The 72089-nt window shown below is 34.1% G+C and overlaps 5 protein-coding genes and 1 non-coding gene across 6 annotated transcripts; 3 read left to right on the top strand and 3 right to left on the bottom strand.

The window, feature by feature from the left end:
* The first annotated feature begins 498 nt into the window (after window positions 1-498).
* LOC133036797 (uncharacterized) lies at window positions 499-1748 on the top strand. The gene is made up of 3 exons (XM_061113540.1): window positions 499-819; window positions 956-1020; window positions 1127-1748. The coding sequence occupies exons 1-3, from the start codon at window positions 499-501 to the stop codon at window positions 1746-1748; spliced, it is 1008 nt and encodes a 335-aa protein (XP_060969523.1).
* Window positions 1749-6424: 4676 nt separating this feature from the next.
* Window positions 6425-7339, bottom strand: LOC133036796 (protein FAR1-RELATED SEQUENCE 4-like). The gene has a single exon (XM_061113539.1). The coding sequence runs from the start codon at window positions 7337-7339 to the stop codon at window positions 6425-6427; it is 915 nt and encodes a 304-aa protein (XP_060969522.1).
* A 16668-nt stretch (window positions 7340-24007) lies between these two features.
* On the bottom strand, window positions 24008-25513 carry LOC133036795 (uncharacterized). Its single transcript, XM_061113538.1, has 5 exons — window positions 25461-25513; window positions 25315-25369; window positions 24758-25226; window positions 24217-24332; window positions 24008-24133 (listed from the first exon to the last, which is right to left on the bottom strand). The coding sequence occupies exons 1-5, from the start codon at window positions 25511-25513 to the stop codon at window positions 24008-24010; spliced, it is 819 nt and encodes a 272-aa protein (XP_060969521.1).
* An 11603-nt stretch (window positions 25514-37116) lies between these two features.
* Window positions 37117-40074, top strand: LOC115714073 (protein NRT1/ PTR FAMILY 6.1). Its single transcript, XM_061113296.1, has 4 exons — window positions 37117-37749; window positions 37834-38051; window positions 38155-38735; window positions 38995-40074. Exons 1-4 carry the CDS (start codon window positions 37503-37505, stop codon window positions 39857-39859), a joined length of 1911 nt encoding a protein of 636 aa, XP_060969279.1. The 5' UTR covers window positions 37117-37502; the 3' UTR covers window positions 39860-40074.
* Window positions 40075-46677: 6603 nt separating this feature from the next.
* Window positions 46678-52301, bottom strand: LOC115712682 (uncharacterized). The gene is made up of 4 exons (XM_030641010.2): window positions 49984-52301; window positions 49122-49693; window positions 48820-49039; window positions 46678-48367 (listed from the first exon to the last, which is right to left on the bottom strand). Exons 1-4 carry the CDS (start codon window positions 51205-51207, stop codon window positions 47009-47011), a joined length of 3375 nt encoding a protein of 1124 aa, XP_030496870.2. The 5' UTR covers window positions 51208-52301; the 3' UTR covers window positions 46678-47008.
* An 8772-nt stretch (window positions 52302-61073) lies between these two features.
* Window positions 61074-61180, top strand: LOC115715346 (small nucleolar RNA R71). The gene has a single exon (XR_004011222.2). It is a non-coding gene; the product is annotated as a small nucleolar RNA R71 (small nucleolar RNA).
* Window positions 61181-72089: the final 10909 nt, after the last annotated feature.

Below are 72089 nucleotides of genomic sequence, written 5' to 3'. Positions count from 1 at the left end.
CCCACTGAGGTTAAAAAGGCCCTTTTTCAAATGGCCCCTGATAAATCCCCAGGTATTGATGGTTTCAATAATCAATTTTATAAAAAGAATTTGCATGTGGTGGGGAAAGATGTCACTGAGGCTGTCCTAAATTTTCTCAATAATCTTTCTGATATTTCCCACTTCAACACCACTCTTGTCACCTTGATTCATAATATGAAAAATCCTGTCACCCTCAAGGATTATAGACCTATAAGCTTGTGCACTATTGTTTACAAAATTATCTCTAAAGTCCTAGCTAACAGACTTAAGTTAGTCCTTAACCCCCTAATCTCTCCCAACTAAAGTGCTTTTCTAAAGGGTCGCCTCATATCAGACAACATCCTCATGGCTCAAGAAATCTTACTCTATTAAAAACAGAAATTAGATTTGGCTAAAGCCTTTGATAGAGTGGAATGGATCTTTCTGAGCAAAATCATGGTTAAGTTTGGATTCACTCCCAAATTCACTTCCTTAATCATGAAATACCTAACCACTGCTACCTTCAAGTTCAACCTAAATGGTCATTCTTTGGGGCATGTGGTTCCCTCTAGGGGAATTAGGCAAGGAAACCCTCTTTCGCCGTATCTCTTCCTTCTTTGCTCTAAGGGTCTTTCATCTATTTTAAAGCACGATGAGCTCACTAAAGATGCTTTTGGTCTAAAACTTACTCGCACTGCACCAAAGATTTCTCATCTCCTCTTCGCTGATGATAGCCTTCTATTTTGTAGATCGAATATCCAAGCTTGCAATGCTATCAAAGAGGCCCTAGCCCAGTATCAGAATACATCAGGGCAACTTGTTAATTTTCAAAACTCCTCCATCTTTTTTCCCCAAATACTAGCCTCACGTACCAGACCCTCATCCAAGACTAGCTACAGATACCTACTACCAATCATATGGACAAGTATCTCAGATTTCCCCAATGTTTTGGTAGATCAAAAAGTCATTCCTTCAACCCCCTCAAGAACGGAATTTGGTCTTATCTGTCAAAATGGCAAGGTAAATATCTTTCAAAAGGGGAAAAGGAAATCCTTCTTAAAGTAGTTATCCAAGCTATACCCACCTATGCAATGTCTGTTTTTAAACTTCCTGATTCTTTCTACAGTTTTGTTGAGAAAGAAATGGCTAATTTTTGGTGGGGTGCTAAGGATGGAGAACGAAAACTTCATTGGAAATATTGGAGATCCCTTTGCAATTCAAAGAGCATAGGAGGACTAGGGTTCAGATCGCTGAAACCTTTCAACAAAGCCATGCTTGCTAAACAAGCATGGAGAATCCAAACAAACCAATCATCCTTCCTTGCTACACTATTCAAGGCCAAATACTTTCCTCGGTCTACTTTTTTGGAATCCTCCTTAGGCCACTCGCCTTCATATGTTTGGCAGAGCTTACATTGGGGTAAGTCCCTTCTAAAAGTTGGTCTCTGTAAAAGAATTGGTAATGGAGATACCACTAAAATTCTAGAAGACTATTGGATTCTGAATTGTCGTTTTCTCCCCATCTCCCTCCCAAGTCATCTTACCCATGTCTCTGATCTACTAGTCTCAAATGGTGACTGGAACATCCCCCTTCTCCACAGACACTTCCCGCAGGACATTATCAGTGAGATCCTCTCTCTCCCCCTCCTAATAATAGCAGAGTTGACACTTACTTTTGGCAGCACACCCCCTCGGGCCATTACTCAGTCAAAACCGGTTATCATGTTGCAAAAACCTCCACATACATAGCCCAACCCTCCTCTTCCAATTCTGACACCCTTAGACGCTGCTGGAAATCCCTTTGGGGCCTTCATACTCCCCCTAAAATAAAACACTTCATCTCTCGTCTGTCTCATAATACCGTACCTACTGGTGAAAACCTTTATAATAGAAAATGTCTCCAATCTCCCATTTGCTCTCGTTGTCACATATACTCCGAGTCTGTCAAACATGCTTTGTTTGATTGTAAGGATATGAAAAAGGTGTGGTCAAGTACGCCCTTTAAACACGCTCTGAATAATTTAAGAGGTTCGCATGTGCTAGATATACTTTTATATATTCAGACAAGTTTTCCACCTGAATCTTGTTTTAACCTTTTAACTTGTATGCTGTGGAAGTGTTGGAATAGCAGGAATGCATTTGTTTTTAGGTACCAGTGTGAGAACCCTAGCAGGATTCAGTAGGAAGCAGAAGAATACTTGGCCTTTTACCAGCAATCTTAAAAACACAACATGATCCAGTCTCAGAAACCCGACCATCAGAAGGAAACACAATGGTCACCTCCAGCTGCAGGCAACCTTAAACTCAATGTGGACGGAGCTGTTTCTGAAAAAAGAGGCAAAACATGCATGGGCGCTTTAGTTCGAGATTCGTTGGGACAAGTGGTAGCTGCTATAGCTATGAGTCGTCAAGGACAGATGCCACCAAAAATTGCAGAAGGATGGGCTTTACTTAAAGCTCTACGATGATAGTATTCTATCGAGCTATGGAGCTATTGTAAATTCAATTCTAGAGGTGTTATCTTCTTTTCCCACTGTCTCCCTTCGTCATATACGTCGACAAGGGAACTCAGGCGCGCACAACTTGGCACAAATGGCTATAGGATTAGATAACACTTGGTGTTGGAATGGCTATGACCCCTACCCCATGCCTTTGTAATCACTCTTGGGTCATTCCATCTCAACAAAAAAAAAAAAAATACTTATGATGTGACCGCTTCAAATAAGCACATATATTATATATCATTATTTAACGTTTTCAAATTTGAATAGGAAACTCAATTTGAATTATAAAATAATGATATTATTTTTTTATCTGATAATTTAAAATATGTGAAATACTATTTTAAATATTATCAAATATCAAATGTTATTCACTAAATGTCAGTCAAATAATTCATTTATTTATTATTTAAATAATAATAATAAATAGAATTTCAAGACATAAATCTATCACAATAAAAAAGTGATAAAATTCTAAAACTATACAAAATGGTATCAAATTCCAAATGAGCTCATCAAAATTAATCTTGAAATATTAAAAAGGTCATTCACCTTACAAAATTTAAAAGATGTCATTAACCTCACAAAAATCTCAAAATGGTAATTTTACCTAAAAAAAATTTCAAAGTGCACTAAACTTCAAAACCATGACAAATTAAATGGCATTCCAAAAAGAGAGGTCCTTCCCTCATAAAAAAAATTAAAAAATCGGAAACTTGATTCCTATAAAAAGATACGTAGGCAACTTAGTTGCTAAGACTAAGTGCAGTCGCTGATACAACAAAATAGTATAAAATATAAATCTCAAAATTCCATGAAAGATCATACGTACACCTAGGAATTTTTTTAAATTTTCAAATAGCAAAGGATTCCTGAAAGTGGTCATCTACCGAAATCCTTATATTCAATTTCTAAAATACCGTATTCTGAACTACAAGTGACTTGATCCTTCACAAAGAAGGATGTAGGCAGTTCGGTTAATTAAATGGACTGAGTTCAGCTGCAATTCTAAACTTACCCCAAATTTTCCTAAATTATTTCAAATCTTTAATATCATCGTAATTGAAATCAAGAGGTGTTTCCTTTAAAGAAAATGATTGTAATTAAGAGATTATTTTTATAATCTTGGATGGGTCGAACTTAAATTAATAAACTCTTATGCTATAAATTCAGCATAGGTGAAATTGTGTTTTGCATTTATTTTTAATATTTTAAATGTGAACTTTTTGCTTGACATGTTGCAACAAAAATTGTCACCACTATGAATTATATTAATTTGATATTTTTAGATTTATTATTTTAAGATATATATGTTAAATTAAAAGTACAATGTTTGTTAAATAAAATATAAAGTTAAATGGTTAGAGAGACAATAATATATTTTGATTATTAATTTATTATTATTATTTTTGGACAGAGAAAATAGTATTAATTAGTTAGGGAGAGAATTGAGTAATTGAAAATTGATGTTGCGTACGTTAAAAAAAAAATCTGTTAACTATTTTAATAAAATAGCTTGAAATTATTGGTGGCACAGATGGAAATAGGGAATTGAGGTCCTGAGGACATTAGATTTTTTTTCCCTTGAGACCGCCTCATGACACCTCTCATTGACACCTTAGGTGCCCATATATATATGTAACTAGAACTAAGAAAAAAGAAGAAAAAGGTTCCCATTTTATTTATGAGTTATTAAGGTGCTGTTTGGTAACACTTTTATTTTTTAATTTTTTAATCATAAAATGAAAGTAAAATTTTTGTTTTTAAAATTTTTATTTTTGAAAAACAAAAATGCGTTCTGTAATCACTTTTGTTTTTCAATTTTAAAAACAGAAAACAAAAGTGTGTTCTGTAAAGTTCATTTTTATTTTTATTTTTTTAATTTTATTTAAGTCGGGTCTAGGTCCGGAGTCGAATTCGGATCTGGGTCAGAGGTCGGGTTCAGCACAAGGGCCATGAGAGAAAATTTGAGTTCGGGTCTTGTCGGAGTCTAAAATATTGATTAAGAAAAAAAACTGTTTAAAAAAATATTGAAAGTGATTTTTTTTTGTTTTTAAAATTTTGATTCTCAATTAAAAAATTGAAAAGCAAAAACAGTTTTGTAGAACATGTTTTTAAAAAATATTTTCACTTTTCTAATTTTAAAAACAAAAAACTGATTAAAAAAGTGTTACCAAACGCCACCTAAATTTTATAATTGGGTGGAGAGGAAGTAACTCGATCAAGAAAGAGAGGAAGATCCTATATTCCATAATATTACACTTCAGATGCTGGAGAGGCATATATCGACGAGAGTGAGGAACAAGATGCATTGGTAGCTGATTATTAATTAAATAATTAAGTAGTAATTTTATTAAATAATATTATAAGCTGCTGCTGCATGCATGTCTAAAGAGACCATTCAGCCACGTACGTCAAATATATATTGCATAAATAAAGAGTACATATGTGATCATTATTACTTATAAAACAAACAAAATTAATATACATGGATCTTATTATTAATTATCTATATATTTTATGGCAGCCGATTTTGTGCCCATATATGCAAAACACGGATTGGAATCCGTTGTACGGCAGGGGGGCCCCACCGTACTTTTAAATGTTTTTTAATTTTTAAAATGTAAGTGGTAACCGGTTGTTGTAGGTGTGGTTACCGGTTGGGATTTTATTTTTTTAATTATAAAATAATTAGGTACGGAAAAAGTACAAAATGGTACTGTTTGTGTTAGTTAGAGTACAAAAAGGTACATCACTCTTCACTGTTCCTGGCAGTTGATGGTACGAAAACACTGTAGGCAGTGGGTCCATGTTGTCGGATTAAGGCTATTTTGGTATTTTCCTTCATTCATAAGATCATATGTATTTGTGGGATGGTAATTAAGTACATTATATAGAGTACCGTGTACATTACTTATTTCTGCGTGATGTTTAGTAAAATTAGTGTACATAATATCACGTACCGAGTACAAAATTTCACGTACCGAGTACGTTCATTTACGTTTCGTAGTATATTGTTTAGAATTTTTTTTTTTTAGTGATGAAATTATTTGTTGTTATACATTGAGTTTTTAGTTGGTGTAATTTTGTAATTGTAAATATTTCGTATATTAAAAATTACCAGAAAAATATATTTTTTCACCTTATAAGATTCAGTTTTTTTTCCTAGGCATAATTTAGTTGTTCGTCAATAATAATTTTGAGGTTTGGTGAAGATGAGAGAATTACCTTAAACACAGCAAACATAACAAGAAGTATATAAATGTAGATCTTGGGTTGCAATAAGTAGAGTCATAAACGTTAAAACAACAATGGCTAAAAGTAGCTAGTTATAAGAATGACCATAGTAAGACTCTTGTGTGGAGGAAGGCGGTTCCGGGAAATACGCGTTGGAGTGGTCATTGAATGAGTCAGATGCTGGTTGATTGTTTGGAGGTTGTTGCCCCTGAGATCCGTTGTTATGTTGACGATTTGGGCACCGTCGATAATCATGGTCTGATGAGCGACAAATGCGACAATGTCTTGAGTTTCTTGGGATCTGCTCCCCGTTTGGTCCTTCCCTTGTATTTCCCGTACCCTTTGTTCTCACAACTTCGGGGTCTTTAATAATGTTGGGGTTGCTACGATATCTTCCAGGTTGTGGCGTCTCTCCTTCCGGATTGGAATTCAAGTCAAATTCTTCCTTGAACATTAGAGTTAGCCGTTCAAGCTCTTCCTTTGCACGGTTGTACGAGTCCTCTGATTTCGCTGCATAGAAAGTGAAGTTATAAGTCAGTGAACTGAGAGATCCAAACCTAGCCATCTCGTAAATGTGCTGTTGTGGTTGTGCTGGCGGGTTAAAATGTAGGTGGAGATTTATCTTTGCGGATTTGCTCCATCGCTTCATGAGAAGAGAATTAGGTATTCTTCTCATGTTTAATCTTTTCATTGTAGCCCATAAATGTCTACAAGGGTACCCTTGACTTTCATAGAGCAAGCAACTACAGGGTAGTGCTCGTCGGCCTTCACAGTAATGAACTCGGTATTGGACGTCCTGGATGCCGGAACTTTCCAATGGTGAATATCTCGCCACTCTCCTTCTTGCTCTCGAGTTAGGACAAAATAGTTATTCTCTAAATCAAGCTGCTCAGCAACCTTGTGGTACATAGTTCTTGTGTAGAATTCAAGACATTGGTTGTAGTAAGTGGTCAAGCATGTAGGATTAGGTGGGTGAGGTCGAGTGCATCTACTTTTGAAGTCATTTGCAGTCTCGTTGTGTCTGAGCTTTGAGACTGTCATATCTATGGTTGTTACAAATTCACGCAAGCAATAATTCTTCTCTAAAAATTTTTTTAGAGCGGAGTTGATGGATTCGCAACGTTGTGTGGTTCTCATTCCTGCAACGAATGAACCCCTTAAATACGTTTCTGCCCATTGTTGTCTTGACTCGAATGTTGTTTGACACCATTCATTATCTGTTAGTTGTTGGGTTTGGATGACGTCTAACCATCTTGCTTCAAATTCTTCCTCCTCGTAGTAGTTGTACATGAGATCCTTAAATGTTTTTAAGAAGATCGGATCTTTAACCTTTTTCGAAGCATTTGTATTGAGATGCCAAGCGCAGAGACGGTGCGTAACATCAGGCATGTGTTCAACGATAGCCTGTTTCATGGCCGCATCTTGGTCAGTAACTACAACACTTGGCTTCTTATCTCCATGGCATTCTAGAAATTTTTGAAGTAGCCAAGAATATGATGGAAGCTTCTCGTGGAGGAGGAGAGCAAATCCGAAGATGCATGTGTTGAAATGGTGGTTGACGCCAATGAGAACAAGGAGGGGCTTATTGTACTCATTCGTCATGTAGGTTGTGTCAAATCCTAGTACATCCCCAAAAGCTACATAGTCCACGCGTGAGTTTCCATCTCGCCCTGCATAAGTTAGCCAAGCGATTCTTGTCGTCAACCTGATAGACAACGAAGAAATTAGGTTCCTTCTCTGCGAGACAATCAAGAAATCCCAGAGCCCCTTCTGAGTCCGTCTCTATCTTCTCTTCTCGCTTCGCACCAGCAACCCTGTTGTACACATCTCGAAGTTGACATGGCATTTTCTCGTAACCTCCACTTTGCAAAGCAACATGAGACATTATGTTGGCAGTTTTAATTCCTACGGAGTTCATCGACCTGACTTGGGCAAGCAACCCATTGGAGACAACTCTATATGATCTCAAAAATTGTACCTCACTTGATGAAGCCAACTCGTGATTGTGCATTGTGCTGAACTCTTTGCATTTCCAAGTGTTAGACGGTTGTGTGAGTAAAATACGCAATGCTGCCTGACATCCGGTTCTAGTGACATCATGAGGTCTTTTTTTCTTGGTGTGTCCCGTGATGCGATTTTTTTCGAACCCTCGGAACAACAAACCCACCTCCGCATTACAATGACCCCATGAGAACGTCGTACATCGTCTTTCCTTGTGCCGAAACCCATTCGTTTCGCATACATTTCGTAGAATGCTTTCCATTTTTCCGCTTGTCGAGACTCTTGCCTAGCACGTCCTGTATCTCAATCTCATTCACTGGTTTTATGATGTTTAGCTCTGCTGTGATGGTTTCCCATTCATAAGTGTGTTCGTCATTCATGTTGGCTTGTTATTGATTTGTAAGAATTGTAGATGAGGAGTAAGGTGTAGAGGGTGGTGAGGGGATTGAAATTAGATTTTGTGAGTATAGAAGGCTGAGATAATAGGGTTGTGTGGAGTTGGTGATCACATTTAAAGCTGTTGGGCTGATATTAATGGGCCTCTTCAATATTACAATCTGAACTCAACTCCTCTCGTACGTCATAACGGATAATAGTACAAATTGTTTTAATTTCATTCCACATGTAATTGTGAAATAAGGTTATTTGACGAAAAATTTGAAGGGTTGATGTTATTGAGTTGAAAGGTTTGGTGGTGGGATTTAAATAGATTGGGGTTATGTTAATGGGCCTTCACCTAAGTTTTTCAATGAGTTGAACCATATTCGTACGTCCGAAATAAAACATTGTACTTTTATTGTTTTTGGAAAAAAATATGTTAAGAAAAGAAGAAAATTTTAATAAATGGTTAGTTGTTCACATTTAAATCCATTGGGCTTATATTAATGGGCCTATACCAACATCTTTTAATGAATTCAACCATTCCTGTACTTTACAAAGATAACGCAGTACTATTATGAAAACCCCATGCGTGTACACGTGTATTAAAGTGATGTCTTATTTTAGTAGAATGGGTAGTTTTACTGATTTATATATGTTGGGGATTTATTTATGTTGGGCTGATATTAATGGGCCCTTCACCTACATCTTCTTATAAGTTAAACCATCGTCGTACGTTAGAACAGTACCGTAGGACATTAGGTTTTTTGGAAAAACGGCATTGATGAATAATGTTGACATTTGACCATACTACGTACGCCTACACGTGTATTTAATTGTGTAATTCAGAGATTTAAGCACCCCTCTTTTGACACATCACATTTGCCCAATGGAGTACATCCCAATGGAGTACAACTAACTAGAAAACGTACTATAGGGTTATTCTCCACGACTTATATAAGACACTTGAGACGTTTTCCAATCCAGCATCAAGTTTATAGAGAAATTAATTTGTAACTTAGTTATTAGCATTACAATATATCAAGTATGAGTTCATGTCCACACTGGGTTATTTTCAATGGACCAAATGAAGGTATCTATAGTACGTACGAAGATGCTGTAAGCAAAAACACTACTTCTGATGCGTCCATAAAAATAATTCGTTATGAATCTTTCATAGAAGCTTTTTCTGCTTTATGTCTACATGGAGAGACGGGAGAATGCTTCACTGGGCAGAAAGTTAGAGAACTTTGCTGTGTTAATGAGTTTCCCTGCATGTGGGATTCTGATGATGATAATGATGAAGAGGCTATCCTTAATTCTGTTTGCTCACTGTTTGATGAGGGTGAATGTTCTGGTGCAATTAAATCACCCGAACAGGACAATGTGAAAGATTCGACTGAGAAAGGTGAGGACCGAAATGGAGATGATATAGAAGTTGGAGACAAAGGAGGAGTGGATACTTCTCCCAAAAACAGTAAATGATGCACTGTGTTAGTGTCCAAGTTATGTTATTTTATATTTTAAGCTATAATGTTGTACGATCGCATTTGTTATGAAATATGTACTTTGGTTTATTTTGGAGTATTAATGTCACTTTCCTCATTAATTAATTGTGGAAGTAAAAGTGAAGTGAATCATTGTGAAATCACAACTGCAAACAGAAAGCAAAAAAACTTAAAATAATATAGTAAAGTTACAAACAAGTAGATATATAATAGAAGTGCTTCAATCTCATTAAATGGCCTAACAAAAAGTTGATTCAACAGCCATATGAGATGAGTTGTAACAAAAGTACAGTATATATATATGAAAAATACCACGACTGAAACCGAACGGATGTTCAATCAAGTTCTATAACTTGAGGGAACTTCCTTTGAGACGGAGGGCTATTGTCTCTGAACGGGGACTTTGGTCGTGAAGGGCTTTCTCTTGGAGTAGTGCTTGGTGATTCTTGTTTCACATGAAGTAGGTAGTGGGGAATGGACACCTCGGTGTAGTCGAGAATGTCATCCATGATACCCTCTAATTTTTCTCTTGAACTGTTGGCTTCTTGCATGGCGTGGGCTGAATGGTACAAATGTTCCGCGAGTTTGTATGACTCTTGCTTGGCCTCCGTGGCTCGTAAATGAGCCTTCTTTATAATTTTTTCGTGTTCGTGGAGAACAGACTCGAGCCTAGCACAGGTAGGACAGCCTGAGATGGACGCTGAACGGAGTCTTGGACTCCGTGACGCGTGTACCTACGTGTCTTCAGGAAGAAAAAGGATGCGGTGGGGATTTTTGAGGACTTGTTTCAAAAGGGTTGAAGTTTTGGTAAGGGTCCATTTGATGTAGGTAACAGTAAAACGGGGTTTGATAAAAATGCTTAGTGAATAGACATAACCTTTACTTATATAGTGGGTTGGTGGGTTGATGTACACGTGATTGGGTTGATGTAATAATATTGGTTTTCTTTTTCCGAATTTAACCATTTCATAGTTAATAAATTTTGACAATGGTAATATTTACCCATTTATTAGTTAACCAATTTTAATAGAAGGAGAAGGTGAATCAAATCCCACAAACAAAATCTAAGCAATATCGGGAAAGTACTAAGTGATGTGACATGTTTATATTAAAAACAAAATTACGTACGGTTTTATGATTTAAATAATAATTTCCAGAATTAAAGTAAAAATAAAATGCTTTTAAGTATTAGTACAGATGGAAGACATAATGAATGATGTGAATTGATTTATTACAGCCGTATAAAAATGTCACATCACCATCTTTAAGTAATAAGTACACGGTTTGAAACATGAAAAATAGTGTTTTTATTTTTCAATCTAAAATTCAAAATAATACCCAGATTTTGTTTTTGAAAATATTTAACTAAATCAAGAATTTGTATGTAGACCCACCTTTTGAGTTTATAAAAACATAAAATTGTTTTCAAATCTTAAATAATAAGAGGAGTCAATCTGAATTTTTCTGGTTTTGTTTTTATTTTTTTTAAAATTGTTTAAAATAATGATAATATAAAACATACTTTGAAGTTTTCAAAAATTAAAAAATATTTGTTTGATGTAATTTTGTAAAAACAGAAATTATTTATTTATTCTTTCTTTTTTTCTTAGAAAATAAACTTCAATAAAAAAATTAATAAATATATTCATAAAAAAGAAATGCATTTTAAAGTAATTTGGAAAAAAAAAAATTGATGAAATTAAACTCCGACAAATAACTTTTTGGTGTTCTCAAAATTTTATATTTTATTTATTTTTTTTTTAAAAAAAAAAAATCTTCTGAAAATATTGTCAAACACTTATAATTGTAGGCATTATTAAAAAAAAATTTCAGTTGTTAAGAATAAAATTTATTTTTTAATTATAGTGCCAAAACACCATCTAAATAATTTGTCAAAATGAGTATTTGCCTTCTTTTTTGTTAAATGTTGTATTAATTTAAATTTACTAGCCTAAATTTAAATAAGAACACAAAATGTTTCTAAATAAAATATTATATATAAAAAAAAAAAATCAATATTAATTGAACATAAAGATCAAATGTGAGGTCCCATGCACCATATGCATTAAAATTTAGAATTATAAAATTAATTTTCAGAAAAAGAAAAAAAAAATGAAACTCTATTAAATGTATCAACAATAAATGTTATAATATATTGATATCAAATCATGGTGCTCTTAATTGTATTAATCCTAATTATTTTATTACAAATAAAGTAACTATATGTAGGATGTTTGTCTATTTATAGAGATCAAAATATAAGGTACATAGAATAGAACATTCCCTACAATTATAATAAATAATAAAAACAAGTTTTTTTTTATAATATTTGGCACAATACTCGAAGAATTCACGTGACATGTATGACTTTTTTTTTAATATTTTGGTCGGATCCCACAGAAGGAGTAATTATTTAATGAATACTTTGTCACCTAAATATTTAAATGTTATGGTAATAATAAGTACATGGTTTAAATGGTGAAATTTAAAAAGGTGATGTGACATCTACTCATTTCAGTCGTAAATAATTTATTAAAATTTGACATCATAATCGTTGTTGGTACTACTATCATAATTTATTAAATCTGACCTAATTGATTTGTCCAAATTTTAATAAGAAAAATGTCATATTAGTATATTAGAGCCCAACAAATATTAAATCTCCTTAAGTAATTACTGGTAGGTTTCGTGTTTTGAAATAGTATATTAATTAACTCAAATCAGGGAATCCCATGAGATCTGCATGTCAGAATGTAGTCAGTTTGATTTGATGTTACACTGTGAAATCGCTGACGTACGTTATTTAAAGTGTAGGAAATACTCCATTTAACGTCAGTGAGTACACTGTGGGACGTACACAGAAAATTAAATATTGATAAGACAACTATTGATTTTTTTAGTTAGTATCTACAAATTAAAGAGGAAATAGTCCATACTTGGTTAAGAAGATTACAATATTTGGACAATTTTTAAATAATTCCCAACAACTTTAAAACGTGGTCCTAAATAGGAAATGGTTCAAAATGTATTAAAATAAGTAATGTACGAATAAATATGTTCGAAATTATAGTTTACATTTGAAAAAAAATCTTATTATCTCATTAAATTCAAATATTGAGTAAACATAATTGCAGCGTACTGTATTTCCGATTTAAGGTACTCTGCACGTATATTGATGTACGTTATTTTCAAACTTGAACTTATTGAGATATGGGAGATCCAGCTTCTGACGTACATTGAAATACGTTCCAAACATATTTTCATATAATTTATTTCTGTGACTGTTGAAAATTGATTTTAGGGTTGGAAAGACATACGTAGAAATACGTTATTAGAATAAAGAAATCTTTTATATATGCTAATTAATTTGTAGTAACCACATTACAATTTCTCACTTCTTGATTACAATAAAGTATTAAACATTACAATTTTCAAATAATAAAAGTGAACAACCAACTAATGGATTAACATTTGGATTAACCCAACAAAATGGATTAATTTTTGTCTTTTGTTAATAAAAACTCCTACAGTACATATGATGTGACATATATATTTAAAACTCACCCAAGTACGGTTTTATAATAAAATAATAATTTTACCAAAAAATGTAAAAACGCTGACATTTGCCTCCCGCGTATCATTTTGTTCCAGAGTATGGCGCACCGTAGTGTCAAATATGATAGATAACACTCATCCCTCGGTGGCCTTATTGGAGGTTTAGGTTCGGTTGGATGGCATATTTGGGTGCCATGATTGGAAGTTGTTCGTGCCACCCTACTCCACCCATCCGAAACCTTCGTCAACGTTTCCTGAATATACATATACCACATACATAAAATTTTTAAGAAACAATTCGTAATAATATAATTTTTAAAAAAATAGACGTAAATAGTGGAGTTATTACCGAAATTTCTAATGAGATGATTGATTGAATTGCTGAAATTCCCTTGATGCACCTACAACAAACGGTTGTAGTGCATACCAATCCTTTTGTTTACACATCTTCACTTCGGTGCAACAACAATACATAATTTACTATTTTTTTTTATATATATTATCCCTATACATACGTCTACAGATAGGGAGTGAGTTTTCTAGGAAAGAAAACAATACTAAATTGAGAGGTGAAGGAGTAAGGAGAGGTAGAGGGGTATATATAGTACTTGTGGATGTGATTGTTGAGTGTAGTCTTGTCAAATATTACAAAATAATAATTAATATAACCCTAGGTACGGCTAAAGGTGGTATAACCCCAAGACAAATTTGATTTTGTCAATCCCTTGAAAAACGTAATTTGAACAAACCCAACCCCCTATTAACTTTTCCTTGGAAGACGTAATTCCAACCAACGAAATTATCGATTTTGTTGTGGTTTGGTTGATTGTGGTTAGAAAAAATTTCTCCTTTATTAATATTATTATTAAAAAAATGAAATAATGAGCTACTCACATATTCTCACTTTAATAATTTTAAAATATATTAATTCAGCGGTTGTACGTTTTCTTTTTTTTTTTGCCAATTACTTTTTTAGGCATCCCTACTTTTTTATTTATTATTTGTATATGACTCATGACACATATAGTAAAAATATATTTTTTGTAATAATAATAATAAACTTGTCAAACATTCTCTTTTTTTAAATTTTTTTTAAAAATATTTTAGTCTTTTTCTTTTTTTATTTTATATAAGAATATTTAAATTTAAATAAAATTTAATGTATGAAAACAAGTTACTACTTTTAAATTTTTTATATTTGAAATTAGAAAATTAAATTAAAAATAAACTTATTTTTATAAAACTATTTTATCAGACACATTTAAAACATTATAAGAGTTACATTTAAAAAAAAAAAAAAGTTACTTCAGGGTATCTTAAATAATATAATAACATAATATAGCTTAAAAATATAAAAAACTAACAAAAAAATACTTTTAATATTATTCTTCATTTTATGTTTCTCACATATTAAAATGAGTACATACTGTTACGAATACAATAGTAGTTTGAGAGAACAAGTGAGTGTAGTAATAAAGTCTGGAGAATAGTGACTCTGGTACGCTTCATGATTAAATGAGTACATACTGTGCCACACCGGGCCCGTAAACACCGCAAGTCACATTGTGGGTCGTACGAATGGTTGAGTGTCACTCAGTACAACCCTGTGTCGAACCGGGATTCGGTTAGTTCGTTGGGAGAGTAGTGATTCCGGTACCCCAAAGCGAACTTGAGTACATATTGTGTGTCACCGGGCCCGTAAACACCGCAAGTCACAATGTCAGTAGTACGAATGGTTGAGTGTCACTCAGTACAACCCGAGGTCGAACTGGATTCGGTTAGTTCGTTGGGAGAGTAGTGATTCCGGTACCCCAAAGCGAACTTGAGTACATATTGTGTGTCACCGGGCCCGTAAACACCGCAAGTCACAATGTCGTAGTACGAATGGTTGAGTGTCACTCGGTACAACCCTGTGTCGAACTGGATTCGGTGAGTTCGTTGGGAGAGTAGTGATTCCGGTACCCCAAAGCGAACTTGAGTACATATTGTGTGTCACCGGGCCCGTAAACACCGCAAGTCACAATGTCAGTAGTAGGAATGGTTGAGTGTCACTCAGTACAACCCCAGGTCGAACTGGATTCGGTTAGTTCGTTGGGAGAGTAGTGATTCCGGTACCCCAAAGCGAACTCGGACTACATATTGTGTGTCACCGGCCCGTAAACACCGCAAGTCACAATGTCGGAAGACGAATGGTTGAGTGTCACTCGGTACAACCCGAGGTCGAACTCGGATTCGGTGAGTTCGTTGGGAGAGTAGTGATTCCGTACCCCAAAGCGAACTTGAGTACATATTGTGTGTCACCGGGCCCGTAAACACCGCAAGTCACAATGTCAGTAGTAGGAATGGTTGAGTGTCACTCAGTACAACCCTGTGTCGAACCGGATTCGGTTAGTTCGTTGGGAGAGTAGTGATTCCGTACCCTGTGTCGAACTTGAGTACATATTGTGTGTCACCGGCCCGTAAACACCGCAAGTCACAATGTCGGTAGTAGGAATGGTTGAGTGTCACTCGGCACAACCCTGTGTCGAACTGGATTCGGTTAGTTCGTTGGGAGAGTAGTGATTCCGTACCCCAAAGCGAACTTGAGTACATATTGTGTGTCACCGGCCCGTAAACACCGCAAGTCACAATGTCGGTAGTACGAATGGTTGAGTGTCACTCGCACAACCCCGTGTCGAACCGGATTCGGTGAGTTCGTTGGGAGAGTAGTGATTCCGTACCCCAAAGCGAACTTGAGTACATATTGTGTGTCACCGGCCCGTAAACACCGCAAGTCACAATGTCGGTAGTAGGAATGGTTGAGTGTCACTCGGTACAACCCGAGGTCGAACTCGGATTCGGTTAGTTCGTTGGGAGAGTAGTGATTCCGTACCCCAAAGCGAATCGGACTACATATTGTGTGTCACCGGCCCGTAAACACCGCAAGTCACAATGTCGGCGGTACGAATGGTTGAGTGTCACTCGGTACAACCCGAGGTCGAACCGGATTCGGTGAGTTCGTTGGGAGAGTAGTGATTCGGTACCCCAAAGCGAACTTGAGTACATATTGTGTGTCACCGGCCCGTAAACACCGCAAGTCACAATGTCGGTAGTAGGAATGGTTGAGTGTCACTCAAGACAACCCCAGTCGAACCGGATTCGGTTAGTTCGTTGGGAGAGTAGTGATTCCGTACCCTGTGTCGAACTTGAGTACATATTGTGTGTCACCGGCCCGTAAACACCGCAAGTCACAATGTCGGTAGTAGGAATGGTTGAGTGTCACTCGGTACAACCCCGTGTCGAACCGGATTCGGTTAGTTCGTTGGGAGAGTAGTGATTCCGTACCCCAAAGCGAACTTGAGTACATATTGTGTGTCACCGGCCCGTAAACACCGCAAGTCACAATGTCGGTAGTACGAATGGTTGAGTGTCACTCGGTACAACCCCAGTCGAATCGGATTCGGTTAGTTCGTTGGGAGAGTAGTGATTCCGTACCCCAAAGCGAACTTGAGTACATATTGTGTGTCACCAGGCCCGTAAACACCGCAAGTCACAATGTCAGTAGTAGGAAGGGTTGAGTGTCACTCAGTACAACCCGAGGTCGAACTCGGATTCGGTTAGTTCGTTGGGAGAGTAGTGATTCCGTACCCCAAAGCGAACCGGACTACATATTGTGTGTCACCGGCCCGTAAACACCGCAAGTCACAATGTCGGCGGTACGAATGGTTGAGTGTCACTCGGTACAACCCGAGGTCGAACTCGGATTCGGTGAGTTCGTTGGGAGAGTAGTGATTCCGTACCCCAAAGCGAACTTGAGTACATATTGTGTGTCACCGGCCCGTAAACACCGCAAGTCACAATGTCGGTAGTAGGAATGGTTGAGTGTCACTCGGTACAACCCCAGTCGAACCGGATTCGGTTAGTTCGTTGGGAGAGTAGTGATTCCGTACCCCTGTGTCGAACTTGAGTACATATTGTGTGTCACCGGCCCGTAAACACCGCAAGTCACAATGTCGGTAGTAGGAATGGTTGAGTGTCACTCGGTACAACCCTGTGTCGAACCGGATTCGGTTAGTTCGTTGGGAGAGTAGTGATTCCGTACCCCAAAGCGAACTTGAGTACATATTGTGTGTCACCGGCCCGTAAACACCGCAAGTCACAATGTCAGTAGTAGGAATGGTTGAGTGTCACTCAGTACAACCCGAGGTCGAACTGGATTCGGTTAGTTCGTTGGGAGAGTAGTGATTCCGGTACCCCAAAGCGAACTGGACTACATATTGTGTGTCACCGGGCCCGTAAACACCGCAAGTCACAATGTCAGTAGTACGAATGGTTGAGTGTCACTCAGTACAACCCGAGGTCGAACTGGATTCGGTGAGTTCGTTGGGAGAGTAGTGATTCCGGTACCCCAAAGCGAACTTGAGTACATATTGTGTGTCACCGGGCCCGTAAACACCGCAAGTCACAATGTCGTAGTAGGAATGGTTGAGTGTCACTCAAGACAACCCTGTGTCGAATCGGATTCGGTTAGTTCGTTGGGAGAGTAGTGATTCCGTACCCTGTGTCGAACTGGATTCGGTGTTTTTTGGTTAAGGTGACACACAGTATGTAGTCAAGTTAGCTTTGGTGTACCGGAGTCACTATCCTCCTAAAAAACTCAATGAATCTAGTTCGAGCTAGGGTTGTACGACGCGACAGTCAACCATTCGTAGTACTGACGTTGTCACTCGCGGTGTTTACATGCGCGGTGACACAGTATGTAGTGAAGTTTGCTGTTGGGTACCGGAGTCACTCCTCTTCTAACGAACTCACCGAATCAAGTTTGACCTAGGGTTGTACAGAGTGACACCGATGCAGTATGGGAGAAGTCGCACTATGAATTTAGGTTGTTTGGGCTGAGTGTGTACTCGGCTCATCATGACGCGTACCGGATTCACTATTCTCCTGATTTTATTACTAGAGTCACTTCTTGTCTTAAACTACTATTGTATTCATAACATTAAACAATTTTGTTATTAAATATCTATATTTATATAGTATTCAAAAAATTATTGTAATCTTGATTCCAACGAGTGATACGTTAATGTAATCTTACAAAAATTATTGCAATATTTACTCCAACGAATAATATTTTAATGAAATATTAAAATCGTATTTAAATAAATATTGAGTTTTCATTATTAGTAAACATCCTAATTTAATTTCTTATTCATTTGGCCACACATGTTTATTTGGACATAATATTAGGATATTTGTTGCTACATGTGATAACAATGGGAGCAACATTTACCTTATTTAAATACATAATTTTTGTTTAGCACAGTGAACCAATTCAATGTTGTCACCGAGCATGCATATTGGTTCCAATTACGTCTTCCAAGGAAAAGTTAGTAGGGGGTTGGGTTTGTTGATACTACGTTTTTCAAGGGATTGAAAAAGTCAAATAAATAGCTTTAGGTTATTTGTAGCCGTACCTAGGGTTATATTATTAATTATTATTTTTAAATTTTTGTGAAGACTACACTCAACAATCACATCCACAAGTACTATATATACCCCTCTACCTCTCCTTACTCCTTCACAATTTCGTATTAAACCCTATCCTAGAGAACTCACTCCCTATATGTAGACGTGTGTATAATATATTAAAAAAATAAATTATGTATTGTTGTTGCACCAAAGTGAAGATGTGTAAACAGAAGGATTGGTATGCACTGCAACCGTGTGTTGTAGGTGCATCAAGGGAATTTCGAATTCAATAAATCATCTCATAACAAATTTTGGTAATAACTCAACTCTTTATGTCTATTTATTTCAATATTATATTATTACAAATTGTTTCTTAAAAATTTTATGTATGTGGTACATGTGTATTCAGGAAATGTTGACGAAGGTTTGGGATGGGTGGACTAGGGTGGCGGGAACTACTTCCAAAACGGCCACCCAAATATGTCATCCTACCGAACCTTAACCTCCCGAGTGGACAAGGCGACCGAGGAATGAGTGTTATAATATTTGACACAACGGTGCGCCGGTACTCTTGAAGAAAAGATATGCGGGAGGCGAATGTCAGCGTTTTTTACAGTCCTATGTCAAATTGCTTCCTCATGTACAACCTACTGATTTGACCGTATATGGATTGATGGGAAAATATTATTAAAATGTTTATTATTTTAAAATACAAAAAAGGTCTTCCTCATTTATTTAAAATTGTTTTTTAGGGTTTTGAAGGATTTGTTGTTTACTTTAAGTGTTGAAATTATTATTTTATTGTAAAAACGTACTTGGCTGAGTTTTACATAGTTATATGTCACATCATATGTACCGTAGCAACATTCTATTAACATAAGACAAAAATTAAGTTTCATTGATATTAACCCACTCAAAATTCAAAATGTATATTTAAATGACACACATTATTTTCATTCATATTGACTTCAAAGGTTTGTATATTTAAATAAGTATTTTTTATTTTATTAAAGAAGGTAATACATCCTACACATGTCAACTGATTATTGGAAATTAGAATTCCAATACAAACTAATAACAACTTTTTCTCTCACAAATTGTACTAATTTCTTACACGTACAAACCGAACCAAACCATAACAAAATTTGGACATAACATAAAATTAAAATATAAGAAAGATCATACAATTCCATTAAACCAAACTAAACCTATTTGTATATGTGGTTTATTCATGTGGGGAGAAATATTTATGTGTTGTACTTTTAATCGTTCATAGAGTTAACATAAAATATTATTTTAATTTGATTGACTTGTGATTGATTGACACTACTTTTTTGTATATAAGTATAGTGCACCAAAGACTTTGAAGCAAATATTTGAGAGGAAGCACGAAATATGCTCCCCAATTTTAATATACTTTCTAACGTTTTCAAAGAAATTCGGTTTCCCCCCTAAATTTATTTTCACAACCTATTTCCACCATAAGGTCAACGGAAACACTCCTTTTCAAGCCTCACTAACACCCTAATTTGGTTTGTTAAAAAAAAAAAACATGGTGGTCGGTTCTGGAGAGGACCCCTACGGTTCGAGAGGGATTTCCCTTCATGGAAAAATTCACTTGGGGGACACCCCCATTGCTACCGTGGTGATCTAGCTTATGTTTGGACTTCTAGCAAGAGAGCAAATCCCAGGGTCGTCGCTTCTTTGGATGTCCGCACTATGTAAGACTTCGAACGCCTTAATAATATTTTAAACTAGGCTTTGTAAATATGGTGATGTACTTATTTTAAATTCAGGAGAACAACGAAAGTCGAGGATGTGATTACTTTTGTTGGATCGATCAAGCTCATCCTAAAAAACCTGCAGACACTACTCTCGGTTTGCGAAACCAAGTAAGGAGTTTGGAGAAAGAGAAGATGCACCATGAAAACATTATTAAAAAATTATATTTCATTATATTTATTTGCCTCTTCATCATTTGCCAACTTTTATTTCGTTAGAGATATTGTATGTGGTATGATGTTTATTTTATGTTTTTTAAGGACGTAATTCAAAGGAAAGGTAGGCATTTAAGTTGGTTCTATTAAAAATTTCTTAATTACTATTTCGTCATTGATTGTGAATGTCAATATGTGCGTAGTACAGTAATTAATCTAGTGTGAAATACTAGGATTTAAAGATAAATATCGGTAATTTTCACAATATAATCCAAAAAGTGTCATAATAACTTAGTCAACATTGTTGTGTTTCACTAATTTGCATTTTAAAAATACTTCAACTTTTTTTTTCAAAGTTTAATGTTTAATAGATTGCTACCATTTTCAAACGTTGATGTTCAATACATTGCATTTTTTAAAAACACTAACCTTTATTTTTTTTGGTAGCTTTTAATTGCATTATTTAGAAATGGTGAAATTCAGAGTTATTATGTCTCATCACTGTACAGTACTTTAACTATGTGTTTAATGTTGAATAGATTGGTACCATTGTTTTTAATTTTTAATATGTTGGAGGTATCCATATAATTGTTGTAAAGGTTGATGTTCAATACACTGCATTTTTGGAAAACAGTTCTTTTTTATAGCCTTTAATTACATTATTTAGAAGTGGTAAAATTGTTACAAAGGAAATTGTGTGACAGAGTTATTATTATTGCTCATAACTGTACTGTACTTACTCTTTTTGATCCAAATTTATGTCCAAGGCCAGAATTAATGCCTTCGTTGTTGATTGTAGGTATTTTTATTATTTTGGACATAATTGGAGTAAACAATTTCATTTTGAAAATAATGTACTTCACTATCCAAAACCTAATAGTACCGGCAAAATATAACAACAGTAATAATATTCACAATAGTAATGGGAAAGTACATAAGTATAAGTATTATTATTATTTTGGCTATGGACATCATTGGACTAAAACAGATAGTGCGAAAAGGAATGTAAAATTGGTTAGTTTCATTTTCAGAATAATGTACTTGACATATTGTTATGGTAAAAAAAAATCCAAAACCTAATAGTAATGGCAAAGTATAACAACCTAAATAATATTCACAATAATAGTAATAATGACCATACAATAATAATAATCAGTTCCACCAAATTCTAAAAACTACCACAAGTCTCACCCTATAGTAAATTATAAAATCACCAACATTAGTGCAATTCCAAATCACCTAACAGTAGTATGATGCAAGTATATAACATGACTGAGTAAATATAATTTACGACCTAAAACCTAACTTTTGTAACCATTGTACTGAACATAGTAAATATATAAATAAAGTAACTTTTCTAACCATTGTAATATACTACTTGTTACTTATGGCCAGCCTTTTAGAATGACGTGTTTTCGGGGACTTGCTCTTGCCAGTCCACATGTTTTCGGACCTGGCCTTCGCTGTGCTGAATCGGGGGTCTCGAGGAGACCTTGATGGACTACGTAATGCTATAGTTGTAGATGTTGATGGAAGAACTTTGGTTTTGCTCAATCCAAATTGCTTCTTAACTCCCTCCATCACAGCATGTTTAGCCTTGTTACTCTCGTGGGTGACAATTTTCCCAACACAATCCAAATTCTCGCTTCAATAGGATCAAACCGCAAAGTGTACATTAGGAATTCGGTAATACACATGACAACCAAATACATAGAAACAAATCCATCAAAAAATAGATTGACAACTCAATTTTCACAATATAAACAAGCTAGTTAACGGGATGAAAACTTAAACTAAAGAAATCAACATTACATTACCTCTTCCAATATTTCATTTTCCTCGAACAAGTGATTCCATGTACTTCATTACAAACATTCCACAATCGTGGCCATTTTGTTGTTGTGGGTAGTCCTTGCTTGAAGAAATAATTACAAATTCGCTGAAATTCAGGTCTCCTGGCTTGACAGGGGCAAATAATTGGTCCAAAGTCTGGAGCTGCAAAAAAATTAAAACAATCACAAAGTTGAGATTAGTGCAATTAGACTAATAAAACGGCAAACCGTGTACACACGTGCATACCATCTCTACGCAGTGCTCCGACGTGACCTCTTATGCATTGCGTAAGACAACGAGTCCCTAATTTCCACCGTTGTATTAACCATGCTCACATTCGCCGCAAACCCGTGCGGAGCACTCTCGGTATCCAGTAGGGGTACCACCATCTGCGACAAAGTAAAACAAACAACGTCATCGGAAAATTGAACTACACACATTTGATTCAACACAAAAGTTTCAAGAAAATGCAAATTACAGTGTGACATAAACTCAAATCTGCATCGTAATAAAGAGTGGACCACTCTTGCTGCTTCGCCATCCTCTCCACAGTCATCGATCTTCCAAGTAACTTGCTCGCACAATAAGCACACATAATAGATTACATTTTAAATAAAAACATAGATTTAACGAGTTTACAAGTACAAATACAAAAGATTCATGTCCACTTTTAAATATCAAATTTCATACCGAAATTCGGTGGGCATAAACCAAGTTCTCTTACTTCCAATGCCGTTGCGCTTCTTCTCTCGAAAATTCATGATTTGAGCAAAGCAATCAATGAGCTGACATTTACACAAACAATATCCGTTATGTTGTCATTCATACAATTTGTAAATGGCATTAACTAAAATAATGAACTAAAAATTTCAAAGCACCCAAATGCCAACTTCTACGTACACTGTGTGATATATCTGCCTCCGGTTTCATGCATTTGAAATACATCCGCTCGACCTCAACCTTCCCAAAATGGGCTAACACTTCACTGAAATACCAAACAAATAATCAACAACGAAACGAATGTACTAATATCAACTACGTACACAGTAATCATGACACATGAGATTACCTCGGATCATTGGCGCTAGAGAAAATGTAACGGAACAACTCGTACTGTTGATTTGAGTAACCCTTCTTCACAAAGGAACGGACCAATCACCTTCCCTCCGCATTCTTTGAATCTTTCGAACGCAACATCATCAAAATCATCCTTCACTGCCTGCTCAACTTCCTCTTTTACAATAGCGGGGAGATCTTCTCCCCAAAAGTTCATAACCTCAAACGAATCATCAGAAACAACCACCTTAGTTGGAACAACGACCTTCTCTTCTGATAGATTAAGTGAAGGGACACTCTCTACATCATCAACATCCTCTTCCAATTGATCCTTCGTCCCTTCACCATCCTTTTCCTCGACAACCACGTCATCCTTCGTCCCTTCACCATCCTTTTCCTCGACACCGACGTCATCCTTCTTCTCGGTCTCCCCGTTGAACGAAAGCGAGCGCTGAACTTTGCTCGTCTCAGGTATCTCCAACACTTCTTTCATAGTCCCCTTCCCAAGGTAAGTGGAGAGTACCTTCGCAATGCCTCTTTTGCGCCGCTCACCTTCAAATCAAGCCGAAGACCTCATCTTTCAACTCACACACGGCTTTGTATATTGCGTCATTTGTGGGTTGCCCAACCGCAACGGATTCAAAACTTGGCGGTAACACATACGTGTTAGTCAACTTCACCTGCTTAGTACACCAAAAAAACTAGTTAGCATATCTCTCAAATAAAATTCTAACGCATTAGAAAATTGAAGTACTAAATGTACCTTTCCACTTGTGTGACCACCCTGGTCTCGAATCCACTTGTACACTGACTTGCAGTGTTTTGTGGTCCAAAAGTCAATTGGAGCCACAGTTCGGTCCACGTGAGTAGCAGTCCGGCCTACGTGCGTCAAATATACAAGCCGCCACCAAACAAAAGTGCATACATATATTACCACAAAGACGGTACACGAGAGAATAAAATTGCTACCATCACAATAATTCGAAAACTTACTCCGTAAAAATATCGTGCAACCGAGACATTTTTGGTGTTCTTCGTCTTGTACCGTGTAGAGAGCTCATTAGATATCGATATCCCATAGCCGCCCAATTCTTCTTCTTAATTGACCTTATGTCAACTAAAGAATGCATGTAGCTAGTGCCGACCTCGGTACCATTCTTCGGCGGCAACACGGTTCCAATACGGACAAGGAGAAACTTAATGAGAAACAGTAGTCACCGTCGCCGGTTTCCCGAGCTCATTCTCCAAAGCAAAGTCGGGGAATACCTATAGTCCTTGGCCTTGAAGAGGACGTCAAACTCAACCTGTGTCACGCTCACTTTCGGTTGCCACGGGTTCTCCGCCATCCCGGATTCCCATGACATCCTCAAACAGCTTGGCGGATAGTTGGATTGTTCTTCCAAATATCTCCAGCCGAGAAGTGGTGGGATCCACGTGATCGATCAGCCAACTAACTATCTTAGCGTCTATGTACGGGGCATCCTCCCTTAAAAATGTTGAGAAACCGGCATTTCTCACCATTTCTTTTTGAGCCTCGTTCAGCAGTGGGACTATTCTCCCCAAACGCTCGAATGAGCAACGACCAGAAACTTGAACGTCCCCCACACCTTCGTTGTTGTCAATCCCTGGCTCAGCAGATAATGTCTCCTTCACCTTCTTCCCTTTCCCTCTACCACCAACCTTGGAGGGGGAAGCCTCGACTTCGTATGCAGCCCAATTCTCAATCTCTTCATCGGTAAGAAGCTTGAATTGCTCCTTAAAACTACGAAGCACCTGCAATATTAAGACTCGATTATTAACAAAAGTACGCTAAATCAAAGATAAAAAATAAAAGATCCATAACACAGTCCAAGTCACTCACATCTGCTTTAGGTTTCTCTTTGTGTGCATCAGCATAAGCATAGAAATTGGCTTGGCTGCATCAATTAAATAAAGGAATGGAATTATAAATATTATTTTCAAAACCAAAAAATATTACCACTAAAATAACTGCCACAAATAACTCACTAGTACTTCGGCCAAGCTTCCTTCGGATCCTTCTTCTTTATCTCTCGCCGCATCCTTTTTGTCTCATAGCAGCCCCCCTCTTCCGTTTAAATACCATTTTATAAACCTATTACACAAGACAAAATAACTTAAATTAACAAACATTCAAAACACTAAAATATTGGAAGACAAAGACTTTGAATAATTCATGCAATTGTCTAACATTTCAGTGTATTCATGACATCCCGACACTTAATTTTCTATATGTGTACAATAACAGGTAAGCATCTCTTCCCATATAACATAATTTCATAATATGTATTACATGGAAACTGTTAAGTACAATGTACCAATATGCCTAAATAATGGATTCTGTAAATTGTTAGTTTTGTTATAATTCTAATTTCCCAAAAGGAAAATTCAAATAAGATTAAAATTCAATTAAAAGCAATGTCAATTTCCCAAAATCGAGTGGGTTGTACCAAACCAACAACTCCAAGCATCGATTGGAACAAAAAAACCGCAAAGTACAGCAGTTCACAAACAATTAATAAAATAAACAAGTAATAATAACAATAAAAATCACTCATCTTGTTGCAAAATAGTCTCCCTTTGCTTCCAAGTTATCATATTTTCCTAAGATAATTTACTATTACAATACCATCCCAGCAAAGTCAGTTATACAGTATTCACTTTTAACATACAATGATGCCAACATATGTAATATAAAATATAGAAACAATTATATTAAGATTTTATTGTAGGCATCTCAGTGTAGATGCAGAAGGAACATGAAAATATACACTGAGAAGAATAAATAATAAGGATCTACCACAATTTTTTAAACTTATTTTCTATCCCTTCCACATTTTTTCCCTATACCTAACATAGTCAAAAACTCCATAATTCTTCAAAGGAGAATGCAACTAATGTTTTACTTGCTAACTAGAGTACTTACTAATGTCTTATTACACTTCCTCAAGTATGAACATTAAGCTTTGATGGGGTTGCAAAATGGGACTTCTAAACCTTGTCCACTTCTATATTACTTTACAAAATAGCTTTCTTTTGATACTATTTTATAAGATGAATTTTATCTGCATAAGTGAAAAAATTTCGAAAGGGTTTTAATTTTATAAGGTCTCAAAAATGTACGAAAATTTTATTTTCTATAGTACAAATATCTTTACAAAATTTAAAACATATATTTTTTTAAATTATTCTTATCCGAATTTTTAATAGTACTCCTAATTTATCTGTGTTAAGTTTTTAATTCAATACACAACTTGTTTGGTTTGATAATATCTCCTATTTCTATTAGGATATTTAAATTGTATGACATTATGCTCAGTACCAATAAGTTTAGTGCCTCTAAAATTGGTACCATACTTACAAATACTTGATATTTTCATATTTTATCCCAAAAACAAGAAAGAAAGCAAAATCAGTTACATAATGATAAGATCACTAAAACAATATCCAACCTAATATTATAGAACTTGTGAATTATATTTTTCGGGTGTTGCTCAAAAACATATGATACATTTATATCTTTAGTCTTCACCGTACACATAACTGAAAAAAGATAACATCTTTTTCTCTAATACCTATACATAAGGCCATAATAATAATAACAATACAACTATTTTTGTTTTATTGGGTTCAGATTTTTAAATTGAAATGAGTTTTGTCATATTGCTCAAAAAATCTCCATTTATCCAATCCCCAAATATTCAAAATCCAAACAAGTGAACTAACACATTTCACAAATACCGAAATCAAAATACCTAAATCAAAACCCCTAAATTACAGTGCATTCCACTTTAAATAGAAATACCGAATCATATATTCATAAAAAACTAAAACGAAAAACTCAAAACAATTTAGAGTACATTCCACACATACAACCAAGCACATGCACGGGGGGAGACAGAGAGAAAGAAATACAAACTCCATTCAACACAAAACCAGAGAGAAAGAGATAGAGAGAGATAGAGAAAGTAATACCTCCACACAGAAATGCACAATCCTTGCAACACCTCACCCTCCACACCTGAGACAAAATGGAAGATATTAAGTACACGAAAATGCAAAAACACCACGTTCGCTTGAAAAATGTATTTTTTTTTCTGTGAAAAGTATGTAAAGTAGAACGGACAAAGTGTAAAACCCACCGTTGACACTCCCTGTAACAACTCCAACAATGGCAGACTCCGAGTAATGTACACCACAGTGAACAAAATGTACAGTATGGGTTTCACCAACTCAAATGAAAATGGAAAATGGAAAAACAAAATGGAAAATGAAAAAGAAAATGGAAATGAAAGAACTTTGCTTTTGCCCTAGCAGAGACGAAAATGGAAATGAAAGAACTTTGCAAAATAAACAACAAAATAAAAATAACAATGAAATGGTATAGTGAGTGGAGAGGGACGACGGTTGATAGGTTGATAGGACTTGATTGATGGATGTAACTGTTCACTTTTCCATTTTTTAATAAATTTAAATTTCAAAAAAGTAGCCGGTATCCATTTATTTAACCCTACATACCCCTACATCAACCCCTACATGAACCCCAACCTTTGGATCAAAGTAACTGCCCATCCGACGGTTACAGTACATCACGGATTGCAATCCGTGTCCGTACAGTAACGGGACAAAATCCGGTCCCTATATTTTATTCTTCGATTGTTGTTTATTAAGATGGGCATTCGAATCAAGCATTTTACAGTTCTATGTGTAAATACACTGAGGTCAGGATCTAGAAGCATTTAATCTGTAGTGCGTAGTGTAGGTGTAGCTAGTTGTTCATTTAATTATTAGTATATGACAAATTATTAAAAAGTGAGATTAGTATAGTAGTAAATAGTATAAATAAATGGATATACAGTAAAACCTCTATTTAAGAATATATTTGGAACTAAGAAAATTATATTTTAATTGAGAGATTATAATTATATAGAGGTACACTAGGAAAAAAAATTAAAACACCAATAAATATCAATGTAACAATAATAACATTAAACAATCCTTAATACTATATAATAATAGAATTATTTTTGAGTAAATATAATATTTATACATGTATTACAATTTAGAATAAAATTATTAATTCTACGTAAATAATTTTAAAAAATATATGTATATTTTTTATTAATATGTAATTATTTTTATATAGAGGTATACTTTGTTAATACGGGACTTAAAAAATGTATAACTAATTACAATTTAGAGGTTATTCTTATTTATAATTGGCCCAAATTGAGACTTGATTTTTTTATAACAAATTAGAAGTTATTTTTGAATAGAGTACTCTTAGATAGAGGTTTGACTGTATATAGCTATTGTTATATTATTTTATATAATATAATATGTAGATTAAATAATTAAGTTATAAATAATTAAGTGTGACAAAGTATTAATTTTGTCAAATTGTAACATACATTATGGAGTTACAAAATTTGTGTAGAATGATCTCAAAATAGGAGTTGCAAATCCTTTAAATTGATGATCACTTGAATATGTAACTCTCATCTCTTTTTTCACTCTTAAATTAGTAAAAGATGTTACTAATTTTTTATGAATGTGAATGAATGATAGTTATTGAAAATATTATTGTTGGAGACTTGATTTATTCATTTATAAGGTGTATAAATGTTTCAAAATCAAGTGGGAATGATTTGGAACACTTTGGAAAAGAATTGGCCAAAGCTGAAAAAATGGTAACTAGTAACTAGTTACTGTTTTTTTCAGCATATTATTGCCCACGTTCTTGAAAGTTTGAGAGCCTTTGTAACAACCCAAAACTCCTCCAAATCACCCAATTAATAACATAAATGCCCAATTTATGATTGGTAACATCCAAGGGCTTTATGGTGATCATTCATGTTCATATGAGAGTGAAAACTCTATAAATAGAGGTCATATTGTTCACTTGCATAAGAAGTGGTTGAAACCATTTGTTGTGGTTAGAACCTTGTGAGGATATGCTCATCCTTAGAGACTAGGCTGAGCATATGAGGCTTGATAAATCCTTAAGAGCATTTCTAGAGTTTCCCTAAGTGTCCATATGAGGGAGGAAATGACTTTTAGGACAAAGGTCCTTGAGCCTTGGTCAAGCTTTTTGTGTGTTATCCTTCTTCTTCTCTAGATTTCTTGTAATCTTGATGAAATACTTTTATTTGTATTTTGAGTATTTTGATTGTAATCCTCCTATTCTCTCTTGTAATGAGAATTTTTCCAACAATCTAAAAGTCATTTATGTGGCATATTCTTCTTTCTAAAAGACATGCCATGGAGGTCAAACAATCAAAGAAAATTATCCATGAGGGAGAGCATAAATCAAGATCATGAGAAGAAAAAGAATGTGGTAAGAGATTCAAGCCATCCATGGGTAAGCATGGTGGATTTATTTTGTGATATCTTATTTATTTAATAGTAATATATATTAACATATTCATATGATGAGATATGATATTTTGGTATAAAGTTTTTACATGTTAATATATATGATATGTGTATATTATATTATTATATATAGTGATATATAATATTATAATTGAGATTATAACATATTATTATATGTATATATGTGAGAGAGATATATATATATCATATAATATGTGACATATGTGAGTTATATGTATATTATATGATGAGCATGAGATATAATATTATATATATATTTGTGAGAATAAATATGTAGAAATAGTGATTTCTATATACATGCATACATGATATATATTGTGTATATGCATATTAATGTATTTGTATGTTAATATATATGATATGTAACATATATATATATTTAATTGTGGAATTAATATTGATATTTTGTATATGTTATTTATGATAGTATGGTAACATATATACAATATTAATTAATATAAAATTATTTGAGAGTTATAATTTTATGGGAGTTATATATTAATTTTGTGTATTAATATATGTATATAAATTATCATATTAATATATGTACTATATGGTATGATAATGGAGATGATGATAAGAAAAATGTGTTCATTCTATCATTATTATTGTGAAACTATATTATGATTAAAGATAGTTACTTGGAAATGAAGTTCTATTTTGGTGATAATCATCTCATTTTATGAGATAAGAAAACGTGAACTATGTGAGTTACACTTTTTTGTGTTTGTTCATTTCATAGCAAGAGCATAGTGATAAAAGTGGATCTATATTGTGGAATGAGCTCATACAATTGGAAGGACAATTTTAGACTCAAAGAAAGTGGATCATTGTGGATTCAAATAATGAGATAAAAGATTATAAAATTGGAGAAGCAATTTTGAATCTTAAAAGGTAAAGTGGTGAAACAAAATTGATGAGAAGTAATTTTGTTAACTTTGGACTAATCTCAATGAGGAGATAACCATAAAATTGAAGAAATAATTTTATCATTATGTGAATTTTGTGTTATCTATTAACAAATTTTAAGTATAATTTTGTTAATAAAGGACAAATAATGGATAAAATAATTCTATTAATTTGTAAGTGGTATTTGGAGAGATTATCATGTGATATCGAAAGGTTCATGATAATTTTGAGTGCACATTATTTTGAAAGATAATGTGTAGAGAACAAAATACAATAAAGAGATTTATTTTAAAGTGATATGTGGTATTTTAACTTTATGGTTAAATGTGGGGGTGAGATTTGAGTTTAATCAAATTTATTGAGAAATTATTGATTATATATATGTGGTTTTGAATTTAATATTCGAAATTAATATTTTGCTATGTGCATATGTGAAATTTTGACATATTTAGTGTCAAAATTTGGTGGTAATAATTTCAAGAAGGAAATTAAATTTAAGATAGTGGGGGTGCATACTCCAATATGAGAAGTTTAGACATATTGAATGTCTAAAACTAAAAATGTATATATTTGAGATATATGCTTGATGTCTTAAATATAGTATAACTTTGACATGTTTGGTGTATAAAGTTAAGTGTGTAATTTAGACATGCTTGGTGTCTAAATTAATGTTTAATTTTGATATGCTTGATATCAAAATTATTGAGAATTTGAGTTGTGTGAAAATTAATCTTTTATGATTGAATTTTCAAAGCTTAAGTACTTAAGGAGAAAAGTGGTCACAAAGTGAACACTATATATTTGGCTAGCATGATTCGTTTGGAATCAAAAGTGTGAGGTTAACAAATCGCTTAATCTTCATACAAGATTAAAGCATGAATTTCGAGGGATGGGACCTAAACTCCCTTAGCAATTTGCTCGTTGATGGTAACCTATCTTAACACTAGTAAAAATCTAGTCTTAAGTTCAATAGGTAATAACAAATCAATAGAGTGAATGTGGTACTCAATTGTCCCATCTATGGATGCGTACATGTGGTGAAAATTGAGGGTTAAAACTGAAAGATTTTTTAATGGAGCTTAAGCTTAAGAAAACTCACTTAAGCTTAAGAAAGTGTAAGTATTGTGAGACACTAAAACTCCACCTATATGGACTAGGGGTGGTGCCGCCTCTTATGAGAATTGGGAATTATTCTCTAGAAAGTCCATGAATTGGATTTGTGCACATGGCCATTAACGGTGCAAAAGCAATCCATAAGGTTCTTGAGTGAACATAGCAAATGTGTGTGTGTTATCACCGGTTTGTTATCAAGAAATAGTGGTTCAATGCTACGGCAACCAAAATTTCGATAAACTTTGTGGTAATTACACTAAGGTAAAATTCAAGTCGAAAGACATTTTACACTATGCACAAATGCAATGGTTTCTATTAGAGTGAAGTTATTTAATCAAGTGGGGGAATATTATATTACTCCATAATATAATGTTTGATTGATTAAATAAACTGTTGTGTTACAAAATTATTTGATGAGATATTATTTAATCTAGTGGGGGAATGTTATATTATTTTATATAATATAATATGTAGATTAAATAATTAAGTTATAAATAATTAAGTGTGACAAAGTATTAATTTTGTCAAATTGTAACATACATTATGGAGTTACAAAATTTGTGTAGAATGATCTCAAAATAGGAGTTGCAAATCCTTTAAATTGATGATCACTTGAATATGTAACTCTCATCTCTTTTTTCACTCTTAAATTAGTAAAAGATGTTACTAATTTTTTATGAATGTGAATGAATGATAGTTATTGAAAATATTATTGTTGGAGACTTGATTTATTCATTTATAAGGTGTATAAATGTTTCAAAATCAAGTGGGAATGATTTGGAACACTTTGGAAAAGAATTGGCCAAAGCTGAAAAAATGGTAACTAGTAACTAGTTACTGTTTTTTTCAGCATATTATTGCCCACGTTCTTGAAAGTTTGAGAGCCTTTGTAACAACCCAAAACTCCTCCAAATCACCCAATTAATAACATAAATGCCCAATTTATGATTGGTAACATCCAAGGGCTTTATGGTGATCATTCATGTTCATATGAGAGTGAAAACTCTATAAATAGAGGTCATATTGTTCACTTGCATAAGAAGTGGTTGAAACCATTTGTTGTGGTTAGAACCTTGTGAGGATATGCTCATCCTTAGAGACTAGGCTGAGCATATGAGGCTTGATAAATCCTTAAGAGCATTTCTAGAGTTTCCCTAAGTGTCCATATGAGGGAGGAAATGACTTTTAGGACAAAGGTCCTTGAGCCTTGGTCAAGCTTTTTGTGTGTTATCCTTCTTCTTCTCTAGATTTCTTGTAATCTTGATGAAATACTTTTATTTGTATTTTGAGTATTTTGATTGTAATCCTCCTATTCTCTCTTGTAATGAGAATTTTTCCAACAATCTAAAAGTCATTTATGTGGCATATTCTTCTTTCTAAAAGACATGCCATGGAGGTCAAACAATCAAAGAAAATTATCCATGAGGGAGAGCATAAATCAAGATCATGAGAAGAAAAAGAATGTGGTAAGAGATTCAAGCCATCCATGGGTAAGCATGGTGGATTTATTTTGTGATATCTTATTTATTTAATAGTAATATATATTAACATATTCATATGATGAGATATGATATTTTGGTATAAAGTTTTTACATGTTAATATATATGATATGTGTATATTATATTATTATATATAGTGATATATAATATTATAATTGAGATTATAACATATTATTATATGTATATATGTGAGAGAGATATATATATATCATATAATATGTGACATATGTGAGTTATATGTATATTATATGATGAGCATGAGATATAATATTATATATATATTTGTGAGAATAAATATGTAGAAATAGTGATTTCTATATACATGCATACATGATATATATTGTGTATATGCATATTAATGTATTTGTATGTTAATATATATGATATGTAACATATATATATATTTAATTGTGGAATTAATATTGATATTTTGTATATGTTATTTATGATAGTATGGTAACATATATACAATATTAATTAATATAAAATTATTTGAGAGTTATAATTTTATGGGAGTTATATATTAATTTTGTGTATTAATATATGTATATAAATTATCATATTAATATATGTACTATATGGTATGATAATGGAGATGATGATAAGAAAAATGTGTTCATTCTATCATTATTATTGTGAAACTATATTATGATTAAAGATAGTTACTTGGAAATGAAGTTCTATTTTGGTGATAATCATCTCATTTTATGAGATAAGAAAACGTGAACTATGTGAGTTACACTTTTTTGTGTTTGTTCATTTCATAGCAAGAGCATAGTGATAAAAGTGGATCTATATTGTGGAATGAGCTCATACAATTGGAAGGACAATTTTAGACTCAAAGAAAGTGGATCATTGTGGATTCAAATAATGAGATAAAAGATTATAAAATTGGAGAAGCAATTTTGAATCTTAAAAGGTAAAGTGGTGAAACAAAATTGATGAGAAGTAATTTTGTTAACTTTGGACTAATCTCAATGAGGAGATAACCATAAAATTGAAGAAATAATTTTATCATTATGTGAATTTTGTGTTATCTATTAACAAATTTTAAGTATAATTTTGTTAATAAAGGACAAATAATGGATAAAATAATTCTATTAATTTGTAAGTGGTATTTGGAGAGATTATCATGTGATATCGAAAGGTTCATGATAATTTTGAGTGCACATTATTTTGAAAGATAATGTGTAGAGAACAAAATACAATAAAGAGATTTATTTTAAAGTGATATGTGGTATTTTAACTTTATGGTTAAATGTGGGGGTGAGATTTGAGTTTAATCAAATTTATTGAGAAATTATTGATTATATATATGTGGTTTTGAATTTAATATTCGAAATTAATATTTTGCTATGTGCATATGTGAAATTTTGACATATTTAGTGTCAAAATTTGGTGGTAATAATTTCAAGAAGGAAATTAAATTTAAGATAGTGGGGGTGCATACTCCAATATGAGAAGTTTAGACATATTGAATGTCTAAAACTAAAAATGTATATATTTGAGATATATGCTTGATGTCTTAAATATAGTATAACTTTGACATGTTTGGTGTATAAAGTTAAGTGTGTAATTTAGACATGCTTGGTGTCTAAATTAATGTTTAATTTTGATATGCTTGATATCAAAATTATTGAGAATTTGAGTTGTGTGAAAATTAATCTTTTATGATTGAATTTTCAAAGCTTAAGTACTTAAGGAGAAAAGTGGTCACAAAGTGAACACTATATATTTGGCTAGCATGATTCGTTTGGAATCAAAAGTGTGAGGTTAACAAATCGCTTAATCTTCATACAAGATTAAAGCATGAATTTCGAGGATGGGACCTAAACTCCCTTAGCAATTTGCTCGTTGATGGTAACCTATCTTAACACTAGTAAAAATCTAGTCTTAAGTTCAATAGGTAATAACAAATCAATAGAGTGAATGTGGTACTCAATTGTCCCATCTATGGATGCGTACATGTGGTGAAAATTGAGGGTTAAAACTGAAAGATTTTTTAATGGAGCTTAAGCTTAAGAAAACTCACTTAAGCTTAAGAAAGTGTAAGTATTGTGAGACACTAAAACTCCACCTATATGGACTAGGGGTGGTGCCGCCTCTTATGAGAATTGGGAGTTATTCTCTAGAAAGTCCATGAATTGGATTTGTGCACATGGCCATTAACGGTGCAAAAGCAATCCATAAGGTTCTTGAGTGAACATAGCAAATGTGTGTGTGTTATCACCTAGGTTTGTTATCAAGAAATAGTGGTTCAATGCTACGGCAACCAAAATTTCGATAAACTTTGTGGTAATTACACTAAGGTAAAATTCAAGTCGAAAGACATTTTACACTATGCACAAATGCAATGGTTTCTATTAGAGTGAAGTTATTTAATCAAGTGGGGGAATATTATATTACTCCATAATATAATGTTTGATTGATTAAATAAACTGTTGTGTTACAAAATTATTTGATGAGATATTATTTAATCTAGTGGGGGAATGTTATATTATTTTATATAATATAATATGTAGATTAAATAATTAAGTTATAAATAATTAAGTGTGACAAAGTATTAATTTTGTCAAATTGTAACATACATTATGGAGTTACAAAATTTGTGTAGAATGATCTCAAAATAGGAGTTGCAAATCCTTTAAATTGATGATCACTTGAATATGTAACTCTCATCTCTTTTTTCACTCTTAAATTAGTAAAAGATGTTACTAATTTTTTATGAATGTGAATGAATGATAGTTATTGAAAATATTATTGTTGGAGACTTGATTTATTCATTTATAAGGTGTATAAATGTTTCAAAATCAAGTGGGAATGATTTGGAACACTTTGGAAAAGAATTGGCCAAAGCTGAAAAAAATGGTAACTAGTAACTAGTTACTGTTTTTTTCAGCATATTATTGCCCACGTTTTTGAAAGTTTGAGAGCCTTTGTAACAGCCCAAAACTCCTCCAAATCACCCAATTAATAACATAAATGCCCAATTTATGATTGGTAACATCCAAGGGCTTTATGGTGATCATTCATGTTCATATGAGAGTGAAAACTCTATAAATAGAGGTCATATTGTTCACTTGCATAAGAAGTGGTTGAAACCATTTGCTGTGGTTAGAACCTTGTGAGGATATGCTCATCCTTAGAGACAAGGCTGAGCATATGAGGCTTGATAAATCCTTAAGAGCATTTCTAGAGTTTCCCTAAGTGTCCATATGAGGGAGGAAATGACTTTTAGGACAAAGCATGGCGCTTGGTCGAAACTTTTGTGTGTTATCCTTCTTCTTCTCTAGATTTCTTGTAATCTTGATGAAATACTTTTATTTGTATTTTGAGTATTTTGATTGTAATTCTCCTATTCTCTCTTGTAATGAGAATTTTTCCAACAGCTATAACTTGAGTAGGAGAATCATGGGCATTTATTTAAGGATATTTTCTGACAAAATAATGTATAATACACTTGTACCAATAACATCATCCAACTACAAACAGGTACAACGACACCGACATCAATCATATACATAGCTTATTTTGATTAATCATATTAGGTAGACATACTTATACAGCAATAAATTGAATTTTATAGGTGGCTTAACCACTACTTATAGGGAATTGAGTGTGAGAGTGAGAGTGAGAGTGACTGCTTGGCATAATCCAATTTGGTTAATCACGAGTGACACACTACTAATTGTCTATTACTTATAATAGTGACAATGGTATAAATGGGGCCCTTTCATTTCCTTCATTCAACAAACTCCTGCCAACAAAGTTTGCTATTTAATGCTCTTTCTCTTTCTCTCTCTCTTTATGGTCCCTTTCCTTCATTAACTCTTTACTTTCATTTCTTTCATATATGGCTTACTTCCCCAACTTCTGTCTAAATTTTAGATATTTCTCATATACTGGTGAGCTGAGCAGAGCAACAATCTGCACTCACCCTCAGCTGATTTGTAGGTCTAAATATAACTACAACACACACATATATAGATGGTCCCATAAAACATAGGCCATGATATTATCTAACATCTATATATATACATATAGAATCTTCTTGGTTATTGGGAGAAATATGGTTCTTATTAAGAGTGGCTATTGATCTAGGAGAGTACTGAGATGGGTGCAAGAGGAGAAATCAAGTCGCCAGAAGGGGGTGGTGTGATGATCACTAGTGGCACTAGTTTCAGTGTGGGTTCAACTTCAGAAAGGAAGAAACTGGGAATTTATTTCATTGAGTCAGATGACCGACGCACTGCTTTTGGCCGTGGCTATACTGGTGGAACTACCCCTGTTAATATCAGGGGCAAACCAATTGCTGATCTTTCAAAGACTGGCGGTTGGATTGCAGCCTTCTTCATATTTGGTATTAATGTTAAAACATGTAGTCTTCATTAACTTCCCATAACATTATTATACAGATTGGTTTTTTCTTAACATGTTGTTGTAGGGAATGAAATGGCTGAGAGAATGGCTTATTTTGGGTTGTCTGTGAACATGGTGGCTTTTATGTTCTATGTTATGCATAGACCCTTCTCAAGCTCATCAAATGCAGTTAATAACTTCTTAGGGATATCACAAGCTTCCTCTGTCCTAGGTGGATTCCTAGCCGATGCTTACCTTGGTAGATATTGGACAATAGCAATCTTCACAACAATATATCTTCTGGTAAGGAATTGGGGAAATGGGATTTGCTTCATTTATCATTTTATTTTCCATTAGTCACTGAAGATTAAGAAAAAGATTCAATACTTTTGTTTGCTTTGTAAAGGGTTTGACAGGGATCACTTTGTGTGCTGCTCTGGATGTTTTCACACCAAACCAGGACCAATGCGACCAGCTATCTCTGCTTTTGGGCAGTTGTGAGCCTGCAAAGCCATGGCAGATGCTTTACCTTTACACTGTTTTGTACATAACTGGGTTTGGAGCTGCAGGAATAAGGCCATGTGTTTCTTCCTTTGGAGCTGATCAGTTTGATGAGAAGAGCAAAGACTATAAAACCCATCTTGATAGGTTTTTCAACTTCTTTTATCTTTCAGTCACTATTGGGGCTATTATTGCCTTCACAGCAGTGGTCTACATTCAGATTAAACTCGGGTGGGGTGCCGCCTTTGGCTCACTGGCTGCAGCTATGGGATTATCAAACTTGGTGTTCTTCCTTGGTACTCCTATGTACAGGCATAGGTTACCTGGAGGTAGCCCTCTCACCAGGGTTGCTCAAGTTCTTGTTGCAGCTTTTCGAAAGAGAAACGCTTCTTTCTCTAGTGGCGATTTCATAGGCTTGTATGAGGTCCCTGGCAAACAATCTGCTATAAAGGGCAGTGGAAAGATAGTGCACACAGAGGATTTCAGGTAATTTTTGCTAAAATGTATGGGGTTCCAATTCAAAATCAACAACGGATTCTCTTTCGAATTGCTATCATTTTTGATCAGAAGCTCATTTAATATCTATAAAGTTCTGACTTAAAATCAGTAGAAAATTAGTGGATTCTATAAGTGAATTGGTGATTTTTACATCTATTCAATGTGAAATTTGGTGATCTTTCGTCTATGAACTCTACTCAAACTCAGATTTTCCTCTGATTTACGTTGCTTCTGTCAAATATTGCAGAATTTTGGATAAGGCAGCCCTGCAGCTGAAAGAAGATGTTGGTGAGCCAAATCCCTGGAGGCTCTGCACTGTGACTCAAGTAGAGGAAGTGAAGATCCTTTTGAAACTCATTCCAATACCAGCATGTACAATAATCCTTACTGCAGTGTTGACCGAGTACCTAACACTGTCAGTGCAGCAAGCATACACAATGAACACCCACATTGGCCATCTAAAACTCCCAGTGACATGCATGCCTGTGTTTCCTGGCCTAAGCATTTTCCTCATACTGTCACTCTATTACTCTACCTTCGTTCCACTGTCCCGACGCTTCACAGGCCATCCTCATGGCGCTTCACAGCTTCAGAGGATTGGCATTGGATTAGCAGTTTCCATCCTGTCTGTGGCATGGGCAGCCATTTTTGAAAAATACAGAAGAAACTATGCCATTAAGCATGGATACGAGTTGGTATTTATAACTCCAATGCCACACTTGAGTGCATACTGGTTGCTTATTCAGTATTGCTTGATTGGCATTGCTGAAGTGTTCTGCATAGTTGGTTTGCTAGAGTTCTTGTATGAGGAAGCTCCTGATGCTATGAAAAGTATAGGATCGGCTTATGCTGCTCTTGCAGGTGGTTTGGGGTGCTTTATGGCCTCCATAATCAACAGCATTGTCAAATCTGTAACGGGGAATCCAGAGAAAGGGGAGCCCTCATGGCTGTCCCAGAATATAAACACTGGTAGATTTGATTATCTCTATTGGCTGCTAACAGCTCTTAGTGTAATCAATTTCTGCATTTTTCTGTATTGTGCAAGTAAGTACAAGTACAGGGTAGCTCAGGTTGAAACAAAGAAAAACAACAATAGAGATAACTCTTCCTAGTTATTCACTAGGACTTTTTTTCTTTTTTTAAAGAAAGGGTAAACTTGTGAGGCCATAAATTATTGGCTAAGTCAATGAACATCAAGAAAATCTATTAGTATTAGGTAATTTAAATGTTTTCAAATGATTGGTGTTGGTTCATACTGTGAAAGTCAGTACAAGTGTTCTTAGCCTTTTTGTTTTCCTTCTCTATAAATTAATTGTTCTTTTTGCTGAAACTACTTGACATGTCAAATTTTCAGCAAAAAGAGGATAGTGAAAACTGCAAAGGAGAAGAGTACTGATATACAAGCACTTAAAAGGATGTTATTTAAAATTGCTAGTGCAAATTGCCTATTGCAGAAAGTTGCTACTTTTAAGATCAAAAATTGTAGAAAGTAGTAAAGGAAAGTATATCTAAAATTGTAGAGAGTGTTTTTAATATGAAGCAGAATTGAGAAACACTTCAAATATATTAAAGCTAATTCTTGAATATACTTCTTTTCTTTTTGTTGTTGACAGTTATTAAGATTATGCTTACAAATTAGACTATGTTAAAGTGATGAGAGAGAGAGAAAGAGATGCAGCAAGTTGTTGGAGGATTTTGTTGTTAATTGAAAGTGAAATTAAGAAAATACTGTGTAGTCATATGTTATAAAAAGCAACTATAGTAAGAGTGAACTTTTATGTTTTTAAATTTTTTTATAACTACTTGTTTTTATAACGGTCTACATTATACATTATAGTTATAATAAGTTATTTCACTTAATTTTTTTTAAAAAAAGTATTGAATAATTTATGACATCAAAAATAAAATTCAAAATTATCAATTATATGAAAAAAAAAAAAGAAGGAAAATTTACATTTTAAAACGTTAAAAGCAATTAAATTTCAAAAATATTGTAGTTTTATTTAATACCTAATATATACCCTTTTCTATAATATTTTTAAAATAATTGTTTTTTTCAATATATCTTCTCAATTTATGTTTGCAATGATGACAATGACATCATCATTGTTTATATTCATCACATTTTAATTCATGCACAACTATCAACAATTACATGAAATAATTAAAAGAGAAAAAAACATCTTTGTTGCTGCTTAATAATTGTCACCAATGGGGTACCACGTTCTATAAATAGACACATAAGAGCAGCTTCAACTAGAGATGGAAATTGGTCGGTTAATGTACGGGGAATGCAATCCCCGCCCCCATCCCCGCTACCTGTTTATACCCCCATCCCCGCTCCATCCCCGTCTAATAACCAACGAATTCGGGGTAGGGGAATACCCATCGGTTATGGAAAACCCATCGGGTATCCATTAAGGTAAAATGAAAAAACAAATTAATTTAAAATAATTGAAAAAAATAAGTTAAACTAATATTCTCACAAATATTTATTATGCATTCATAATTCATAGAAGATAAAAAATAAACATACTTAAAAAAAAGCATAACCTAATAGAAAATAAAAACTAAATATGTGTCAAAGTTTGAAAAAAAAACAAAAAAAATTATATATATCTATATCGGGGTCGGATATGGTGCGGATAGTATTATCCCCGTCCCCGCCCCATCCCCGCTTCGGGTATTGAAATTGTCTTCCACCACCGCCCCATTAACCACTAAGATGGGGAATCCCCACCCCATTAGGGGCGGGTCCCCGCGGTTATCCATCCCCGCAGTATAAATTTCCATCTCTAGCTTCAACACAAGCTAGTCAAAGTAGCTTGGTAGGGTTGTGTCAGGTGGTGAGCTACTCTCTAAAGTAGCTTATGCATTAGAGATAAATTTTATGGCAACTGGGGTGGTTGCACAGGAGCAACGATTTATGTGTTTTTTCAAAAAAAAAAATGAAAAATATAATATTTGAAACAAACTAATAATAAAAATATAAGTTAATATTAAATAATATTAGAGCATTTTTAGTAGTAAAGTAGTCAAAAATAATGTGAATGAGAGATAAAATAAAATATTATATTTTGAGATGCTGTGAAATTTTATGACAATTTTAAAAATTGCCCATATTGGAGATGCTCTAAGACTTTGAAAAATAAATTAATAAAGACTAGTTATCATTTCAATATTTTGTATTTTTTTTTCAAATATATAAAAAAAAATTCGTGTGGCTTGACTTGTGGGCTAAGAAAATTTGGTCATTTGTTTTCTTGTGATAAGTATCAACATGTGCTCCAATTAAATTTTTTTTTTGATGAGTTTTCTATTAAAATTTGATTTCTTATATATTGTATTTTATTTAATTGTTGATCTTGATTGATTTTTTAAATTTTAATTGATTTGTTTAAAAAGAAAAATGCGAAAGGGGCATTTTTTTTTTGGTAAAAGGGTAAGGCAATTGTTGTTTCCTTTTCTATTTTTTTTTCTTTTCTTGTGTGTTTTTATAATAATAAAAAAAAGAAGGAAGGGGCAGTTTTTCTTTGTAAAAGGATAAGGTACGTAGTTTTTGTTTCCTTTTTTATTTTTCAAATTGGTTTCCCTTTTATTCTTCTTTTTTATCCTTATATATATCAATTTGTATTTCATTTAAATCTCACAAATTCTCTCTATCTACCCGATCTCTCTTTTCTTTATTTTTTTTCTCTCTTTGTTTTTATTCTTACTTTCAGAATTCCATGGCTTAAATAAAGAATTTAGGACGTCGAAGGAAGATAGATGAATCAGAGACTGCCCCATTGAATGAATCGCCTGAGCCATCACAATCACCTCCTGCTACTGCAACTGCCTCGATTCTAGTTAATTCATCGCCTCCTCAGCGTGAATCAAAGAAAGCTTCATCCTCAACTCCTTCTTCCAGCAAGAGAACACCCAAAACCCTAGCTCAAAAATCTATGACGGACACCGAATTTCCCAAGAGTTATAGGTCTGGTTCAAAGTCTTCTTCTCTTTCTGTTGAGGGCTCTCTTTCTCGTGGTTCTCAGTCACCACCTGTTGCTAGTGGTGTGGCTTCTGCAGCATCAACCCCAAAAGGTACTTCATCTCCGATCCGTGCCCAGCAAGCCTCTCTTGAAAAGAAAGCACAAACCAAAAGGAATCATGATAGGCCTATTGCTGTTGCTAAAAATCTCAAGCTCAATACTCTTTCGACCTCCTCGAGTGATGATGAAGAAGAAGATCCCATGGAAGTGTCTTTTGAGGAATTTGATCCAGAACCGAGACTTTTTCATTTGAAAAAATAATTTCTGTAGAAGATGATGTTGTCTCTTTTGAAAGTGAGGAAGAACTTGTTGATCTAGATCTTGAACCGCCATTGCCTAAATCTGTAGCAACAACTCCTCGATTTGCTTCTACAGTTAAAGCTTTAGCAACAGCAAAAGGAAAACAACCTATGAAGGCTTTTTCTCTAGCAAACTTTTTTCCTCTGAAGCTATTAATTCAAGATTTTTTTTATAATGACAATCAACGTGATTGAAAGTTATATGCTACCCGTAAATTTAAAAATGAAAGAAATTTTGATTTAAATGCTTATCGAGTTTATGACATTATAAAGTGTGTTCAATATCAAAATTGGAAGGACACATTAACTGAATTTGAAGGTTATATTAATGGCATAGTTAAGGAATTTTATGCTAATTTGACTGATGAGTTGCTTGATAAAAAATATGAGTTCTTTAGCAAAGTCTATGTTTGCGGGCATTGATTTTCTTTCACTGAAGATATTGCTAAAGTCTTGAAATTGCCTAAAGGTGTAAAGAGTGGCGATATGTCCATGGATCATGATTGCATTCTCACTGAAATCATTGGTGAACAAGTTGAATGGCTTGCCGGTCAAAGTCTGCATTACTCATCTTACTTATGGCCATGCCTTACTAATGCGGTTTGCTCTTAGTAATTGGTTCCCAAACTCTAACAAGATGATGGTGTCTCAAGATTTGGCTCTTTCTTTTTCGAATCACTACAGGGACAACTATTGACTTGGCTTCTCTCATCATGGAGCAAATTATATCCTTCCGTCGAGGTAAAAAACGAAACCACAAGCTTATTTTTCCGAATCTAATCTATAAGGTTCTTTCATCTCAAAAGCATGTGGTCTTTTTGAATGAGACACTTGAGCCTGCCTTCACTGGAACAATTTTTCAACTCTCGGAGTATTTTGATGGAGCTTTCCTCAAGCACCCTAAGGCTTCTGTTGGTGGAACTCCATCTACTACTGCTACAGGTTCCAGTTTTGCTTCTATTGATGTGCAAGAAGTCAAGCAGGAAGTGACCTTGATGAAAAATTGCTTGGCTAACATGGAGGAGGTTCAATAAGAAATGTCCATACAATTGTCCACTTTGATCAAGCTTTATGGGGCTTAAGTTTTGTGTTCTCTTTCCTTTACTTTAACTTGTTTGGTGATTTTTTGTTGGACTTGTTTTATTTTCTTTTTGTCTTTGGCCCTTATAGATAAACAAAAAGGGGGGTAATGGTTTTAATTTCTTGTGTTGTATACTCAATTCTGGACTCTTTTTTCAAGGGGAGTTGAGGTTGGTGTAATGATGTGTTTCTCATGGGGAGTTTAATATATGATTTTGCTAACTTTATTTTGTAGGTGTATATTATTTAAAAATATTTTGATTACCTAAAGTGCCAATGGGGGAGCTTGTAAAGTCATTTTTTAGCAAAAAAGGTGTCAAAATATTTTTTTTATTTAATATGTATTTTTCTTGTGCAATTAAACTATTTTTATTATAGTGATTTCGCGCCTCTAATTACTATTTTCTTTTAAGGAAAGATTCATTTTCAGCTTGTCTCATTTTGTTTAGGAAACTTCTTATAAGAGAAGAAATTTTCTTATGGAAAGTTGTCTAGTTTTAGAAAACTTTGATTTTTATTTTTTTTAATGATTTTGGTTTTGCCTTGATAAGATCAGATCATATAAACTATATTTGGCAGGTTTGAAGTCCAAATTCGTGATCTTGGTCAAATTTGGAAAGTTTCCTTTCTAGTCCTGATCTTTTGTTGTAGAGTTCGATTCTGTTGCTGTAAATCAGGAAATTTTTTAAGGAATTTTTGTACAGTTGTAAAATTAATTTTTGTGATTGTCTCTAGGGTTACTATGTTCTACAAATAGAACATAGAGAGTAGCCAAACGATTTACGTCTTTTAGTTTTCATTTTTGCGTATTTTCTTATTTGTGAGGAGAGAGTTCTTTTTGTGAGAACCTAGTTGTTCAACTATGTTTTAGTGTTTATGTTATTGTTCTTATACTGCTGTTAGGATCGGTTGAACAACTTGATTGAACAAGAGAAAGGTTTTCGGGAGAAGACTAGTTCAAGCCTTACTTCAGGAGGAAGTAAGTACTCACACATCAAGGACGAAGGGAGTTCGCTGTTTGATGGTGTTTCAAAATCAGATTCGTGAAGTGAATTACAAAAGATCGTGGGGAAGATTTAGAGGGAGTCTAAACTTGTTTAAGTCAATTGTATTTGTAATTATTTAAGACTTTACTAATTGATTTCATTCTCTAAGTGTGGACTCATGGACTAGAAGTGTTTAAAATAAAATTGATATCACGTATAGTTCTCTTGTGTCAAGTTATTTTAAATTCTACATTTATTTATTTTTGGTTCTGGTTTTATTCTGCAAATCTGTGTTATGCAGTGACAGAATTGCAATATGTTGCTGTAGACTGTTACAATTGTATTTTTACTGTAACTTAGTAATATTATTGGCATTTGCAAAAATACGATTTTTCAAACTAGAAATTAATCTCACAACAACTATAAGAGCATCTCCATTGGAGATGCAAATAAGTGATGCAAATGTAAAATATAGCTCACTTTGTCAAAAGTCTACTCTAATGGTGTGCCAAATTATGATGTAAATATCTCACATAACAAAAAGTGATCCAAATTTAGATCACAATATATCATGATGTAAAATTTGCATCACAATAAATATTATGATTTTATATTTTCTATCATGTCATTTTTAATATTTTATTATTAAAGTTTAGATAGCATGCTTGTTTGCATTAAATGACTTTCATAATTTTTATTATTAAATTTTATATTTATTTTTGTATGATTATTTTTATTTTATATTTTTAATAAACTATTAGATGAGCATCAAATGAGATATTAAATTTTGCATTAAGGTTCACATTTATGCATTGGAGTATAATATTAAATGTTGATACAAAAATATCAGAAGCCTATTATTTGTATTAAATATAGATTAATTTTGCATTTCCCATTGGAGATGGTCTAAATCAACTATAAAGTAATAAAAAACAACTAGAAAAGTAACCTCATGACAACTATAAATAAACTATAAAACAAAAAAAAAAAATAGTTTATTATTTTACTGAAAAAATATTTTTGTAAATAAAAAATTTAAAAAAGTAAAAATAATTTTTTTTCGGTATTGACATATTTTTGTAATTTTTTAAAATTTTTTTTATCAATTAGGTAAAATTTTCTTAATTCATTATTTCATTACTAACTAATAGAATAATGGACAGGCATTAGAAGATTGTACATTTCGTTCTTGGATTAGAAGTCTTTGAATTTGACACTGCTTACTACCAAGCATTAAGACGTCAAGTATATCAATGCATATCGTAACACTTCAATGAGCATTGTCTGGTGGTCAATGCAATGGCCGATTTACACAGCACTTCGTCCTCATTTTTAACAATCCAAAATCAGACCTCCTATTTCATCCTAAATCCAGCTTTTACTTTCATTCATTTGACAAAAATTGATATTGGTTATCTCTTGCCAATCAATCCAATCCTGATATAAGTAAGAAATATGACAACTTGAAACAAAATCTAACATGTTCATACCTCTACTATGATATGATATTATGATGTGTATTCATTTCTTAGTAATGAGAAACTTGCTCCAGAATCCTCCTTGTGGTGGATACTGGATGTGCCAGGTTTATTACAACATTAAGTCAAAATGTTCAGTTAAAATGGTTAAGATAACCAAGGAGGAACCATTAGTAACGTTTACAAGGTTAGTTCACATATTGGAATGTTTTTGCTATAATTAACTCAAAAAAGGTAATGGATGATGCTTCTAGCAATTCCATGCATTCAAAAGCCTAAACAAAAAAGAGTAAGGACTGTGAAAGAAGCAAGTGACAATCTCCAACTTTCACCTCACTTGAAATATTTGCCAAAAACATATTGTACAGTCTACAGATTCTGTGTTGCCTAAATATACTTTAATCCAGAGAGATACTGTTGTCTAGAGATCAGATACTGGGCCAGAGAATAAATGATTCCTAACAAACCCAATATCCTAATTTTCAGAATATCCGTGATTATCACAGATGGAAGATTTAGAGGCAGAGTTATCAACGGTGTTGAGTCTGTTTGCTTAGTGTAACTCCACACAAACCTGTTGAAAAGGATATGGCTGGGGAAAGTGAGGATGAGGAGAGCCAAATTCTTCACTGCAAAGAACCAATCTGGCCCACCGATTTCCAAGCCCCAGCCTGCATTTCCATGCCAGACTTCTTCCCATATGCTGTACAGAGCAGTCATGGCCAAGTAGACTGATATAACTACAGCCACAGGAAAATATCTCTGCTTGTCCCCAAATCCCGCCACAAAATCAGAGTCCTGGTTGAGGAGTAGCAAAATAGGTGCCAGGAAAAATATTGCACGGTTTGAGCCACCCGTCAGATTGACATTCAAGATGAGGCATATTGCAAAGCACATTACAGTAGCAACGTTACCAACTGCAGGCATCCAGGCTCCCTCACTGGCCATCCTCTTGATTGTGAAGTTGGACACAGTAGATGCTCGCCGATGTTGCGTGAATCTCATTCTTGGAGGATAACTAGTGGATGATGTGCTTTGGCCAGATTGAACATGTCTCATTCCCCCCCTTTCAACAGCTTTTTCACGCAATAGTGAAGCAAGTTCATACTTTACCTCAAGAGCTATAAGCATAAAGATTGCAGCATACAGACCAAGAAGAGATGTCCTTGCTCCCTCAACAGCTAGTAGAGTCGTCAACTTCTTGTCTTCCTCACCCATTTCTCCAACTCCACTATCTCCAAAGATACTTTTGATTCTTACCTGACCCTCCAAAAGGTATGTTACTGGAAACAGTGCTACAAGTAAAGCAAATACCCATGGTAGAAGCTTTGTGCTTGAGGCAGAAGGGAAATGAGTGAAGACCACAAACACAGAAGCACAGACCATAGTCACAACAATGAGAGCGTGGAGGACGGCTGCCTGAAGGAAGTACTCAGCAGAAATGTACACACCCAAAGCAATACCCATAGCAATGGAGTAAAACACCCTTAACTCAACAATATACTTAATTGGTATAACTGATGTAACAGCTGCCAGTGTAAGCAGAATTGCACCAATAAGCAGCCAAGCTGGCCATGTGGGCTTTGGTGCCACAAAGCCATATATGGAGATGTCATCAGCAGACTGTCGGGCAGCTTTGATTAAGTCAGATCGGTAAGTCCATGTTAAAGGAATAGGAATAGGTGGTTGCATCAGGATAAACAATAAACCTGTTGCAACTATCAGTGCTAGGCATCTTTTAGCAGACTGCAAAATGACAAAGTAAAGAGAAAAGAAAAATGCGGTTAGCATTGAATAATACTAATGATTCGTGTCTAAACGATAAAGATTTTAGAAGTCTCCAAGAACCGTATTCAGTTTCTTATGATAAGACACCATATTGAGAAATTGAATGGTATTGTTAAAAAAAGTGATCAACCATAAATTAGTCAAATAGTTTTAAGTGGCTACTCATCGGCCAACACATTCTATAATCCTTTCCCTCCCCCCACCTCTGTAAAAATAAAATAAATCAGAAGACAAGCAAAATTAAAGACATAACTGCCAATCCCATAGTTTAAGATATTAATTAGGAATTGTAGAAGCAACAGATTTTGGTGATAAAAGAATTGCTTTCTTCCTCAATTTCTTTGTAAATGGTTCTATAGAAGAACCTAAGTTGAACTTAACAAAGAAGCAAAAGAAAGAAATGGAAGTACCAGGGCATGAGAGAAGTGCAGCGCAACTATGGGTACACATGCCAAGCCCGACAAAACAATACAGAAACCCAATAGTAAACCATCAGATGGGGATCTCCCATTCCACCATTGGAGAGCTTCAAAGATTGTTTCACGACAAAACCAGACAGATAAAGTAACCACACCAGCATGTGCATAGCCTTGCCAAACTTTCATCTTAGAAGTTGTTCTTGACTTGTCCCTGAAAATTCATATCCACATTAAATAAATTTGAACAACGGTGAAAACTAAAGATTCTTTGATGTAATGAACTGATAAACTACCTGTATAGAAGTACTGGTGGAGAAACAGCTAATAAGAGGATGGCAGACACCCATACAACAGACTTTGACGTAATAAACAACATAGCAAGCTTGGAAGAGTACAGGCAGGTCAATATCCAAACTGCCTTTGAACCAATCCGATGATCAACCGATAATCTTCTAGTTAGAGCCACACCCACTAGTGTTGTTACAACAACCAAATAGCTTGGGTACATCACATCATCCTCAAAGCCATAGTAATAAATACCAGAATAATTGAAAAATCGGTTCTCAATGTGGCAAAGCAGCACAGCATGAGCAATTAAACAAGCCTCTGTCAAAAAGTGAAGTTTTGCGGGAAGAAGAGCGATACCAGGAACAGCCATGGCCAAAATAACATTTGCAGTTACAAGTTTACAAAAAGATTTCAGTGACATGCCTGCTATCCAGATATTCAAATCCCAGAAATTATGCATTACAAACCACATCACCATCAAGCTCCCCAACACAACAAAGGCAAAGTACGATGGGAGGCTCTTTTTAGTGAAAAAACGAGCCAGGTAGAAGCCAGCTATAGACGGCAATGGAACAAACTACAATAAAAGCAATAAATACTAACAGTCAATGGCTATAAGCATTTTTATCAAATTAGAGATATTATGCATGTTGTCATCTCTCTTTACAGTTGCTGATTTTTGGATTAGTCATTGAGCATACAATCCATGTATATGAGTTCACTTGGTTAGAAGATGTAGCTATCAATGGATTATATGGTTTGCTAAACTACTCCAAGCAAGCGCAAAGACAGTCAATTGTTCAGCAAGAAACTATAGATAAAATTCAAAAGGAACAACAATGTACTAGCAAAATGAGAGATACATACCACTAGAGGAAAACCCACAACGATTGCCCCAGCAGCACTAACTACAACAGCCAAAAAAGTGAACGCCAGGGAGCTGAACGCATCAGAAACCATGCCCAAAGCATAGGCACCAGCTGCGGAAGCTCCTCCAAGCATAGTCGTGGTGACAAGAAGGTAATTGAGCGGTGGGGGCACCTGAATGTAGCGGCCAAAGGAGTGGAAGACAACTCTAATCTCCAAGCAGATAACGACGACAATCAAAGCAATAGCACCGTTCATGACCCGAATGCTGTGAAGATGTTGAGCATTCTTAGACACCCACCAAAGCGCACCCCGGGTAGAGGCATAGAGTTGGAACAAGAAGGGAATGAAGAAGAGGAGGAACAGATCAGAAACAGCGGCAGCGGAAGAGAAGAGGATGGTGTAGTGAGAGGCAATGTGGAAGAGAAGAGGAAAGAAGAGCAAATTGAGTGTGTGGAAGCAGGAATCGAGAGGCCCCAGAATGAAATTATCTTCAGGAACCTGTCCCCCATGGTACTTGACTTCCTGCTTTGTTTTGAAGGAAGAAACACGGGGGATGGAGTAAAGCCAGTAGAAAAGGCAGTTGAAAGACATGAGATAGTAAGAGGCGTTGTGGATGCCGACGGCGGATATGGTGGCCCAAGTGAAGAGGGCTGAAGCCGGGAAGGGGATGCAGGCAAAGAGAAGGCGCTCGAGGGCGAGAACAATGGAAGGGTTCTCGATTTGAATCCACTTGAACTGAAGGGAAGCCCAGACGCCGATGAGGAAATTGGTGTGGGCGCAGAGTAAGGCGGCGAGGATAGCGAGCGGGAGTGAATTGAAGGAAGAGGTGAGGGAAGAGGTGAAGAAGAAGGCGATCTGAGCGAAGATGAGGGAGAACCAGACACCGAAGAAGGCACCGGTCTTGAAGTTGAGGGAGTCGACGATGTAGGAGATCATAAGGCCGAGGGTGAGAATGGCGAGGACGAGGGTGCCACCGAGGTCAAGGAGGAAGGCGGCGCAGGGAAGGAGGGCGACGGAGATTCTGAGATTGTGAGCAAAGGAAGCTGGGGAGAAACGGGAATTGTTAAGAGATCTAGAAGTGGAAGAAGGGTCCAATTCAGGACTCCGATCGGAGGAAGAGTAAGGTGGGGAGCCATTGCTGAAGGAGGAAAAAGAAGGAGCGCTCAGAGAGGACGATATGTATGGTCGGAAGGAGCGTGGTTGGAGCTCCGGCGGCATCATCTTGGCCGGCCAACGGAAAACGACGACGACGACTCTTGGCTTCTTTTTCTCTTGCTCAGAGAGAGAGAGAGAGAGAGAGAGAGAGACTACTCTGTTCTGTTCTTTGCTCTCTCACTTTCGTCTCCTGTGAGTTTTGGGATTTTTTTATTTTTTTTTAAAAAAAAGTTATTGAGAAATTGTGAGTGGTTGATTGGAATTTTATGACGTGTTTGGCCACCAATATGACCGTCCGATCATCCAACTAAACAAATTACGCCTATTGTAATCGGCTAAATACCTCTATTAATTTTTTCCAAATGTCTACAATCACAAAATTAAAACTTAAAACATTGATAGAAGACGAAGAACAAAAGAAAAAGCCTGACAAAAAATATATCCGACCATTGATCGAAAAACTTATCCACTCATTCTTTGGTTCTTTCAAACTTTTAATACTCAGTATATTGTGAACATCATTATTCAACAAAGTTTTAGGGTTATTTTCATAACTATTTTTTTTTTTTTTTTGAGAAATACAAGCTTTGTATCTAAGATGAGGCAATAAAGGTCCAAATACAGAAAACTAAGAATGTGAAACACAATTGTTCTACAACATTTCCTTATTAGTTCCTAATGCCTTTTGCTTCGTATCATGAGCGTATTGTGTCTTCTAGGAATGAATTTGATTGTGGCATGAGGAAAATGAGATAAAGAGAAAATGACTTGCCAAACTTTATCCGAAAGAGCTGAAAAATCTTTCTGCTTCTTTAGGATTTTGGAGATGAGCACTTGGCAGTCAGGGACTATCAAACCAATTGGAAAATGAACTTCCTTGCACTAATTTAAAGCTCGTAGAAGGGCTTTTGCTTCAACAAATATAGGAGGCAAACCTGAGATAGCAGAGGAATAAAAACCAGCAATAACTCGGCCAACATGATCTTGAACAATCGCACCATAACCATGGATATTATGTTGCCTTTGCACAGCCGCATCCACACTGAGTTTGTAATTTCTAGGAAAAGGCAGAATTGAATCAATGATAAGGGCTGTTGAAGAGCTGCCTTCTGTAGCAGTTTCAGGTCTAGGGAGAACTTTGTTTTGGGCTTCAGAATATTCTTGCAAGTAAGAAATAATAAAAGGTTCTATGTCTTTGAAAATATGATTCTTATCTGCAAAAAGAGATTTGTTATGATGATTCCAAATAGCCCACAAGATACCAAACAATGTGTAAAGATCATGTTTAGGATACTTCTCAAAACCTCTCAAAAGAAATTCTTTAATGTCACAATATCTAGTAGCTTTAAAGAACTCAAAAAAATTGGTATGCTTCCAAAACTTACCTACTCTGGAACACTCTAGGAGCGAATGAGAATTGGATTCCACTTTACTAAGACAGATAGAGCAGTAAGGGCTAGGAAGAACTTTTCTAGTGTAAAGGTTAAGATTAGAAGGAAGTAGATGATTAAAAGCCTTCCAAATGAAGTGCTTTATCTTAGGAGGGATGTTTGAAGACCAAACAGTCTTCCACTAGGTTTGGAAGGTGTTCGGGACAGAAGAAGAAGGTGAGGATTGGTTGGAGTTGGCAAGGCGATAAGCTGAGTTTACCGTGAGCATACCAGAAAGAACATGGCCCCAAATGAGACAGTCTTGGAGTAAGGATTAGTAGGAACAGAGAGGATGGAGTATATGGTATCCTTGTCAAAATGGGAATTGAGTTTGTTGATATCCCAATGGCCATCTTCCTTAATGAAATAAGAAAGAGTAATTTCTGGAGGCAAAGAATCATCTTTATAAGAAATATTTATGTGATCATGCAGCCAATTTGGGCTAAGGGTAGGAATAGTTTTACCATCTCCAATCTTCCAAACTAAACCCTTAGAAAGCAAATCCCTACCCCAAAGAAGACTCCTCCTAGAATAGGAAGGAGAGTGACCCAGGGAAGCATTGAGAAAATCGTTATTCTTAAAATACTTGGCTTTTAAAATAAAGGCCAGAAGGGAATCAGGGTTATGGTGGATCCTCCAAGCTTGTTTAGCCAACATGGCTTGGTTTTGGTGAATAATAGTACGAAAACCGAGACCCCCAAAAAATTTTGATTTGCAAAGATTGTTTCAGGCTTCCAGTGAATTTTAGAGTGATTGTTTCCTTTAGAGCCCCACCAGAAATTAGCCATAAGTTTTTCTAAGCCAGATCATCCTATGTAATAATAGAATTCGGTTGTAAGGAAATAAGTCAACTTTTTTCTCTTTCCCTCAAAGAAAATAGGAAAAGCCTCAGTTTAATTGCATCATCACTCACCCCATTATATTTAAAAATACCAAAAAAGCTTTAGAAAATTAGACAGATGATCGTGAGGATATTTAGTCGGCAACCCACTAAATTGAACAGGATATTGCACCATTTATAAAAAATAGTTGAATTGATTTCAAAGTTATTGGCTTAAACTATTTGTAATGACCACTCTAGTAATGTGGATTAGAAAAGGCAATTAGCACTAATTTTTATTATTTTATTATTATTTGTGAATTAATTTTAAATGTGGACCCCAATATTTAGAAATAAATATTAGAGTTATAATTTCTCAAATTTTGGAGATTTTATTAAACTCTAGGGGTATTATTTGGTTTATATGTGAAATATGATAATTTTGTAATTTTTGCTCGGCGACAACGGAAAATGCGATGGATGGCTAGATTGATCAGATGGGTAAGTTTAGAACCCTATTTCATAGTGGGAAATAATTTAGAGAAAATAAATTATCGGGATTGAGCGGGGTTATGGAAATTGACCATTTTACCCCTAGCTTTAGAAATACCCTAGTTTTAAGTCTAAGGGCATTTTAGACATTTTGTTTAATGGTGGATTAGGTGGCTGCCATGAGTGTGTGACACCTAGCACATTACTTTTCAGCAAGATTTAATTAGAAACCCTTTGAGAAATTAAGAGATAAAGAAGAAAAAATTGGAAAATTGGATTATCTCTTGAACTCTCTCTCTCTTGCTTTCGGCTGGGACAAACCAAGGACCAAAACCAGAATTTTCATCTTGTTTTTCTGGGATTTAGCAAGGAATCAAGGAGGATTTAACCAAGGTAACTTTAGTTGCTCTCTAGTTATGTTTTTTCTCAAATTTTGCTTAGTTTCAAGAGGTGATTTGTTAGGTTAGTGGCTGTTAGGTTTAGAAATGATTTGGGTTTAGTTGTTATGCTCAATATTGATTGATTTAAGGTTCTAGCTGCTAGTTTTGATGCTTGATAATGATTCTAAGCAAGCTTGAGTTTTGAAACTCAAGCTTTGAGCTTTAATGGCATAATTTGATTTGTTGGTTTGTTCTATGATTTATTGGTTGGAAATGGATGTTTATGCATTGTATAGGTATACTGGAGAGTTTGGTAAAGTTTGGGGTTGAATTGAATTAAGGGGGATAATTTTTGGTTCCCAGCAGCAGAACCGGAATTCCGGTTTTGGGAGGCCGGTACCAACCGGTCGACCGGTTGGTGACCCAGAACCGGATTGCCGGTTGGGAACCGGTCTGCCTGTTGGGGGAATTTCCAGAACCCTAGTTTTGGCCAATTTTGAGATATTTAGGGTATTGCCATGAGGTTTATCGATAGGGAAACTTTTAGTTTCAAGTTTAAGTCCCGGAAAGTGATTTAGCGAGTCACTCATCTGTGTTGCAATTATTGTGATTAGGGCATCCATCTAGCACGTGAATTCCGTTCAGGTCGGCCAGCACACTTGAATTCGGAAAACAGGTAAGAACTGTGTATAATGTATGATGTGATTATCTGAATGTGTGTATATGTGTTTATATATGCATGCTTGAATTATGTTAAGCACTACCAACACTTGTATGAATAAGTTATAGAGTGTATTGGTATAGTGATTGTTGTGATTATGAGTACGATACAGTGATACCAACACAAGCATGGGAAAATGCTAAGGTGTGTGGTACATCACTCAGTGTTACTCAGTGATCGGGATAAACCCTACCAACACTCGTACAGTGAGGTACGATGTGTATGTGGTATAGTGGTTGTACCCTGGTATTGAACGTTCATACTCATCTGTTAAGCTCTGTAAATAGGTGTATGGGCGCCTATTTACAGGTCGGAAATTATATGGTATGTTATATGCATTTCTTACTGAGTCTGTTGACTCACGGTTTCTGCTTCCATGTGTAGGTAAAGGAAAGGCGAAGGCTGAACAAGAATGAACCTGAGCTCAGGTGAGATTGTACATGTCAAGCAGCGCGACCTGGAGTGTTCGGTCTCGGGACATCTGGGAGTTATATTTTGAAAGTCGCTGATGACTTGAAAATTATGTATTTTGAAATGTAAAGTTTAAACAGTATATTTTACAAAGTTTAAAATCGGGATCCCGGAATTTGTAAATATTATATTTTATTACAAGTTTAATATTTAAAGCAAAAAGTTTTAATTTGACACGTTTTTCGAGAAATTTCTTTGATTAGCAAAGATTGCACAATAATTGAAAAAGCACTGTAGCGTGCCTTAGCATTAGGGCGTTACACTATTGGTGGTCTTATATAGTTTTGTACCCCAGTCAGAGTGGGCAGTACATAGTCTCTCAGGCTCCTTTCAGCATTATTTTGAGCATGTCCCCTATATACAATTGTAGGAATAAGATCAATCCCGTCATCCCCATCATTATGTGCAGGCACTTGTTCTTTCTATTTTATTTGCAAGACTTTTCAATCTCAGGATTCAAAGGAACAAGACTCTGTCTGCTCCTATTCTGTTGCACATATAACACAATTCACCTGAGATAGATAAATTAAGAGACTAAACAGGTTAACAATAAGAGAAAATGAGATCATATTAGAATAAAAGTTAATTAGACTGATATTGATAATTTTCAATCCCAGCAAAAAACTTATTCGGTAAAATTAATACACAAGTATATGCAATCGAATCAAGTAATATAATGAAGAAGTAGAGTATATTTCCCACGAGGATTGATTATCAATTACTAAGTAATTAATTCTTTGTTTCTATTTTAATAATAAATTATTTGGAGAAATGTAAACAAAAAAATAATAATTATAATTGAGAAAAATAACAATAATAAAGACAAGGATTATTATGATCACCAACTATCCTTTATTTTAATTTCTAAGGCAATTACTCAATTTCTCTTCTTCCTATATTCACGTGGTAAAGTTTAATCACAAAGAAAGCATTAAGTAAATCAACTTACAGAATTATAAAAATAATCTAGATACTTTCGTCCTATATTAATTTCATCCATAACAATCATAGCATATTCAAATATCACTTTTCAGATTTTTGATTCGAATTCATAGATAACAATTATAGATGGCCAGTAAATAATTATAAAATTAAAACAAATTGTATAGAATTAAAGTAAGAGAAGAAGATGAAATTAAATAATTACATTAATCCATAAAATAAATTCAAGTAGTACACATAATAAACCTTCAGGAAAATTAGCTACTAGAAGTCATTCTAAAATAATAGAAATTCAATTAAAAATATAAAATATAGAGATATGGGAGATAGAACACTGAATCTTCTAATGGTGTCCTATGCTCCTAGCCTTCCTTTTATGCTCTAAATTGGTCCATATTTTCGAACGAAATCAAAGCTTGCCTTTCTGCCCTCTTTAAATAATGAAAAAAAAATCAAGTTTCTCAAAATCCACAAGGCTACAACCTTGCTCAAAAAGTCGCGACCTTTTTAGCGAGTTTCCTGTTGCTATATTTTTAAACGCTACGCAAGTATACGCAATCAAGTAGTAAATCTCACACAGGTGAGGTCGATCCCACAGGGAATTGGATTAAGTACCACTAAATTATACTTATTATTCTATTCGGTAAATCAAAAGCAATTATTATTTAAAAACAGTAAAATATGAAAGAAATTCAGAAAACTTAATAACACAATTTAAAATTGAGCAAGATGAGACAATAGGGAGGAGAATCCTGTTGTTGTTTACCCAAATCGTTAATGCTTAATTACTATCCTATTCTTGGAGTGAATGACAGATTATGAAATAACCTAGCTCCTTTCAGATCTTCTAGATTCTAAATCACATGTTATCTAATTAATTCCTTAATTAAACTAACATGAAATCAGCATTAAGCAATAATCTACTCGTCACATAAGTCATGCAAATACTTTCGTTTCACATAGAACATTGATTATCTTAATTTTAGCATTCTCAATTCTCACTTTTCAGATTTTGAATTGAGATCATAGAGCATGCACAAGGTGATCAATCTTAAACATGAAATTAAGAACAAACTAAGACAATTTCACACACAAGAATTGAGGAATGGTAATTAAACATTAACTAGGCAAAACATTAAACAACAATCATCATCCTCCCTAAATGGGAAATTTAGTTCAGAAACAAATCCATAACCATTCCTATAGCAATATTCAACATAAATAAATTAAAGAGGAATAGAGAAAGAAACTGTTGGTGGATTGACTCTGGATCTTCACTTTGATTTCCTCTGCTCTTCTTGCCTCTTTTCCGCCGTGTTTTAGGGTTCCAAATCGCTTTCCCGTACTTCCAATCGCAGCTTTTCTATTTATAATTGAAATTTAGGGTTCGATGGACGAAAATGCCCCCGGTCCGTACGGATCTCGCCGCGCCAAGCTTCCTCTCGCCGCGGCGAGAATTTGCCAATTTTAGGTGCTTTCTCGTTTTCGTAACTCGCCGCGCGAGCCTCTTCATCGCCGCGCCGTATATGCAAAAACTCAAAAATTAAGTTTTTCTTCTACAAGACGTCTTTCAATGAATTTCTCGCACCCGAGACCTCTTTTACTCCAAAGAACTCGAAAACATAGAAAACAAGCGTAATTCCGTCCCAACACAGCTAAAAATGCACATAAATTGGATCCAAAACATAGGCTAAAAATAGCCTAACAAACTCCCCCAAACTGACTCTTTACTCGTCCCCGAGTAAACTAAGACTAAACTAAAAAAAACTGACAATGATAGCTGAACTTTCCAACAATTTAATTGTTACCACCACCTGCACAACTTCAATCCATCAATAACCAGAATTTCAACTTGCCAACTCTAAGAACTAAGTTGAATGTGCAATTTACAAGTAAGTAATTCATACAAACATAAAGCATCGCAATTTCCATCAATATCACAACTGTTCTAACTTTCCAACATCCCACTAACACATGATCAATAAGTTTGAATGACATACCTCTCTCCACTAATGTTGACAAATTTCTATCTGGAATCAATAGGTCTTTTTTGGTTAAAATCACATGGCTTAGGTACATGGGTAGGTGAGAAGTCATTTAGGCTATACTATACCATAAGCACAATTAACCAAGCAAGCCTAGACATTTATTTTGCTTACTTTCCATATATCCCAAAAACAGAAATAAGAGATTGCAATTTTTCTTGTGTGTGCACCTCATAATTTTCTTAACTTTTTTTTTTTAGACACATTTTTTTTCTTTTGTTTTTTCATAGGCACAACACACAATATTCTTATTTTTTTTCAATCTCTCATTCCTACACTTTATATTTTTTTTTTTTTTTTTTTCACTTACAGCACTTATTCCCCCCAAACTTGCTTCAAGGCTCATGGCATAACAAAATATGTTCAGGGTGAAAAGAGTTTAGAATAACGAATTCAGCTCCGTGAAGTGGTGAAAAATTTTAAAACAGGCTAAGGCTCAACTTTGGGTATACTAAGGAAAAATTTTTTTCAGGTAGGCTTGAAAGGCTCAATCGATCCAAAGAAAATTTGCCTAAATCACTTTCCAAACAAAAATCATCAAGGATTTCGCTTCAAGAGAGTATGTCAAACAAATTCTATTCCATGTTCAATCAGTCATTCCACAATCCAAATAGAACACAAGTGATATGTGAGACTAGCAAATGTTTTAAATCTACATGAATCACTTCCTAGCACACATCCATCTTAATTCAAACAGTTGCAAGTCAAGCACACAGTTATGTTTTAATCCATTGCACAAGTGAATAACAACAATTCAATCAATCTTTCAATTTAGCTATCACACAAGACTAAAAGAAAAACTAAAACAAATAAACTGAAAAATTTAAGTCGCCCCCCACAAACTAAAATGCACATTGTCCCCAATGTATGAAAATAAACCAGGGTGAGAGAAACTTACCTGAGCCCCATCAGAAGGGGTTTGGCGGCGGTGGAGGTGGTGGCGGGTAGAATCCACCTCTCGCATCCATGAGGGCCTTTGTGCCAAACGAAGAAAACTGACCTCCAATGTTGCAAATTTTAAAGCTTTCCTTAGATTGAGAGTCACCTTCATATTTCCCACACAAATGTTTTCATACGTCGTCGAACAAGCTTCGAAATCGTTCTTTAGACTTCCCTTTCGTCTTGTTGGTAGTGACTCCTCGACCATCCTTTACAACTTCCGCCGACAACAAGTAGGAATTTCACTGCTTAAAGAAATACTTTGAAAGTCTCTTCTTCTTTTTGAACACGCAACTTTAACTCCCCCTTCTGTACATCAATTAATGCTCTTCCCGTTGCTAGGAATGGTCTTCCCAAGATGATAGGAATATTCTCATCTTCTTCCATGTCCAGTATTAAAAAATCAGCAGGGAAGATGAACTTACCAACCTTTACCAAGACATCTTCAATTATACCCCGAGGATGAGTCAAAGACCGATCTGCCATTTGTAAAGTAACTGATGTGGGTTTGGCTTCCCCTAATTTTAATCTTTTGAACATTGATAGGGGCATTAAGTTGATAATCGGCTCCCAGATCACATAAAGCTTTTGTTTGTATAGAACCCCCTATTGAGCATGGGATGTTGAAACTACCCGGATCTTTTAGCTTGGGTGGTAGTTTCTTTTGTAGGACCGCACTGCACTCTTCAGTAAGAGCCACTGTCTCATAGTCTTCCATCTTCCTCTTCTTTGACAAAATTTCCTTCATAAACTTCACATAACTTGGCATCTCAGCTCTAGAGCTTCAAAGAAAAGGAATGTTAATGTGAAGTCTTTTGAAGACTTCTAGAAACTTGGTGAACTCGCTGGTTCAGATTGGTCTTTCTGAGTCTCCGAGGATAAGGTATCTTCACATGATGATCAATACCGATTGGTGGGAGACCGTCGTGGTGGTGCAGGCTATCGCAGCCTTCTTTTCCTTTGGTGCCGGCTGCCTCGTGCTCGTTGATCCCGAACCCCATCTTCAATCGGTTGCTTTGCCACTGTGTCCTTCATAACTCTTTCCACTCCTCAAGGAAATTGCTTTACATTGCTCTTTTCCTTTTGCCTCACTAGTGCTAGGTGAATTTCCTTGAGCTTGGTTTGCCACTTGAGTAGACAATTGTTCCATTTGAGTTTCTAGAGTTTTAATAGAGGCTCTAGTCTCCATCATGAATTGGAGCAATAATCGCCTTGGATATTGGAGCCTCCACTGGTGACTTTGTTGTTGGTTTTGTTTGGCCGATTTCTCCGCCGGTAGAACCCCCGTTGGTTGTGCCCATAATTATTATTTTCGGGAGTAGTTCCCAATGGCTTTTGCTTGATCCATTGGCAAATTATCCACATCCGCCCGACACTCGAAAAGTGATGGTTGCCTCCACATATCTCACAAATAACTCGGGCTTGTTTAGCTTGCCCCGCAATCACTTTGTCAAGGCCTCAACTTGAGCCGTCAACTTTGTGATGGCATCAACCTCTAGCACACCGCCACTTTCTTAGTTTGACTCCTTTCGCCACACCGCCGATTATTTAGAGCCATCTCCTCCAATAGATCGTAAGCCTCATTAGCACTCTTTCTCATAAAAGCTCCACCAAATTCGCCGCATCTATTAAAGTTCTAAAGTGTTACCAACCAACCCGTTGTAGAAATTGTGAACCAGCATCCACTTTTCTATGCCATGATGAGGACACCTCCTGATCAGATCTTTAAACCTCTCCCAAGCCTCATAGAGAGATTCATTATCTTGTTGGCAGAAATTGTTGATTTCTCCTCTTAGCTTTGCGTACCTTAGCCGGAGGAAAGAACTTTGACAAGAATTTTGTTGCCGCATCATTCCATGTAGCAATAGAATCTCGGTGGCAAAGAATTCAACCAACTCTTGGCTCGTTCTCTTCCGAGCGAGAATGGAAACAACCTCAATCTAATGGCATCGTCGCTAACTCCATTAACTTTAAAAGTTTCACAAAGTTCCATGAAGTTAGAGAGATGCAAATTAGGATCTTCGATGGAGTCCACCAACCGGACTCGAAGACCGCACCATCCGGAGTATGGCAAGTGTTTGATCTCAAAGTTATTCGCATCCACTCGCCGGGCTCGATACATGATCGCACTCCAAGAAGAGTAGTGGAGAATGTAATCTCTCAAGCTACTCGCCATTAGCTTGATCTTCAACGGCACCACCATTATTACCGTTATTCGAGCATTCGCATTCACATTAGTGTACATGATTTCGATGTTTCAAATAGCTTGCCGAAACTCTTCTTGCCTCTTGTTCTTTCTCGTTTCTCCTACAAGTCTTCTCAATTTCGTGATCAACCGGTACTATGACCGTTTGTCCTTCACGGCGCATACACTTAGAATTCCCGAAATAGATAAACAATCTTGCAAGAATGCATTAGAAATTAGCAAGAAAAAAAATAAACCAAAGTAGAAGTTAGTATAATTTTATGTAATATCAATCTTTATACAATTCCCCCAAGAACGGCGCCAAAACTTGTTGCTATATTTTTAAACGCTACGCAAGTATACGCAATCAAGTAGTAAATCTCACACAGTGAGGTCGATCCCACAGGAATTGGATTAAGTACCACTAAATTATACTTATTATTCTATTCAGAAATCAAAAGCAATTATTATTTAAAAACAAGAAAATATGAAAGAAATTCGTAAAACTTAATAACACAATTTAAAATTGAGCAAGATGAGACAATAAAGGGAGGAGAATCCCGTTGTTGTTTACCCAAATCGTTAATGCTTAATTACTATCCTATTCTTGGAGTGAATGACAGACATGAAATAACCTAGCTCCTTCGCATCTTCTAGATTCTAAATCACATGTTATCTAATTAATTCCTTAATTAAACTAACATGAAATCAGCATTAAGCAATAATCTACTCGTCACATAAGTCATGCAAATACTTTCGTTTCACATAGAACATTGATTATCTTAATTTTAGCATTCTCAATTCTCACTTTTCAGATTTTGAATTGAGATCATAGAGCATGCACAGGGTGATCAATCTTAAACATGAAATTAAGAACAAACTAAGACAATTTCACACACAAGAATTGAGGAATGGTAATTAAACATTAACTAGGCAAAACATTAAACAACAATCATCATCCTCCCTAAATGGGAAATTTAGTTCAGAAACAAATCCATAACCATTCCTATAGCAATATTCAACATAAATAAATTAAAGAGGAATAGAGAAAGAAACTGTTGGTGGATTGACTCTGGATCTTCACTTTGATTTCCTCTGCTCTTCTTGCCTCTTTCTGCTGTGTTTTAGGGTTCCAAATCGCTTTCCCAGACTTCCAATCGCAGTTTTCTATTTATAATTGAAATTTAGGGTTCGATGGACGAAAATGCCCCTGGTCCGTACGGGATCTCGCCGCGGCCAAGCTTCCTCTCGCCGCGGCGAGAATTTGCCAATTTTAGGTGCTTTCTGTTTCTCGTAACTCGCCGCGGCGAGCCTCTTCATCGCCGCGGCCAGATATGCAAAAACTCAAAAATTAAGTTTTTCTTCGGCCAAGACGTCTTTCAATGAATTTCTGCACCCGAGACCTCTTTTACTCCAAAGAACCTGAAAACATAGAAAACAAGCGTAATTCCGTCCCAACACAGCTAAAAATGCACATAAATTGGATCCAAAACATAGGCTAAAAATAGCCTAACATTTCCACTTTTAAATTTCTTCGCTAATTTTGGTTTTCTAGTTTCTATTTTCTTCTAGCAACCAAAGCAATGATGCATCCTTCCTTGCTAAGTTGCGGCCTTGATAAACATATTTTTTTTTCTTCCTTTTTCACTTTATTTTTGGAAAGTGCCCATTCTTCACTTTAAACCACGATTTTTTTGAATTGAAAATACAATCTTTGACCCATTTGAGGTAGCAAGAAATCCAACTAAGCTTCTAGAAATTTTCTTTCTTCTCAAAATTATCTAATTTTATCTCAAAAATACTTGAAGAACACCCAAATTATCAAAAATAGAGATCTTCCAATATTTTTCCTAAAAACATAACAAAAGAAAAACCAAGCTTAAGTACGAACAATAAAGTGATAAAAATATTAAAACACACACTAAAATAGACTCTAAAAATGCATAAAAATAAACCTTATATTTAAATCTATAATTAGACTATAAATTAACTATTCTCATTAAATTAATAGTACATAAGATATCAAGACATAATTAGAAGGATAAAATGGTAATTTTGACCGACTCTACTTATGAATTGATAATTGGAGAATAAACAACTTATTTTTATTATATCAATAAACTACAAGTAAGAATTATGTAAAAATAATTCTATATTGTCAAAGAGAGCAATTTTGATATTTATAGTGGAGTAATAATAGAATTAATAAATTAGATTATTATATTGATGAGTTTAATAATAATCAAGTATTTATTGGAGCTGTGAAATATAGGTCCAGGTCCGCAGGTTACATCTTGTTGGTCGAGGTTTTCGGCAACCGATTTAATAATATATATATAAGAAAGCTGTAGGAAGTTTAATGCATGAGATTTTTACGTGGTTCGGGCTTTAATGAGCCTTAGTCCACAAGTCTTTTGTATTAATGAGAATATTTATTACAGAAAATGTTCTTGGTAGTTTTTCTCTATTTGATTCTTATGGAACCCAGAATTCTTGACCCCTGTGTTAATGTGTTTGGGGGGTATTTATAGTGTTTTTCAGGGGTGATCCCTAGAACCGTACTAGACTTTCTGTGTATTTTCAGTAGGGCCACACATTCCCAGCAGATTTATAATGGGAAATACATGGCCTATACCCTAGTTACCTTAGGGGTTAGGTGGATATAATCCTTTATCCTTTCTTGACTGATGTGATCCCTCATAAAGTAGCCGTCACTAGGCTTATTAATCATAGTGTAATAGCTGCAGAAGAGGGGTTACACCGTCAGACTTAATGCTTATGGCAGTTTCAATACGTCTTCTCCCATGCGGTATTAAATACGAGGTGACTGTTCAAATGGGGTCTGGTGCCTCCCGAAGGTGCTTTACCATAGCTCTATCCTCCGGGAGTACGTGGACCCCTCATATCTTCTCCGGAAGGTATTTTCTTGTTGATACTCTTGATCTAAAAAGACTTAGTCAAATTATCCCAGAACCATGTTGGGTTTTATGCCCTAAATAAAACTCATTTCAATATAATCAGATTTACTTATTAATATAGATCAGAAACAACATTTAATGTTGCATGGTTCACATGATTTATCTCATGATTATATGTACATAATGTATAGATTCATCTGAAACCCTTTTCACATACTTGATCCTGTTTATTGTGCCGTCAACACATTGGAAAGTAAACATGACTATGTGAATAAAGTTTCCTAGATTTATCAGACAAAGGGTTTTACTGATATGATAATCTACAACAGAGTTTACTTGCATTTGGAGAAGTGCTATGTTCTTTCCAGAACATTGGTTAAAGTAAAGCTCAGGTTGGATGCATGGAGTATGCATCAGAAGGGACCGATATTGAACTTTGACTTAGATTTAATTAAACTTACCGTAAAATCTATTCAAGTCAATATCGCCTAGTTGATCCTAGATCAAATGATCTTAATCCTGTTATGATTAGGCTCAATCTTGAAAGGTTATTCGTGTTCCTTGAATTGTTAGTTAAGCCTACTTTTAAGTCAGGGTGATACGTACTTTTTGGGAACACGGTAGTGCAATTGAGTGGGAGCGCTAGCATAAACATGGAATCTATAGCTTCTATCTGGCGAATAGTAAGCAAAGGATGATCTCCTTCGAGCTTGACCAAACGAAAATAAATGGTGGAGATCTCATTTCACATAAGCTGAAATATCATTTATACGGGGTCAAGTGTTTTAAGGATAAAATACATAGTAGGGTGTTACGGTAATTTAATCCCTTTACTGTGTAGATCATTCATATAGAGGATAATTGATCAAATTAGGATTATAACAATGGATAACTAATGATGTGTCTATATGGTGGAACATATAGAGCATTCTATATACTAAGAGTGCAATTCTAAGTTCTATGCGTGGATTCAACGAAGAATTAATAAGTTAGTGAATTTTAGTGCTAAATTCTTGATCTACTTATTGGAAGCTCGGTTATATAGACCCATGGTCCCCCCACTAGTTGAGATAATATTGCTTGTAAGACTCATGTAATTGGTTTTGATTAATCAATTATAATTCACAAATTAGACTATGTCTATTTGTGAAATTTTCACTAAGTAAGGGCGAAATTGTAAAGAAAGAGTTTATAGGGGCATATTTGTTAATTATGACACTTTGTATGGTTCAATTAATAAATATGATAAATGACAATATTATTTAACAATTATTTATAGTTATTAAATAGTTAGAATTGGCATTTAAATAGTTGAATTAGGAAATTGGCATTTTTGAGAAAATCAGATACAAAAGGTGTTAAAATTGCAAAATTGCAAAAAGCAAGGTCCAATCCATTAAAGCTATGGCCGGCCACCTATTGTAGTATTTTAAGTTGATTTTTTCATTATTTTAATGCCATATAATTCAAATCTAACCCTAGTGGAATGCTATAAATAGATAGTGAAGGCTTTAGGAAAATAAGACTTTTCTCCTGACACTTTCTGAATCAGAAAAACTGAGCCTTCTCTCTCCCTATCTTTAGCTGCCACTTCTTCTTTCTCTTCCTTTGAATTTCGAACTACCTTAGTGTATGAGTAGTGCCCACACACATCAAGTGATACCTCAATCATAGCGAGGAAGATCGTGAAGAAAGATCATCAGCGAAGGAATTTCAGCATCAAAGATTCAGAGAAAGAGATCCAGGTTCAGATATTGATAATGCTCTGCTACAGAAAGGAATCAAGGGCTAGATATCTGAACGGAAGGAGTCATTTAATTCCGCTGCACCCAATGTAAGGTTTCCTAAACTTTATATGTGTTTATTTCATCGTTTTAGAAAGTTCATATTTAAGGTGTTAATAAACATACTTGTGAGTAGATCTAAGATCCTGGTAAAATAAATTCCAACAACTGGCCTCAGAGCCATGGTAATTGATTTACTTGCAAGAAATTTGGACTTTAAGACGATTGTTTGTATGTTTTTGGATGGTATCATGTTGTATTGAGTGTTATTTGATGATTGATTGATGTTTATAAATTTTCGTGAAAAATAATTGCGATTTTGTTTCTGGAATTATTTTTATTGGATAGTATGGAAAAAATTAAGCAAGTTAGCCTTTTACAGAACTCAATTTCGATTTTATTTGAATTAATTATGAATTTTTGAAGATTTGAAAAAATCGGGGCTGTGCTGAAATTTTCCTGCGATCGCAAATCTGTCCGTACAGTTCACAATTTTTTCGTTTTTCTTCGATTTTTCATGCTTTTTCATGGAATTAACTTCCGATTTTTGGTATAGTTTTGTATTTATACTATTACTATTCCTAATTCAATTCTAATTATCATTTTGAATTAATTTAATATTTTTTAAATTTAATTCAAGATATTAGTGTAATTTGAATTTGAATAGAATTAGTATCTATCTTCTTGCTTAAAAATCTATCTTATTTTAAAATTTGATTATATCTTATCTTATTTTAAATTTAAAAATAAGATATTTATAATCATGTAATTTTTAAATTATATAAGATATTTTGCTATTTTTTTTTTTAAATTTTGTTATTTTATTTATTTAAATTACATTTAAAATTTGAAAAAGATATTTATTTATCTTTTCTAATTTTTTATTTAATTTTTATTTATAAAATAACATTTAAAATTTAAAAGTAGTTAGCAAATTTTTGAAATGATATTTAGGTTGGTTGAAACCTAATTTTTCAAAAATTGTAGGTTTAATTTTAAATTTAATTTTTTTTTTAAAAAAAAAAAATTCGAATTTTTCAAAATTTTTTTAAATTTTCGAATTTTTTTTATTATTTAATTAATTATTTTCGAAATTAAAAATTTAATTTAAAATTAAATAAATCCTACATCCAACTATCCAGCTAACCTTGTTGTAGGAGTATGTGTTTTAACTTGTATGTAAGTTTTCAAAACCTATTATTACTTGATTGCAAATAGCCATGATTACCTTTTGCCAGATCTAACGATCTGATGGCTCCCTTGGTCAAGTTAATAATTTGTAACAGGTATATTTACAATCTTCTTTCATCTGTGTATGACCTAGCAACATGATAGGACCCATCCAAAGTGTGCCTGTGTGAGCCTATGTGTTTAATTTGATTATAGATACATATAGGTTGTTGTTGCTAAAATAAATTATCATAGTTCTTGATAGAATTTATTTAGGCCCATTTAGTTATTGGGCTTATTCAATTAATAACAGTTGTTCTTATTAAGGTTAAATTGCTCTCTTTTGGGCCTTGTGTGAGAGTTGGGAGCCATAGAAGTGGGTACGACATACTGAACCCAGCACCCCCTCACATGAACCACCCCAATTGTGAAGGCCCATTTGCCTGATTTGAATAACTGTACTAGGTTAATTACACTAGTTTAACCTAATAAAATTGATTAGCAACATAATTAATTTCATTTATTTTGAAATTAATTTAAGAAAATTATAATTTAAAGAATTTTTTATTCTAAGCTAAACTATATGTATTTTCTTGTATTTAATTAAATATAGAATTATAACCATCTAGATTCTTTCTGGAACTTAATTTAAATTTTTCATTAAATATTCCTATTTAAGTTGATATTTAGTTATCTACAACTAACCAACTTAAATCTGAATATCTTTTGAATTTCAAATTTCAAAATTAAGTTGAGGAATTTTAGGCATTGGTTATTAAGATTCTTGAGATATTTTTTAAGTTAATATCTTTTCGAATATTAACTTAAAATGGAATATTCTCAAATTAAGTGGTTACAACTTAATTTTTGATATTTAATTAAATTTAAATTTGAAAAATATTTAAGTTCTAGATTTTTTCTAATACAACTTAAATTAGATATTTTTTCAAATTTTGTGGAAAAGATACTTAGTTAAATAAGATATTTTCTAGATAGTTATTTCTAGACTACTTATTATTTCTAATATTAAATAGGAAAATATTATACATTGTGAAATTAATTATTTATATAATTAATTTTGGTACAATTTATTTTAAGTATATTTTTCCTAGTATTAAACTAGAGACTAATAATTAAGCCTTCTCCACACTTAATTATTTATTTCTTGAATTTAATACATTTAATTAATTTGAAAATTGAATATCTAAGTTGATTTTTATCATCATACTTAAATATTTCTTTTTCATGACATTTAATTAAATAGAAAATTATTTTTAGTTGAAATTTATTTTTTCAACTAAATTTAAATAATTTTCAAAATATATTTTTTCTTCATTTTATTAATCAATTTTCGAAATTGCATTTCTTAAATGCTAGAATTTCGAATTTTATCTTGAAAAATAGATTAAGTTGTAAATTAATTATTTATTTTAATTAATTCTTGGTTCAACTTAAATCAATGATTTTTTCATTTATTGATTAATTTAAAATAAATTGAATTAAAGTATATTATTAGAAATTGAATTAATTAGTCAAAGGAAAATCTAGATAGATGATATTTTTGCTTTAAGTATTTTTCTAATGTATTTAATTAAATAGAAAATTAATATTTAAGTTGATTTTCATCATCATACTTAAATATTTGAAATTTTTCTTATATATTTAATTAAATAGGAAAAATTATATTTTTTGTTGTAAATTAATTTTATTAATTAATTTTGGGCCAACATTAAATTAGAATAATTTTTCCAGGATTAATTTTTTATTTTAACATGCATTTTCGAAAATTGTATTCTTAAATACTTTAATTTTTCGAAATGCAATATATATTTATAGAAAATTAAATTTGAGTTGTAAATTAATTTATATTAATTTTGTAACAACTTAAATTGAATATTTTTCTAAATATTTATTGGAAATTATTACTAAGATGGAAATAATTCATGTTATTTTCATATCCATCTAAGTAAAATTTATAAATATTAAATTAAAATTTATATTTAGAATTTTTCTTCTAAATTGGAAATTTTAAATAAATATATATATTTAAAATAAATAAATTAAATAAAAAGAATCAAAGAAAATACAACTCACTTTAAATAATGAGCTTGATTATTATTAAGACATTCGATCTCCATTGTGGGTTTTACACCGCGTTTGTTTTAGTGAGTAATCCTCCCTAATGGAGGAACGTTCATTAGCAATTTTGGCACCGTTTAACCTCGCATGATAAGTAGTTTGTAAGTGTTTTGTATGGTATGGATCACCCTAATGGTGGCGACCATACTTGACTTGCAAATTATGAAACAATGGTGGAAGCTCATAAGATAGAATTGCCTTGACTCTCGCCTAAACGGGACAACGCTGAATTCCAATCTTGATCGAATAAAAGGTTGCTAGAATGGTTATCATTTTAGATGAGCTGACAACTCTATTCAATGGATGATGCTTTGACTCTCACCTAAACGGGACACTGTATCAGTTTGTTGAAAAACCTTGGAAATTATTTAGGATTGTAAGTTTTAGTATTTTCTTTTATCATTCCTACTTGCTATATGTTTATAATTTCTGAATTATGTATGAATTTATATTGAACCATGTTATTTTCTGTTATTAAGTTGTAGTTTAATTTCGAATCTTCATTGTTGGTCTAACATGTTTGTTTTTCTAATGAGATAAATCCCTAATGGATTTTCACCATTAGATATACATAATAGTGTAAGATCTCGAAAGATAAATATTGTATATGTGACATCTAGCTGTTCATCAAGTGATGACACCTTAGACTAGTATTTTTACGATATGAAACAAGAAGATTGTATAAATAAGATTACTTTGACTTTCGCTAATCGAAGCATCGTTGGATTCTTATTTATAAACGAAATTATCCTAATTCCTCTTAGCTTATTCATTTCGAATTAGCTTTAAAAACATATCATTGGATGAATGGTCTATAAATCATTTCATGTCATTATATTTTCTCTTAAGAAATTAAATGACGCATATGATTATAATCCCGAAATTCTATTCCCAATTGATATAAATCCTCAATCTTAGAAATCTCCTACTTTATGGGCAAATCTGACTTAGAGTTTGTATTAGTAGTGGTGGTCCAAGAAAGAATTACTCATTATATTTGGTTGAATTTAAGTCTTTGACTTTAATTTTAGAATCTCAACAGAAATTTTCTTATATTTCTAATTCCAGATACAATACAATTACACTTTCTCAAGTGTTTAATATCCATCTTTTATTAATGGATTCAAACTGTATGGAATATGAGTTAGGTATTCTGTGACCAGGATCCACTTGCAGTATTCTAAGAACTCTTTGATGTAACTAAACCTATGTCATCAATAGACACTACCATTTTTTTAATCTATGGCATTTGTATCTTGTTCATAGTGGATTTGACAAGATGAATCTCTGCAAAGAGTTAATATGCCTATATCCACTGAAAGTAGTTCATCTCATTCGCAGATGGATGTACATTCAGGGGTGGATATGAGTTTTTCGTTGTATTCTTAAAACGATAACTCTAGATTATACCTTTTAGCAAAGAAATTTGAAATGTTTGAAAAATTTCATTAATTTCTAGCAATGGTTAGAACCATTAAAGTAAGTGGTTAAAGATCTTGCGAACTGATAGGGGTGGAGAAATAGTTAGTAGATATGCAGTTCAAAGATCTTTAAATTGATTTTTGAATTATATCCAAACTTACCTCCCCAGAAATTTCGAGTTGCATATTGATGATTAGTTACTAGTCGTTGCCTAAATCCTTCTATGGTAATACAATTTCAGAATGATGTAATGGTTGGGTACTTAATGTAAATCATTACTAGATTCATGGATGACCTAATCAAAATCTTAAGAAAAGCTAGAACTGTTAACCATGGTTTGTTAGCTATTCTAAGTGATTAGGGGTGGACCATCCCATTGTCAATAGATAAGAAAGTGTTTGTTCAAACAAATACTACTTTTCTAAGAAAATGACTAAGTCTGAAAAACAAGTAGCAAATAAAGGAGATATTTAATTCTTGATTCCAAAAGTGTTCTATCATCTTAACATATGATGATCCCACTGCCTTTGTTGTCTTGTCACAACCAAAGAGGTTAATACCATTTTCTTAGACATAATTCACGGTACCTTGTCGTAGTGGGAGATTCCTAGGAACTCACCTTCTTATGACTTGGGAGACACTAGTGATTAAAATCCATTGTGAGTTTAAACAAGTAATGGATTGTCAAGATAAGAAACTAAGAAGAAAGCCAATAGAACTATGGTTTAATCCATTCACATGGAATAACCTAAAGTTTTCTATTACAAGGACATAAAAGGAAATTTTCGTTTATAAGTCTATTCAATGGACTTAACAAACTTCCTGTTCCTAGTATTATAGGTTTGAGTTTATCTAAACCTATGGCTTGTGGTATACCTGGTAATTACTTACTCTAATGCAAGCAATTTACTTTAGTAAGATGCTGAAGCATTTTCTTTCTAATGGAAATCTATGGAAGCTTCACAACTTCTTAGGGATAGATTTTATTTATCTAAGGAAAAGTCTCAACTATTCCAGAAAAGATAAAGCCATGAAAGAATTTCTTATATCAACAGTGAGAGGTCTTAGATATGCTTTTGTATGCCTTAGA

The sequence above is a fragment of the Cannabis sativa genome, chromosome 4 (genome assembly GCF_029168945.1).
Source record: "Cannabis sativa cultivar Pink pepper isolate KNU-18-1 chromosome 4, ASM2916894v1, whole genome shotgun sequence".
Classification (NCBI taxonomy): domain Eukaryota; kingdom Viridiplantae; phylum Streptophyta; class Magnoliopsida; order Rosales; family Cannabaceae; genus Cannabis; species Cannabis sativa.
Note: the sequence above shows the minus strand (reverse complement) of the source record. Positions and strands in the feature narration are given on the sequence as shown.

What these genes read in the sequence shown, in the direction of transcription:
- LOC115712682 (XM_030641010.2), bottom strand. Translation starts at nt 51,207, where the DNA reads ATGATGCCGCCGGAGCTCCAACCACGCTCCTTCCGACCATACATATCG. An exon ending in TTGTGGGTTTTCCTCTAGTG is followed by an intron (nt 49,694 to 49,983) that starts GTATGTATCTCT and finishes CTTTTATTGTAG; the next exon opens with TTTGTTCCATTGCCGTCTAT. An exon ending in TGCACTTCTCTCATGCCCTG is followed by an intron (nt 48,368 to 48,819) that starts GTACTTCCATTT and finishes GTCATTTTGCAG; the next exon opens with TCTGCTAAAAGATGCCTAGC.
- LOC115714073 (XM_061113296.1), top strand. Translation starts at nt 37,503, where the DNA reads ATGGGTGCAAGAGGAGAAATCAAGTCGCCAGAAGGGGGTGGTGTGATG. An exon ending in TGCAGCCTTCTTCATATTTG is followed by an intron (nt 37,750 to 37,833) that starts GTATTAATGTTA and finishes ATGTTGTTGTAG; the next exon opens with GGAATGAAATGGCTGAGAGA. An exon ending in GTGCACACAGAGGATTTCAG is followed by an intron (nt 38,736 to 38,994) that starts GTAATTTTTGCT and finishes CAAATATTGCAG; the next exon opens with AATTTTGGATAAGGCAGCCC.
- LOC133036795 (XM_061113538.1), bottom strand. Translation starts at nt 25,513, where the DNA reads ATGCGGCGAGAGATAAAGAAGAAGGATCCGAAGGAAGCTTGGCCGAAG. An exon ending in GAAGCTTGGCCGAAGTACTA is followed by an intron (nt 25,370 to 25,460) that starts GTGAGTTATTTG and finishes TAATTGATGCAG; the next exon opens with CCAAGCCAATTTCTATGCTT. An exon ending in CGAAAGTGAGCGTGACACAG is followed by an intron (nt 24,333 to 24,757) that starts GTTGAGTTTGAC and finishes TGACGCACGTAG; the next exon opens with GCCGGACTGCTACTCACGTG.
- LOC133036797 (XM_061113540.1), top strand. Translation starts at nt 499, where the DNA reads ATGAAATACCTAACCACTGCTACCTTCAAGTTCAACCTAAATGGTCAT. An exon ending in AGAATACATCAGGGCAACTT is followed by an intron (nt 820 to 955) that starts GTTAATTTTCAA and finishes ATGTTTTGGTAG; the next exon opens with ATCAAAAAGTCATTCCTTCA. An exon ending in TTATCTGTCAAAATGGCAAG is followed by an intron (nt 1,021 to 1,126) that starts GTAAATATCTTT and finishes TTCTTTCTACAG; the next exon opens with TTTTGTTGAGAAAGAAATGG.
- LOC133036796 (XM_061113539.1), bottom strand. Translation starts at nt 7,339, where the DNA reads ATGACGAATGAGTACAATAAGCCCCTCCTTGTTCTCATTGGCGTCAAC.